We start from the raw sequence: 72089 nt of genomic DNA on the forward strand, positions 1-72089 counted from the left end.
CATCATTGCTGTATGACCATATCATACAGCCCACCAAGAACCTTTGCAATCTGGTGGACAACTATGCAATAGATAGGCATGGATACACAAGGATAGGTGCTATTTCCCTATAGATTGTAAGCTTGTGAGCAGGGCCTTCCTACCTCTATGAGTGTGTGTTATTACCCAGTTTTGTTATATCATTGTTATTTCCAATTGTAAAGCACAACGGAATTTGCTGTGCTATATAAGAAACTGTTAAAAAATAAAGAAATAAAATAGAATGATAAGCATACCCTACTTATGTTGAAATAAATGATATGAAGCACATAAAGGTTTCTTTGATTGGACCAATCAGGAGATATTCAAGGACCATCCTCTATTTTAACTCCAAAATGTTGATGTCATGTGTATAGAAAACAAAAGTAATACACCAATGTGTAGGACAGTCCAACCGCTTTACATAAAGAAAATGCTGCTATAGATGCTATTGTGAATGAGTACTAGTGGCATACCCGGGCTCACACTTTAACATAGGAGATTAAGCCTATCAAGATTTCTTTCAATATCCAACCCCTACATATACACAATGGAAAGTATATGGGCGACCCCACTCACTCTTTGTGGAGATAATGATAAGCGTATCAAGGTATCTAGCTAAAAGGCAATTTCCAAAAGTAGGCGTACCACACTTACGATAGTGTTGGAGAATTGACAGCATATAAAAGGTATCTTTTCCTTTGACAGTCTCTGCAATGGTCCCACTGTGAGCCCGTGGGTTATTTTGTTTCTGTGCGGGGTAAATGCTGGCTGCTTTATTTTTACACTGCAAATTAGATTGCAGATTGAACACACCACACCCAAATCTAACTCTCTCTGCACATGTTAAATCTGCCTCCCCTGCAGTGCACGTGGTTTTGCCCAACTGCTAACAAAAATCCTGCTGCGATCAACTCAGAATTACCCCCAATACCCTATAATGACAACGCAAAAAAAAGTTTTTTGAGATTTTTGCAAATTTTTTCAAAATAAAAAAACTAAGAAATCACATGTACATAAGTATTCATAGTCTTTGCCATGAAGCTCAGGTGCATCCTGTTTCCACAGATCATCCTTGAGATGTTCTTCCTACAGCTTAATTGAAGTCCACCTGTGGTAAATTCAGTTGATAGGACATGATTTGGAAATGAACACACCTGTCTCTATAAGGTCCCACACTTGACAGTGCATGTCTGAGCACAAACCAAGCATGAAGTCAAATGAATTGTCTGTAGACCTCCGAGACAAGATTGTCTCAAGGCAAAATCTGGGGAAGGGCACAGAAAAATATCTGCTGCTTTGAGGGTCCCAATAAGCACAGTGGCCTCCATCTTCCGAAAATGGAAGAAGTTCAGAACCACCAGGACTAAACTGAGCAATCAGGGGAGAAGGGCCCTAGTCAGGGAGGTGAACAAAAACCCGATGGTCACTGTGTCAGAGCTACAGCATTCCTCTGTGGAGAGAGGAGAACCTTCCAGAAGGACAACCATCTCTGCAGCAATCCACCAATCAGGTCTGTATGGTAGAGAAGCCAGTCCTCAGTAAAAAAAGCTCATGACAGCCAGCCTGGAGTTTGCCAAAATGCACATGAAAGACTCAGATGATGAGAAACAAAATTCTCTGGTCTAATGAGACAAAGATCGAACTCTGTGGCGTGAATGCCAGGCGTCATGTTTGGAGGAAACCAGGCAACGCTCATCACCAGGCCAATACCATCCCTCCAGTGAAGCATGGTGGTGGCAGAATCATGCTGTGGGGATGTTTTTCTGCAGCAGGAACTGGTAGACTAGCCAGGATAGAGGGAAAAATAATTGCAGCAATGTACAGAGACATCCTGGATGAAAACCTGCTCTAGAGTGCTCTTGACCTCAGATTGGGGCGACGGTTCATCTTTCAGCAGGACAATGACCCTAAGCACACAGCCAAGATATCAAAGGAGTGGATTCAGGACAACTCTGTGAATATGGCCCATATGAATATGAAATTAATATGAATATGAAGTGAATATGAAAGTGGCCCAGCCAAAGCTCAGACTTGAATCTGATTGAACATCTCTGGAGATCTGAAAATGGCTGTGCACCAATGCTTCCCATCCAACCCGATGTAGCTTGAGAGGTGCTGCAAAGAGGAATGTGCAAAACTGCCCAAAGATAAGTGTGCCAAGCTTATGGTGCCATATTCAAAGAGATTTGAGGCTGTAATTGCCGCCAAAGGTGCATCAACGAAGTATTGAGCAAAGGCTGTGAATAATAGGATTTTGGTACTTACCAGGTAAATCCTTTTCTTTGAATCCATAGGGGGCACTGGAGTACTCTTGGTTATGGACGGCTTCAGCAAGAACAGGGCACTGAATATTTAAATTTAGAACTCTCCTCCCCTCCATATTCCAGAGTACCTCAGTGTTTTTTACTGAGCCGAACAGGAGCTATAGAGAGGTTGACAATGGAGAATTACATATAACATAACGGACAACAATAAAGTTGACACATAACGTTACTGACAACTAAACAGTTGACACCATAACCGATAGAACTTGAAAATTTGAACCAGTCGGTGAGAGTGTGTTACCATAAGCTCCCCTGAACTTACCACAAACCAGGTAAAACTGCTCTGGGTGGGCGTCCAGTGCCCCCTATGGATGCAAAGAAAAGGATTTACCAGGTAAGTACCAAAATCCTATTTTCCTTTTCATCCACTAGGGGTCACTGGAGTACTCTTGGGATGTACCAAAGCTTCCCCCGTGGGCGGGAGAGCTGTTTGGCACCTGTAACACTAGGCGGCCAAAGCTAGATGCTGATGCTGCAAACGTATCAAACTTGTAAAAGCGCACAAACGTGTGCACTGATGACCACGTAGCCGCACGGCAAAGCTGCGTCGTAGAAGCCCCACGACCAGCTGCCCATGAAGTTCCCACAGAACGTGTGGAATGAGCTGTTACTGATGTAGGCGGCTGTAACCTAGCATGAAGGTAAGCCTGACGTATGGTCAGTTTAATCCATCTGGATAAGGTCTGCTTAGAAGCTGGCCAACCCATCTTGGCAGCATCACAGAGAACAAACAACGTATCTGTCTTACGAACTGTAGACGTTCGGGATACATAAACGCGTAGTGCGCGTACCACATCCAAAGTTCCAGAATCTTCTGTTAACACAAGAACTACTATTGGTTGATTGATGTGAAAAGATGACACTACCTTTGGTAGGAAAGCGGGATTCGTCCGAAGTTCCGCTCTGTCATCATGAAACACCAAATACGGTGGCTTGCATGACAAGGCACCCAAATCTGAAACACACCTTGCCGAAGCTAAGGCTAGAAGAAAAATTGTTTTCCAAGTGAGAAACTTAAGATCAACTTGTTGTAAGGGTTCAAAATATGAAGACTGTAAGAAATCTAAAACCAGATTCAAGTCCCATGGCGCTGTAGGTGGAATGAATGGAGGCTGTACGCTGAGGACACCTTGTAGAAAAGTGTGTACAGATGGCAATAGAGCCAATCGTCTTTGAAAGTAATTTGACAAAGCAGATACCTGCACTTTAAATGTAGATAAACGCAGACCTCCATCTAACCCTGTCTGTAGAAATAACAAAAGACGGGATAACTTGAAAGATGAAGTCGGAAACTTCCGAGCTTCACACCAACCTATATAGGCATGCCAAATTCTGTAATAATGAGCTGCCGTAACAGGCTTCCTAGCTCGTAACATGGTTGGTATAACCGATTCTGGAACGCCCTCTCTTCGTAAGAGGGCGGTCTCAACAGCCACCCCGTCAAACGCAGCCGCGCTAAATCGGGGTAAAGGAACGGACCCTGTTGTAACAGGTCCGGATGTAGTGGGAGCAGCCAAGGATCGTCTGCGAGTAGTCCGCGGAGATCCGAGAACCAAGCTCCCCGAGGCCAATGAGGCGCCACTAGTATGACTGTGGCGGACTCTCTTTTGATCCGTTTTAGCAACAGAGGGAGCAGCGGAAACGGTGGAAACAGATACACGAGGCCATACGGCCACGCGATTGTGAGAGCATCCACCGCCACTGCCCTTTGGATCTCGCGTTCTGGACACATACTGGGGCGTTTGGTGATTGTGGCGAGATGCCATCAGGTCCACTTGAGGGTAACCCCACCTCTGGACCAACATGTGAAACACTTCTGGATTTAATGCCCATTCTCCTGGATGAAAATCCCGACGGCTGAGATAATCCGCCTCCCAGTTGTCCACTCCTGGAATGAACACTGCCGACAAAATCACTTGGTGATGCTCGGCCCAAGTGAGGATTCGAGCTACTTCCCGCATTGCCATGCGGCTTCTCGTTCCTCCTTGTTTGTTGATGTATGCGACCGCCGTCGCGTTGTCTGACTGCACCTGGACAGTCTGAGACCGAAGCATGTGCACTGCTCGTCGTAGCGCATTGTAAATTGCCCGGAGTTCCAGGACATTTATAGACAGCAATATTTCGTGATGCGCCCAGAGACCCTGGAGCTGACAAGTTTGAACTACAGCTCCCCAACCTCTGAGACCCGCGTCCGTCGTTTGAATAATCCAATTCCAGGCGCCGAACCGTTTCCCTGCGGTTAGATTGTGTACTTTGAGCCACCAGAGTAGAGATACCCCGGCCCGTGATTTCTTGAAGTTGACAATCCAACCGTGCTGAACTAGTACATTGTACGTTAGCAACGCATGTTGGAGGAGCATCTGTTGAGACGGAGCTTTGATGAGCAGATCGTCCAAGTACGGAACTATCATCACTCCCAGGAATCTGAGATGAGCTATCATCACAGACATCACCTTGGTAAATACCCGAGGCGCTGACGAGAGGCCAAACGGTAGAGCCTAAAACTGGTAATGGTTCTGCCGCATCGCAAAACGCAAGAACCTCTGATGAGGTGGCCAAATCGGAATGTGTAAGTACGCATCCTTGAGATCTAGCGCAATCATGAATTCCTGTGGCTCTAAACCTGCAATTACTGACCGCAGAGATTCCATTTTGAATCTGTAGTGAGTGACGTACTGAGTGAGACCTTTTAAGTTCAATATTGGCCAGACGGAGCCATCCGGCTTTGGTACCACAAACAGACTGGAATAATAACCCTGACCTTGTTGGTGTACAGGGACCGGAATCAAAACTGCTGAATCCAGCAGGGACGAAATGCAATTTGCAGAACCGCCCTCTTGTCGTCTGACAGAGGCAGTCCTGTCTTGAAAAACCGCAGTGGCGGGAGACAGTCGAACTCTATTTTCTAACCTTTTAACACTAAATTGCGGATCCACCCATCTGTGGATGTCTGGAACCACGCCAAATGGAACGTCTGAAGGCGTGCTCCCACAATTGGAGATCCGAGATGGGCTGGGAGCCCGCCATGCCACTGGCTTGTCGGTGACCTTAGCGTCCTGACGACTGGTGTTGGTTTGTTGGAAACCACGTCCTCGACCGCGTCTACCAGGCGTGGCTGTTCCTCTACCACGGCCTCGAAAGGGCTGAGGTCTAAAGGATTTGAACGCCGGGCCAGAGTATTTCCGTCTAGGTACCGTTGGAGGCAATGGTAGGAAAACAGACTTTCCTCCCGTGGCCTCAGAAATCCATTTGTCCAATTCAGGACCAAACAACTTCTCGCCACCGTAAGGCAACGCCTCTATACCTCTTTTGACCTCTGCCTCCGCTTGCGAAGAACGCAGCCAGAGTGCTCGTCGTGCTGTAACTAGCGACGATGAAAGGCGAGAAGTGAGCTGACAGACGTCAGTAGAAGCTGTACATAGATAATCAGCAGCTTCCCAGATTTGATCAGCGAGAAGTATAAGGCAGACTTGAGTCCTGTTATCCATACCATTAGCGCCTTAGTGACCCAAATGCCAACCAACCCAGGTCTAAGCAACACTCCTACTGCTATATACATGGACTTTAGCATAGCTACTATTTTACGGTCTGAAGGGTCTTTAAGCGTAGTAGCAGTTGGTACTGGTTTGGTTAATTTCTTCGTAAGTTTAGACACAGACGAATCCACCAATGGCGGATTCTCCCATGTAGCTGTCACAGACTCTTGAAACGGGTAACGAGACTTAAATCTGCGAGGTATAGAAAACCGTCTATCTGGATTCTTTCGTGTTTCCAGTAACATCTTATTAAGAGATTCTGAAACAGGAAAACACATTGGAGTTCTCGGTCGTTTAGAAAAGACGACTACATCATTTGTCAGAGGCTCCTCAGTTTCTGTAAAGGTCAGAGACTGACGCACCGCTCAGATGAGATTATCAATGTCTGGGCTGTCAAAAACCTCACTATCTGACTGCTGGTCTACTTCGCCCTCCTCACCCTCATCTTGCGCAATGAGGATCGGCATAGAACCGTCAGAATGCAACATCGCAGAAACAGGTAAATCATATGAAATTTATCCCTTCTACCCAAGGTGGACTTGGACCTTTGGCAAAGCTGAGACCCCACCGGTAGTTCTAGCGGTCTCACCCTAGACTCAGATCTTGCCGCTTCCCGCTCTTGTCGAGCGGCGGCCAATTCTGATTGCAACCCAGCCATGACAGCTGCTAATGGAGGGTCCGGGGATGACACCGGCATTGAAAACGGAGCCAAAATTGTATTTGTAGTCTTACAGACATTGTAGTGAAACTGCTTTTTAGTTTCTGCTGGTGCCTTACTCATTATGCAGACAGACAACACAATATATAAAGACAGACAACTTGCACGACTCAGTAAAACAGTACTAAGGTGTCTCTCTCTCTCTATATATATATATATATATATATATATATATATCTGGCCAAGAGCAGTGCACGTGACCAGTACTATATGAAATCTGATCCCAAATTCCCACTAACACCCCTGCGCCTCCGGTGGATTAGAGATGTAGTACAGGAACGTCTGGAATCACAACAGGAAGGAACAGGAAGCATGGTTAAAATGGCCACCATGCCATGCTTACAGGTAAAACAGTGTACAGGGAATAACATTTTTCAGACAGATATAACCTGGGATCATCCTGCTAAACAAAGGCTTAATAGCCTATCCGTCTAATAACCCATGCATCGTTTCATACTGCTGCTGCTATGGGCACAATCTCCCCCCTTGTGTGTGCTTCCCCCCCCCCCCCCCCGTGCTCCGTGTACCGCTGCCCATTCCAGCGGGGAGCGGGTACACGGTGCCAGGGACCTTACATGCGATGGCAGAGGGACATGGTAGAGGGAGCCGGGGAGCGGGCATCGGATAGCGGGAGCCGGGGAGCGCGCTGCATATAGCCGTGGAGCGGCGGCTATGTGTGGCAAGTGCGGCCGGCGCGGCTCTGGTAGCGGCGGGAGGCGGCCTACATAGCGGCGGGCGGCGCTTCCCAGTAGTGTCCCCACACAGCGGGGCGGCAGCGCGAGCTGACCGCCCCGTCCCCTTCATACCTGGACGCCTGTGGTGAGGGGCTATGACGGGGCTTCTTCTGTAAGCTCCGTCTTGCCTTTCCTGCAGGTAGTCCTGCACCTGGCAGTGAGGGAGCTCTTTTCAGAAAGGCCCGACACACCACAGCTGCACGTAGCAGCTTCCACAATCCCGGACCCACGCCTATTGGAAGGGGGGAAGGGATGTGGAAAATTTAGTTAAAATAGAAAAAGCAAAAATAAAAATAAAATATTCAAAAGTAGTGTGGATAACCACACAAACCCTGTTGCTACTATGAGCACAGAAAAAACACTGAGGTACTCTGGGATATGGAGGGGAGGAGTTCTAAATTTAAATATTCAGTGCCCTGTTTTTGCTGTAGCCGTCCATATCCCAAGAGTACTCCAGTGACCCCTAGTGGATGAAAAAGAAACTTATGTACATGTGATTTCTTAGTTTTTATTTTTAATAAATTTACCAAAATCTCAAAAAACTTTGTTCACGTTGTCATTATTTGTATGTAGAATTTTGAGGGGGAAAATGGATTTATTCCATTTTGGAATAAGGCTGTAACATAACAAAATGTGGAAAAAATGAAGCGCTGTGAATACTTTCCGGATGCGGCTAATATCATTGTGCCTAGGGGCGGCATGACCTCTAAATCCGGCTCTGCAAATACATGTGTATACTTCCTGTGCCGGGTAAATACTGGCTGCTTTTGCATGTAGCCCACAAGTACTGGACAGCTTTATTTATACACAGCAATTCAGATTTCAGTTTGAACACACCCTACCCAAATCTGAATCTCTCTGCACGTTAAATCTGCCCCACCTGCAATGCAATATGGTTATGCCCAGGTGCATAGTCCCTTGGATTTTTTTTTTTTTTTTACTTCCAAATCAGGCCCTATGTCTCAATGTAGTAAGTGATGGGGAGGGGGGGCACATTCATTTCTGAGTAGTAAAAATAAGAATTTACTTACCGATAATTCTATTTCTCATAGTCCGTAGTGGATGCTGGGGACTCCGAAAGGACCATGGGGAATAGCGGCTCCGCAGGAGACTGGGCACAAAAGTAAAAAGCTTTAGGACTACCTGGTGTGCACTGGCTCCTCCCCCTATGACCCTCCTCCAAGCCTCAGTTAGATTTTTGTGCCCGAACGAGACGGGTGCAGGCTAAGGGGCTCTCCTGAGCTGCTTAGTGTAAAAGTTTAAAGTAGGTTTTTTATTTTCAGTGAGACCTGCTGGCAACAGGCTCACTGCACCGAGGGACTAAGGGGAGAAGAAGCGAACTCACCTGCGTGCAGAGTGGATTGGGCTTCTTAGGCTACTGGACATTAGCTCCAGAGGGACGATCACAGGCCCAGCCATGGATGGGTCCCAGAGCCGCGCCGCCGGCCCCCTTACAGAGCCAGAAGACTGAAGAGGTCCGGAAAATCGGCGGCAGAAGACGTCCTGTCTTCAATAAGGTAGCGCACAGCACCGCAGCTGTGCGCCATTGCTCTCAGCACACTTCACACTCCGGTCACTGAGGGTGCAGGGCGCTGGGGGGGGGCGCCCTGAGACGCAACAACACCTTTTTTGGCAAAAAATACATCACATATAGCTCCTGGGCTATATGGATGCATTTAACCCCTGCCAATTTTTCCATAAAAAAGCGGGAGAAAGGCCGCCAAAAAGGGGGCGGAGCCTATCTCCTCAGCACACTGGCGCCATTTTTTCCTCACAGCTCCGTTGGAGGAAGGCTCCCCGACTCTCCCCTGCAGTCCTGCACTACAGAAACAGGGTAAAACAAGAGAGGGGGGGCACTAAATTGGCATATAAATATATACAGCAGCTATATTAGGGAAAAACACTTATATAAGGTTATCCCTATATATATATATATATATATATATATATAGCGCTCTGGTGTGTGCTGGCAAACTCTCCCTCTGTCTCCCCAAAGGGCTAGTGGGTCCTGTCCTCTATCAGAGCATTCCCTGTGTGTGTGTGCTGTGTGTCGGTACGTTGTGTCGACATGTATGAGGAGGAAAATGGTGTGGAGGCGGAGCAATTGCCTGTGTTAGTGATGTCACCCCCTAGGGAGTCGACACCTGACTGGATGGTCTTATGGAAAGAATTACGTGATAGTGTCAGCACTTTACAAAAGGACGACATGAGACAGCCGGCAAATCAGTTAATACCTGTCTCAAACACCGTCAGGGGCTCTAAAGCGCCCGTTACCTCAGGTCGACACAGACACGGACACTGACTCCAGTGTCGACGGTGAGGAAACAAACGTATTTTCCACTAGGGCCACACGTTACATGATCACGGCAATGAAGGAGGTTTTGAACATTTCTGATACTACAAGTACCACAAAAAAGGGTATTATGTGGGGTGTGAAAAAACTACCCGTAGTTTTTCCTGAATCAGATGAATTAAATGAAGTGTGTGATGAAGCGTGGGTTTCCCCCGATAAAAAAACTGCTAATTTCTAAAAAATTATTGGCATTATACCCTTTCCCGCCAGAGGTTAGGGCACGTTGGGAAACACCCCCTAGGGTAGATAAGGCGCTCACACGCTCAGTCTCTTCATTACATCATCCAGATGTTGGTATGGCTATGTCTACCTGTTTACAGACACAATGCAATAGAAGGAATACATTTGTTCATGTTGGGGCTCTGCGGTTTTTAAAAAAAATTTTTTATCTTCCCCAGTTTGAGCTTGGAATGAGGCCTCCAGAGTGATTAGACAGACTTATTGGACATACTTTAGATCTTATCCTCCCCTGGGATCCTTCAATGGTCCCGCTTCCTCCAGGTACACCTAAAAACCTGGAAAAAAAAGTTTTGGAACTGCGCATGTGCCTTATTATACCAAGGTGGGTCCAGATAAGCAACTATCTCCATTACGGGAGCACTTTTTAACCCACATGAACATTCAGGTTTACCTTCTATAGGAGACGTCCCCCATGCCTGGGTCTACTTTTCTTTCTCCGTGGCATGGAATAAACGTTAGTGGGTAGGGTGACCAATGCCGGGATCTGCGGGATCCCAGGATTTAGGTCAAAAATAGGCCGGGATTGGAAGCTCCAATCCTGGGGATTGCGGGATCAAGCGGCCCTTTGGGTTTTTAATGCCAGACAGCGCTGACAGTACTCAGGACGCTCAGCGCTGCTCGGCTCCCTCCTTCCGGTTACCCCCGCGCAACGTGACCTATGACTCCGAGGTCACGCTGCGCAGTCACCCGCCCATCAGTCACCGCCAAGCCCCAAGGAAAGCCGCCCAGTCAGAAGTTCCCCATCCGCCCGCCTGTGCAGTTTGTTGAGTTTTGTGTGCAGTGCGTAGCGGGTGGGGGGAGGCGGGGTAGGGCACAGGGGACACATAAGAAAGCAAATCCTGGGATTGACCATTTTTCAATCCCGACACCCGGGACTGACCACCCTAGTGGTGGGTCTAGTTTAATACAGCCATGCAGGAAACCAGCCAAAGCCACATCTCCGTAGCCCTGTAATTTCTCATCTGCTGCCAAATCTGACCAACTTGTTACCAACATGTAGCCAAACACTTCAAATATTCCTGAACAAGAAACTAATTGTGTCTCAGTGTTGTTACTGGTTCATATGGAATCGATGGCCTCACCTTAATGAATACTGTGTTGAGCCCACGAAATGACCACCCTCTATTATGCATAGGGAACAGGTTAAATTTAAACAGCAACATTCTAGTATATTTTCTGCAGCAGAATACATTGGTTTCCACAGGGAAAACATTGGGGGGTGTAGAGTGGATCTGGATCCAACAGGGGAAGCTTTAGCTGTCCCAGAATGCATAGGGGCCTCCTCTATAACCCCACCTCCAGGCATTGTGAGCACAGTTTTGAAGTTGGTGCCTGCAGAGCAGGTCATTAAACAGGAGGGCTGCACTGGCAGCCTTGATAGCTTTTACTTTTTGACAAGAAAAAAGGACTTTTTCTTTTCTAGGCTAGCAGCACTGTAAGTCAGGGTGACTTCAGTGCTTCAGCTCAATCACCTCCCAAGCGGTGCCGCATGCTCCCGCTGGCCTGGACATAGGCACAGTCGCGGACTGCGCTCCACGATCGCGTGGCTGCTAACGGGAGGCAGGTAAGAGGGCCTCCTAGCGGGACCCACCATTAAATCACGTTCCATCCGCGGTCTAGAGAGATGGACCGCAGCGCTGGCGTGGACACTGTCACTGAGCAGGGACCCCACTAGACCAGCAGGGCATATGGGTACAGGTCTGGTATAATAACATGTTTACTAAGGCCCTGCAGTACCTGGGGTGGAAGATCAGCATAGGGAATATGGCACCTGACCTGTATCCCTCCCCCAGCTCTGGGCACCATCTACCTGCAGATTTCCCACCCTTGAGCTGCCTCACTCTCTCCCACTTTCCTCACAGAGACACTGACAGCCATCTCAACAGCATGTTGCGGCATGCCTTACGGATTGCTGGGCAATGTCTGCCATGTAAAACCGCCTGTATACAGAGCTGTGTTTTTACATTACACATGAGTATCCTACCTGCCTCTGAGACAGCATTAGTGAGAAACGTGTACCTTGCCGATTATATTGTACGAGTACTCTGCTATATCCTCCGGACCGCGTTGTGATATACAAGTGCAGTGCAGCATTATTGTGATAGAATTCTCAGCATTGCATGTGACTGTGTGTGCCTATTCTGCTGTGTGGTTTCACTTTCAGTGTTTCCCAGCTATACCCATCACTATATTCTATACCCTGGGCTAGGTGCGTTTGGGTCACGTAATATAGTTGTACAGTGTTTATTCATATATAAATATATCATGTGTCAGTGTCACGCCATACCTTATCTGTTTATTCCACAGATTACTGTATTTGTCTGGCTATATATATCGTACTGTGTAAGTCCACTTGTTTACATTGTGCAATGTCTAACAAAAATAAGGCAGCAAATCAGCAGAAGCCCCTGCACAAGGCAGAGTGTGCTCCGCGGGTTTGACAGAGGAGGAAGCATTACATCAGGGGTGGGGAACCTCAGGCCCGCAGGCCATATAAGGCCCGCAAAGAAACTTGATCCGGCCCTCCCAGGCTCACCTAACCAAGGGCAATGCCGGGCGCCCGCTGAGATTTTGTTACTAGCGGGCGCCTGGCTTCTTCCCCTCAGCAGCAGTTAAAGGTAGGAGCTCACTCCTGAGTGTGCGTGTGTGCCTGTGCGGTGCTATGGGAGAGATGTCATGACGTCTCGCCCACAGTTCTGAGGAGCAGGCAGCCAAGCAGAGGGCAAAGGTCTGAAAACAGGAGCGGGGCTGGTGAGTATTGTGTCTTTTTCTTTCTTTTAGTGTGTGTGTGTGTGTGTGTGTGTGTGTAAGCGGCGCTACTAGGAGTCATATCTAATGGGGGCAGGCTAATTTTTAAGTTGATAATTTTTGTATGGCCCCCGAAGAATTTTATACATATCCAAATGGCCCTTGGTAGAAAAAAAGGTTACCCACCCCTGCATTACATGATGATCTCTGCACTATTTGTCATATACCTCCCAGTCAGTCCGCAACTCCTGCACCTAGTCAGGTGCCACCATGGGAAGCATTTACTGCAATGCTGGTTACTCTGGTGGAGCACCTTGAGCCCCCTAGGGGCGCGCCTATGGCACTACCCCCACAAATTGTACCTATGGTAAATCCGCCTTGAGCGGAACATTTATCTAACCAACTGCAACAGCTTAATCATTATCTGGTTAGACAGAAAACTCCCTCAGGTCACACACACGTGTCCCTGGTCTCTCTAAGCGGGCTGCTTCTTCCTCTCAGTCTACAAACCTCTCTGTCGTCTTATCTGAAAAGGAGGGAGAGCATACTATCCTGTCTGACATTGATTCCTGTGTGGCAGACAAGGAATCTCCCTTATCAATAGATGTCCCTGCCCTAGTGGTTGCTCTTCAGCATATCCTCCAGATCACTAATGAGGAGAATTTCACTACAGTGGTAAAGAAAACTGAAGCAAAGTGGTTAAAACTGTATTACCCCATTTGGATCAATTAGTGGACATCAGACGAGAACCCTGGTCTAATCCTGGGAAGATATTCCCTGTTCCTAAAAGGGCTTTGGCTATCTATCCTCTTCTGGCAGAGAAGTGTACGAATGGGCGACTCCGCCACCGATGGATTCTCATGTCACCTGCCTTGTGGTGTTGTCTACTCTGCCCGTCACCTCACTGAAGGAGCTGACAGATAAACATATTGAGGAATGCCTGAAATCTATATACTCCCTTACAGGGGCTGTTCATAGACCCACTATGGCTGCCTCTTGGGCTGCAAGAGGTATTGAGGCGTGTGTTCAGGCGTTAGTGGAGGAGCTGCCTGAGGATCTCTCTGAAAATGCCAGACAATGCCTGTCTCGTATTACCACTGCTTCTCAATTTATTCAAGAAGCATCCTCTGGAGGCGGGAGTGTTGGCAGACAAGGCGTGGGCTACGTCTAACCTGGCACGCCGCATACTGTGGTTGAAAACGTGGACAGTGGACTTGGACTCCAAGAAAACTTTGGAAGTCCTCCCCTTCACTGGGGACATTTTTGTTTGGGGAAAACCTGAATAAAATTGTGTCGGAGCAAGTAGCTGCCAAGATAGCTTTTCTTCCCAACTTCTAATCCTTCTCAGAAGGCAAAAAGTACCAATTTTCACTCCTTTCTACCTCAAGGGAAAGTCAGTCATACCCTAGATAGCCTTGCGTTTCCAAAACCACCAAGCCCTAGGCAGCTTGTCAGCCTGCTGTAAAACATGACAAGCTTGCTGCATGACAGGGCAGGCCTCCCCCTGGGCGACCGGCAGACTTCTGTGGTTCACTCAGGTCTGGCTCACGACTATTTCAGACACTTGGGTGCTGGAAGTTGTCTCTCACGGGTACGCAGTTTCATTCAAGAGATGTCCCCCTCACCAGTTCTGAACAATGGCTATCTCGTCGGATCCGTTGAAAGTGCAATCTCTACAAACGGTTGTAAACTCCCCCCTAGTACTGGAGTGGTAGTGCCAGTTCCTCTGTCCCAGAGGGGCAGCGGTTACTGCTTGACCGTTTCTGGTTCTGAAACCCAATGGGTCATACCGGCCTATACTCAACCTCATGGCTTTGACCAAGTTTGTGAGAGTATCCAAGTTTCGTATGGAAACACTGCACTCAATAGTTCTGGCTATAGAACCCCAAGACTACATGATATCCCTGGATATACAGGACGCATAGCTGCATATTCCTATTGCCATCTCGCATCAGCAGTTCCTGCGGTGTGCTATTGGCAACCTTCATTACCAATTCCAGGCTCTGCCGTTTGGACTAGCTACGGCTCCTCGGCTCTTCACAGAAGTCATGGTCGTGATGACGGCCCACCTCCGTGGCCCACCTCCGTCGTCAGAATCTTCCCATACTTGGACGACCTGCTGATTCTGGCAAGTTTACACGAAGTTCACCTCAGTCATCTACAACTGACTAACTTTCTTACAAGCCCACGGGTAGCTGATAAATTGGAAGAAGTCCTCGCTGGTCCCAGCTCAGAGCATGGTGCACCTACGGGCACTCTTGGACACACACAGTCAAGAGACTGCTCCTGTCCCCAGACAAGTCCTCGGCCTGATGGTGTTGTCTTTCGACATGATAGAGATTGCTCAATTTCATTACCGCCCTCTACAACGGTTGATCCTTTCCAAGTGAGACGGCTTACCTTATCGGATCAGATTTCAACTGGTCTCGTTGACTCCGGAGGACCAGCAATGGAGCAGGGGCCGTCCCTCCTGGATCCCCAACTGGGTCCTACTGACAACGGACGCCAGTCTTCAGGGCTGGGGAGCGGTGTTGGAGCAACACTCGTTTCAGGGTGGTTGGACCAGGTTAGAATCTCTTCTTCCAATAAATATTCTGGAGCTGATGGCAGTGTTCAATGCACTGTCTTTTGCCCTGCCTCTGGTACAGAACAGGCCTGTTCAGGTACAAATCAGACAACGCCAACACGGTTGCGTTAATAAACCATCAAGGCGGCACTCAAAGCTGCATGGCAATGTTGGAAGTGTCCAAAATCCTATATTGGGCGGAACGCCATCTACCAGCCATATCGACAGTGTTTATTCACGGCGTCCTAATCTGGGAAGCGGACTCCTCCAATAGTCAGGGCGTTCACTTCGAAGAGTGGGGTTGTCATCCTGAAGTCTTCTAACTCCTGGTGGACAGATGGGATCTACTAGACGTGGACATCTTTTTCATCTCGACACAATCACAAGGTTCCAGTCTTTGGATCATGAACCAGGGATCCTCAGGCAGTGTTCGTGGACACATTGGCAGTTCCGTGGAACTTTCAGCTGCCTTACATATTCCCTCTGGTGTCACTCCTGCCAGGCTACATACGGAAGTTCAAACAAGGAGTAATACGGATTCTGATTGCTCCAGCGTGGCCCAGACGGCGCTAATTCTCAGACCTATGGGGTCTCTCGTCAGAGCGTCCCCCCGTTCTACTTCCTCAGCGTCAAGACCTCCTAGTGCAAGACCCTTGCCTCTACCCGGACCTGGCCAGACTGGCTTTGACGGCGTGACTCTTAAAGCATCACTCCTAAGGTCAAAAGGGTTCTCTGAAGCTGTTATTCAGACTATGCTGGAGGCCCGCAAACCGGCCTCTGCCCGGATTTATTACAGTGTGGGGCATTCTTACTTCACCTGGTGTGCTGATAGGAATTATGATGCTTATAGATTCAGAACATCCAGACTTCTGGCTTTTCTGCAAAGAGGCTTGGACTTAGGTCTTCATCTTGCCTCCCCTCACATTTCTGCCTTGTCGGTGTGGTTTCAACGCAAGATTGCCTCTATACGTTTTACGTATTCAGCCCCCTATGTCCGCCCAGTGGCTCCATGTGATCTGTGTGTTGTTCTGAAAGCCCTTCAAGTGTGTTCCTTCAAACCTCTTGAATCGGTGGACCTTAAATGGCTCACGGCCAAGGTCCTGTTCCTGCTGGCTATTGTCTCTGCAAGAAAGGTCTCGGACTTAGGCGCTTTGTCCGGTCGTTCGCCCTTTCTGATTTTCCACCGTGACAGGGTGGTTCTCCGAACTTGGCCCGGTTACTTACCTAAGGTGGTGTCATCATTTCACCTTAACCAAGAGATTGTGGTCCCAGCCTTTATCTCTTCGCATTTGTTGGCTAAAGAACGTTCTTTAGATGTGGTACGGCTCTCCGTGTCTATATGGACAGGATTGCCTTTTTTTAGACGGTCTGATACCCTCTTTGGATTTCACAAACGTTGCTGGCCTGCGAATAAGCTAACCTTGGCCAGATGGATTAGAATGGTGATTGCACATGCTTATGCGCAGGCTGGACTTCCAGCTTCTGCTGCGATTAAGGCACATTGTACTTTGTCTGTTGGACCTCCTTAGGTGGCCCACCGTGGAAGGTCCCCAGAACAATTGTGCAAGGCAGCTACGTGGTTCTCAGTGAACTCGTTTCTTAGGTTCTATGCCTTTGCTACTTCCGCCTCCTAGGATGCTTCCTTTGGACGCCGGATTTTCATATCCGCTAAAGGTGCGTCCCCTCCCTTGAGGATCTGCTTTAGAACATCCCTGATGTTTTCTCTGTGGAAACCAATGTACCCTGCTGCAGAAAGAGTTATGTTAGACTTACCATTGTTAACTCTTTCTGCAAAGTACATTGGGTTCCACAGGGCGCCCACCCTGATGCACCTAGCTTGTTTGGATTTGTATGGCATTAGCCACTGGTACCTTCTCCTGTCGTGATAATGTGTTCTTATGTGACTAACATCTTCCTTCTCTCTTGCCTGCTTCCTGCATTGGACTGGTTAACAAAACTGAGCTCACAGTGCCTGGAGGTGGGGTTATATAGAGGAGGCCCCTATGCATCCTGGGACAGCTAAAGCATTGCTTGTTGGTGTCCCTGGATCCAGATGCCCTCTACACCCCCCAAAGTTTTCCCTGTGAAACCCAATGTACTGCGCAGAAAGAGTTAACAATGGTAAGTCTACCGTAACTCTTACTTTAACAAGATTAAAGACACAAAGATCATAGTTTCAGGCACTTTAAAGATCATAGTTTATTTACTGTATAATAAAAAGCTAGTATACAGAGGGAATCCGATAATTGCAACAAATCGATACGACCTCATTTTTGTTTTTTTGCTCCCCGTTAACGTTTAATCATCGAAAAAGCCCCCGTGCCAATCCCCTCTTCCTGTGCTGTTCCTGCGACTACACGTACAGGTCCCACTGGTAGCGGAGGGATGATTTAGCATTAATGCATTTCATGAACAGGATGAAAATTATGGAGAAAATGTGACAGGCAACACTGACCTCAAACATTAGTGTTCAAAGCAAATATATATATATATATATATATATATATATATATATATATATATATATATATATATATATATATATATATATATAATTTCCAGGTTACAGCGAAATCTGCAGTTGCGAATAATGCGCATGCAACAGTTTATAGGATTAACAATCTGTGTTTAAGCCTATACAGAGTACAGCTCCAGGAAAACACAATGACCTATATGAAATGCACAAAAGGAAATGATTTAACTAAAGAAAAAATGCACCCAAAAATTGCAATGGCCACAAACATGAAATATTGAAAATAAAATAGGACAATGGTGCTTACTGTACACGCTAACACGTAAAAAATGACACATGTAGCACAGCGAGTGTAGTTCACAGATCACTGTATGTTTTCACTTGTGGCCCTGCATATCAGAGCCTGAAATGTGCTATAGACCAGGCTGGACATTGGGATGTACGACCAAAATACTTAGGACTTTAGTTTTCTCTATACAACAGCAACTATTTACACTATTTAATGGAATGTTCCCCCATCCCAAAATGGCTTCCAAAAGAAATAACCACGGGACCTTTCATATACAGTACACAAATGCTTAAAGGTTTAAAAATGATGTTGACAGTAAATTTACAGAAAACAATGACGGCCAGCAGAGCTGCCTAAGAAAAAGAAGAAAAAAAAAATTAGCTGTTAAAATGTTTTTAGTATAAAGTAACAAGTGTACAAAGCGAAGAAATGGGACAGTGAATTAAACTTTGGTGACGTAAAGGCCTTTCTGCGACAACTCTGCAGAACTGTAAACCACCATGCAGGAATTAAGAGGCAAAGCAAATTCTGGTGTGCATCCAAGTGTCTCGCTTCAGACTAACAGAAATAAACCTACGTCTAAGCCATGTTTCTGAGATGCACAAGTTTAAGGAGTAGTGGAATGCCAATATGGCAATAAGATCATGTCACTCACAACAGGAAACGCGTCTCGTACCAACCCGCTCCTGCATAGACACATCGACGTCTTTCTGAGGCGAGTCGAAAAAAGGTAAAATGACTGAGAATGTTGAGAGGAAACAACTGGTTTTAGGTAGAATGAACACTCCCGTCCTCCGTGTTTACTTTGTAAAGGTGGCCACCACAGCCCATAGAATCTCATTAGCATTTGCCTTGGTGGCCTCCACTTCTGGGTCAAGATCGAGCAGCTGTCGGACTCTCTTCATGGCCAAATCATACTGGTCGTCCAGAAGCGGGGCGAAGGCGTTCTCGATGACGTCAGAAGAATGGGCTAGATAGATGAGGGCCAGCGAACGCTTGTCCATGCGATGAGGATCCTTCACCCATTTGTCAAGAACTGCTTCCTGCACCTTCTTTATGAGACGCTGCTTGATGTTATTGTTGGTGAGCGGGTGCGTGGTCATGTCAAACAAGAGGAAGTTTTGCTTTTCGGTTGTCAGGACGCCTTTTTCCACAAGGTTTTTAGCCAAGCGTTCTCGCACATTTCGGAGTTGGAAGTGGAGCTTCAGCGGGTTCCAGGTCTCACCTGAAATTAGTAATAAATATTTTTCATTCTGATATGCCATGAGAATGTCTAGATGTTTTAACAAACAGATTTACAGCTTGTACACAGGTTACGCATGTCATTTTAGATTAGGCCAAGATGGAAACCCAAGATAGATTGTTTGCTGCAAGTTATCTAGGCGGTTTTCACAGCTACAAGATAACTCTACACCAGATGCCGACATACCGCTGAGGAGTTCTATCCAGCTTTGCACAGTCTCTGGGGCAGGGGTTTCCTTAATGTGTTTTAGGGCTTCATCAAGCATGACATCGCCTGTCGGAGCATCCGATTTGCAGATCACCTGAAACAAAAAAACAAAAAAAAAAAAAAGCACCACAAGGTAGTCAGTATTGTATATAAAACTTGTTATCTGCAAGGTAAGATTCTCAGTTCTCACTTTTCATGTGCCGAAAACTTTTCTGAACCGTTCCTCAATAGACAGATTAGACATGTGAGGTGTGGAGGAAGAAATGTTGAACGTTTGCCAAAATTAAATCAGATATCCGTTGCGGAAATGCGCTAAAAGAGTGATCCATAGTGTAACCAACAGACCTTCGGTGACTCTCATATCTACTTTAGTAAAACCCTTATGCAGTCACATAAGGAGGCTCTACTTCTGTGGTACAAACCTTTATTGAAAAGAGGTCTACCATTCCTTTCACTAGGAAACCCTGGTACAGGGTGGGTATCCGTTATCCGGATACCAGTTAACCGGAATTTTCTGAAAAACCAGAATATTTCGGACCTGTAGTGACATGACGTGGCTGGCGTCATGTCGTCACTGGAGTCCGCGGCCAATCACAGACAGGTGAAGGGAGTGGCTTTGCAGCCATTCTCTCACAGTCACTACCCTTAGCACAAGGACCCACAGCCCACCGAAGACCCGTCCAGATAACATGTATTCAGTTATCTGGAAAGTCACTTATTTATAAAGAAAAAATAAGATTTTACTTACCGGTAAATCTATTTCTCGTAGTCCGTAGAGGATGCTGGGGACTCCGTAAGGACCATGGGAAATAGACGGGCTCCGCAGGAGATAAAGTGCCCTAAGAAAGCTTTGGATTCTGGGTATGCACTGGCTCCTCCTTCTATGTCCCTCCTCCAGACCTCAGTTTGAGAAACTGTGCCCAGAGGAGATGAACAGTACGAGGAAAGGATTTTTGTAAATCTAAGGGCGAGATTCATACCAGCCACACCAATCACACCGTATAACTTAAGATAAACTTACCCAGTTAACAGTATGAACAATAACATAGCCTCGGTTCAAACCCGATCAACTATAACATAATCCTTATGTAAGCAATAACTATATACAAGTCTTGCAGAAGTAGTCCGCACTTGGGACGGGCGCCCAGCATCCTCTACGGACTACGAGAAATAGATTTACCGGTAAGTAAAATCTTATTTTCTCTAACGTCCTAGAGGATGCTGGGGACTCCGTAAGGACCATGGGGATTATACCAAAGCTCCCAAACGGGCGGGAGAGTGCGGATGACTCTGCAGCACCGATTGAGCAAACAGGAGGTCCTCCTCAGCCAGGGTATCAAACTTATAGAACTTTGCAAAGGTGTTTGACCCCGACCAAGTAGCAGCTCGGCACAGTTGTAGTGCCGAGACCACTCGGGCAGCCGCCCAAGAAGAGCCCACCTTCCTAGTGGAATGGGCCTTAACAGATTTAGGCAACTACAATCCTGCCGTAGAATGCGCCTGCTGAATCGTGTTACAGATCCAGCGAGCAATAGTCTGCTTTGAAGCAGGAACGCCAACCTTGTTGGCCGCATACAGAACAAACAGAGCTTCGGTCTTCCAGATCCTAGCCGTTCTGGTCACATAAATCTTCAAAGCCCTGACCACATCCAGGGACTCGGAATCCTCCAAGTCCCGTGTAGCCACAGGCACGACAATAGGTTGGTTCATATGAAAAGATGAGACCACCTTGGGCAGAAATTGAGGACGAGTCCTCAACTCTGCCGTATCCACGTGAAAAATCAGGTATGGGCTTTTATATGATAAAGCCGCCAATTCCGAAACCCGCCTTGCAGAAGCTAAGGCCAACAACATGACCACTTTCCACGTGAGGTATTTCAACTCTACTGTTTTGAGTGGTTCAAACCAAGGTGACTTGAGGAAACTTAATACCACGTTAAGGTCCCAAGGCGCCACCGGAGGTACAAAGGGAGGCTGAATATGCAGCACGCCTTTCACAAAAGTCTGTACTTCAGGAAGAGAAGCCAATTCTCTTTGAAAGAAAATGGATAAGGCCGAAATTTTAACCTTTATGGACCCTAATTTTAGGCCCAAATTCACTCCCGTTTGAAGGAAGTGAAGCAGACGGCCCAACTGGAACTCCTCCGTAGGAGCAGTTCTGGCCTCACACCAAGAAACATATTTTCGCCATATACGGTGATAATGTTTTGACGTCACGTCCTTCCTAGCCTTGATCAGGGTAGGAATGACCTCCTCCGGAATCCCTGTTTCCACTAGGATCCGGCGTTCAACCGCCATGCCGTCAAACGCAGCCGCGGTAAGTCTTGGAACAGACAGGGCCCCTGCTGCAGCAGGTCCTGCCTTAGAGGAAGAGGCCACGGATCTTCTGTGAGCAACTCTTGCAGATCCGTATACCAAGTCCTCCTTGGCCAATCTGGAACAATGAGGATTGTTCTGACCCTTCTTATTCTTATTATCCTTAACACCTTGGGTATGAGAGGTAAAGGAGGAAACACATAGACCGATCTGAACACCCAAGGTGTCACCAGAGCGTCTACCGCAACCGCCTGAGGGTCTCTTGACCTGGCGCAATACCTCTTTAGCTTTTTGTTGAGGCGGGACGCCATCATGTCTATCTGAGGCAGTCCCCACCGATCCGTGATCTGTGTGAAGACTTCTTGTTTAAGTCCCCACTCTCCCGGATGCAGGTCGTGCCTGCTGAGAAAGTCCGCCTCCCAGTTGTCCACCCCCGGGATGAACACTGCTGATAAGTGTGCTTACATGGCCTTCCGCTCAGCGTAGAATCCTGGTCGCCTCTGCCATGGCCACTCTGCTACTTGTGCCGCCTTGGCGGTTTACATGAGCCACTGCCGTGACATTGTCTGACTGAATCAGAACCGGTTTGTTCCGAAGCCATTCCTCCGCTTGGCGTAGGGCGTTGTATATGGCCCTCAACTCCAGGACATTGATGTGGAGACCAGTCTCTAGGCTTGACCAGAGACCCTGGAAATTTCTTCCTAGTGCGACAGCTTCCCAACCTCGGAGGCTCGCGTCCGTGGTCACCAGGATCCAGTCCTGAATGCCGAACCTGCGACCCTCCAGGAGGTGAGCACTGCGCAGCCACCACAGGAGAGACACCCTGGCCCTGGGAGACAGGGTGATCCGTTTTTGCATGTGTAGATGGGACCCGGACCAATTGTCCAATAGGTCCCATTGAAAGGTCCTTGCATGGAACCTGCCGAAGGGGATGGCCTCGTATGAAGCCACCATCTTCCCCAGAACCCTCGTGCAATGATGCACTGAAACCTTTTTTGGCTTCAATAGGTTCCTGACCAGAGCTACGAGCTCCTGAGCCTTCTCCACTAGAAGAAAAACTCTTTTTTGGTCTGTGTCTAGAATCAGGCCCAAAAAGGTCAGACGCGTTGCAGGGACTAGCTGGGATTTCGGTAAATTGAGAATCCAGCCGTGCCTCTGCAACGTCTTCACGGACAGAGACACGCTGTCCAGCAACTTCTCCCGAGATCTCGCCTTTATGAGGAGATCGTCCAAGTACGGGATAATTGTGACGCCCTGCCTGCGCAGGAGCACCATCATTTCCGCCATTACCTTGGTGAAAATTCTCGGGGCCGTGGAAAGACCAAACGGCAACGTCTGAAATTGGTAGTGACAGTCCTGTACTGCAAATCTCAGGAACGCCTGGTGAGGAGGGAAAAATCGGAACATGAAGGTACGCATCCTTTATGTCCAGGGACACCATCCAATCCCCTCCCTCCAGGCTGGCGATGACAGCTCTGAGCGATTCCATTTTGAACTTGAACCTCTTCAAGTACAGGTTCAGGGATTTCAGATTTAAAATGGGTCTGACCGAACCGTCCGGTTTCGGTACCACAAACAGGGATGAATAATAACCCTCTCCTTGCTGGAGATGAGGAACTTTGACTATCACCTGTTGAATGTACAATTTGTGAATTGCAGCTAACACCAGCTCCCTCTCCGACGGGGAAGCCGGCAGAGCCGATTTGAAAAACCGGCGAGGAGGCATGTCTTCGAATTCCAGTCTGTATCCCTGGGAAACAATCTCTATTGCCCAGGGATCCACCTGTGAGAGAACCCAGACGTGGCTGAACAGACGAAGACGTACCCCCACTTGATCTGACCCCCCCCCCCCCCCCCGGAAAGCCCCAGCGTCATGCGGTGGACTTTGCGGAAGTAGGGGAGGACTTCTGCTCTTGGGAACTAGCAGAGTGCAGCTTTTTTCCCTTGCCTGTACCTCTGGCAACAAAGGACGATCCTCGTACCTTCTTGCTTTATAATCTTGCTTGATAATGCGGTACCTTCTTAGCATGCTGCGGGGGGAACATAAGGTAAAAAATTCGATTTACCGGCCGTAGCAGTGGAGACAAGGTCCGAGAGGCCTTCTCCAAACAACTCCTCCCCCCTGTAAGGCAATGACTCCATATGCCGCTTTGAGTCGGCGTCTCCCGTCCACTGCCGGGTCCACAAGAGTCGCCTAGCAGAAATAGACATAGCGTTTATTTTGGAGCTTAGTAAACAAATGTCTCTCTGAGCATCCCTCATATACAAGGCAGCATCTCTGATATGCTCAATGGTCATTAGAATGGTATCCCTATCTAAGGTGTCAATCTCCGTAGATAAGGGGTCTGCCCATGCCACGACAGCACTACAAACCCAGGTCGACGCCATGGCCGGTCTAACGATAGTTCCTGAATGTGTGTAAATGTGCTTCATGGTAATTTCCTGCTTGCGATCAGCAGGATCCTTGAGGGAAGCAGTATCCGGAGAAGGCAGTGCCACCTTCTTGGATAAGCGTGTCAGTGCCTTGTCTACTTTAGGCGAAGATTCCCATCGTATCCTATCCTTCTGTGGAAAAGGATACGCCATAAGAATCCTTTTGCGAACATGTAGTCTCCTATCCGGAGACTCCCAAGCCTTTTCGCACAATTCGCTTAGCTCAAATGAGGACGGAAACGTGACCTCAGGCTTTTTCCCTTTATACATGTGAACCCTCGTGTCAGGGACAGGGGGTTCCTCAGTGATATGCAAAACCTCTTTTATGGCAATAATCATGTATCGAATACCCTTTGCCACCTTCGGCTGTAATTTTGCATCCTCATAGTCGACACTAGAGTCAGTATCTGTGTCAGCGACCTGGGATATGGGGCGCTTTTGAGACCCTGAATGTCCTGGCGCCACAGGGACAGGCACTGTCTGGCTACCTGACTGATCCCTAGCCTCAGCCTTGTCTAACCTTTTATGCAGGAGATTCACATTTGCATTTAAGATATTCAGCATATCCACCCAGTCCGGTGTCGGCGTTGCCGACGGCGACCTGACCTTCAAACACTTCCCCTCCACATTAAGCGAGCCTTCCTCGTCTAACATGTCGACACACACGTACCGACACACTTCACACACACAGGGAAACTCTTTTCTGAAGACAGTATCCCCTTTAAGGCCCTTTGGAGAGACAGAGAGAGAGTATGCCAGCACACACCCCAGCGCAATGACCCTGGAGACCAACACAAAATGTTTTTCCCCAGCAGCGCTGTATAATATCTTATCCGCCAATTATGTGCCCCCCCCTCTTTTAAACACCCCTTCACCGTGTGTAAGCAGGGGAGAGTCCGGGGAGCTTCCTCTCAGCGTTCTGTGGAGGGAAAAATGGCGCTGGTGAGTGCTGAGGGAGAAGCCCCGCCCCCTCGGCGGCGGGCTTCTGTCCCGCTCAAAGTTATTGAAAAATGGCGGGGGCTCTTTTATATACATGTACAGTGCCCACCTGTACATGTATATTGTCTTTTGCCATAAGAGAGGTGTTATATTGCTGCCCAGGGCGCCCCCCCTGCGCCCTGCACCCATACAGTGACAGGAGTATGTGAGGTGTATGGGAGCAATGACGCACAGCTGCAGTGCTGTGCGTTACCTCAGTGAAGCTCTGAAGGCTTCTGCTGCCTGAGACGTCTTCTGACTTCGTTTCTTCTGGCTCTGTGAGGAGAACGGCGGCGCGGCTCTGGGGGTGGACGCCCAGTAAGAACCTGTGTTCACCCCCTCTGGAGCTAATGGTGTCCAGTAGCCGAGGAAGCAGAGCCTATCATTTAAGAAGGTCTGCCCCTCTCTCCTCAGTCCCTCGATGCAGGGAGCCTGTTGCCAGCAGTGCTCCCTGTAAAAATGTAGAAAAAATCCAAACAAAAATGCTTTCTAGGCAGAGAACTCAGGGAGCTCCCTGCAGTGCACCCATCTCGCTCTGGGCACAGTGTAAAACTGAGGTCTGGAGGAGGGACATAGAGGGAGGAGCCAGTGCACACCCAGAATCCAAAGCTTTCTTAAAGTGCCCTATCTCCTGCGGAGCCCGTCTATTCCCCATGGTCCTTACGGAGTCCCCAGCATCCTCTAGGAATTTAGAGAAATAAAAAATTGCTGACAGGATCTAAAAACAATGATGGCATTTACTAATTTCTTGGTTTCTTCAGGCCACTATGAATGATTTTGAATGCATCAGTGTCAGACTACCATGGGAACCAGGCACATACTGTAATGAGCAGAGTGTCTCTGGAAAGCCCCTCTGAGCTCGGTGTACTGTAAAAGTTCACCATCCTCCTCCCAATAACATGGTGCCCCAAGATGAGGCCCAATGGAGTTACAAAGAAGCGCCGTCACATAACAGGTTTAAAAATCATCCATCAATGTGGAATGTACACTATGTGGACACGTGATTGGATCCCCCACCACGATAAGCGTAGTGATGGGAGGGGGGGGGGGGAGCGGGGAGTCCACAGATTAGATCATTTTGCTAACGAAATGGCTTGCTGGAATGAGCTAACAGTTTCAAAAGGGGATCATCCTAGGCTGTGTGGTGTGATGTGATGTTCCCAGAGCACAGCTGTACTGGTATGCAGAAGATTTGGTAACACGGATGGGCTGAATAAGTATACAGCTGCATCGCGCCTGTCACAGCCTCACAGGCAAATCCCAGGCAGTATAGAAGTAAATAGTGGCCATTGCGGAAAGTAATTGAATGGCTCCCGGGCTAAATGCCTGCAAAGAGCCCACCCTAAGTGTAAAGCCAAAAACATTGTAGCAGAATGCTATCCGTGCAGAATCAGAACAATGCATACAGTCTTCCACTAAACGGTACTAGTAGATTTGTCAGAGGCCACACAGGCGAACATTTACCTGTTGCAGACCGGCTGGTTGGGGCTGATTAGGCTTTGCAGCATCTACAGATATATACATTGAAATTGCAGGATTCATACCTTTCTCGCCAGGAGACTTTTACGTCTCATTCCACCAGCCTCCAGGTTAATCCGTCCTCTGAACGCCAGCTCAATCAGCATGCACCCGCGTAGGCCAGCGGAAATACAGTCATTCCAGAAGGATGTATAGCCCTGGAAGAGAAGACACAAATCCTCTGTAATGGGCAGCTCTTCATACACTGTCATTACCTGCCATTTACAAGGTACAGTACACTAATAGAGAAAATCAGTATATGAGGCGACAATGGCCCAGCTGCTTTCCTTTGTAACTACTGAATATGGACCATGATTAACATAGGAACGGTATACAATCAGACTAGGCTTTATCCATGTCTGCGCTTGCCAGCCTTTGCTACATCAAGTCACACATGTGCCAGATTCAATTAGCTGCGGTCATTTGTCACACAGGGGAAGGACGGTGGTCTCTGGCTTTTACCCCCAAGGCTATTCATTTACAGTGGTATATTTACTGCTAACCCACAGGTTCCTAGCTAGGTACACAGAGCTACGGCTTAACGTATTTGTGGTTTCCGTGATAAGGGCCCTTACAGCGGATTTATGTTTGAGCCTTCCTCAGCCTGCGGGCTGTAACTGAATAGCCCTGGCAGACCAATTACCGCAGCTAACTGAATCCGGACGATTATGGATTTCTCTTCAACTGTGGTCTAAGGACAATGTTTCAGCACAGATATTCTAAATGACCAATGTATTGGACACTGGAATAAAGTAATATATACGTTCGTACAGTTATGTACACAGTAAAACATTAAACTCTGGGCGAGATTCAATTGTTTTTCCTCCGGCAGCCACTAGATGGCACCCAAACGAAGCTATTCAATTGTAGCTCATTTCGGGTGTGATGGCTGCCGGCGCCTGCATTTCAGCTCGCACCCTCCGGGGGTGACAAGGTGAAATGCACGAAAAGCCAGCTAGTTTAGTCAGTTTGGGCGGCTAAACCCGACTGTTATGGGCTCGATAATTGAGTATCGTCCTGCAATCTCCCGTCACTTTAGATGTGAGATCAGGTACAATATAATAATTGAATTCCACCCAATGTCTCATTTTCAGTAATATGATGGCATTGGATAAAATAATTTTGCCTAAGTTTCCGACACCTATAGTGTAATTGCTCAAAGCAGGGCTGAGCAATAGCCACTGGGGCCAAGTACCCAATACACCTAAAATCAAGATACTGCAGATGCCTAACTTCTGGGCAGGGCTGTGGACACAAAACCTTTTATCAACCCAAGGCTTAAAGGCACAATACGGACTAGTGGCAGCTCCAAATTTGTACCCAACCCCACTAAAGCAAATTAAGCATATCCCAGCACAGATTAACCTTAACAAATATCTGAAAGCTCCAACGAAAACATACATTTTTAAAAACATTTGCATAATGGAACAAAGAGAGGAAAGTTAAAAATATCCTAGTTTCCCCACATTTACCGTATCATTATAGGCAGTACAAATAATCAGCAATGCCCAATAAGGTGACTCCAGGCCTCGCTTACAAGAGTCCTAGCGTAGGATCATTATTACTGGGCAAATCTGATTACACTGATAAAAGGCAGTATCATAACTTCATGGAAGCTTCAAAAGCTTTTTATGCCCCATTTCTCAATTGTGGCTCATACACTTATAATCATAATACCCCCTCTATAGCATGAAACATCTCATCCTCCCAACTACTGAGCATCAGCAAGGGAAGGAGAAAGATTTAACCTGTCTAAAGGGGTGTGGTTCATCAAATCGACAGTGTCTAGGTCGACCATGTTTAGGTCGACCACTATAGGTAGACATGGATGGAAGGTCGACAGGGTTTCTAGGTCGACATGTGCTAGGTTGACAGGTCTAAAGGTCGACATGAGGTTTTTGTTTGTTTTTGGTGTCGTTTTCTTCGTAGAGTGACCGGGATCCCAAATTAGTGCACCGCTTCACTCGCCATGCTTCGGGCATGGTGCCTTCGCTCCGCTACCGCTTCGCTCGGCACACTTCACCGTTCCAATCGTAGTCCACGTGGATCGTTAAGTATGAAAAAATTCAAAAAAAGAAAAAAAATGTGAAAAACTCATGTCGACCTTTAGACCTGTCGACCTAGCACATGTCGACCTAGAAACCCTGTCGACCTTCCATCCATGTCGACCTAGTGACTGTCAACCTATAGTGGTCGACCTAAACATTGTCGACCTAGACACTGTCGATCTTCAGACCGGATCCCGTCTAAAGGGGGGTACACACGTAGCCATGTGTGCTTACATTCTAAACAATCTGACTAGATATCTTGGAAATGAAGCACACATCGCTCCGTGTGTAGGGTGCCACAGCAATAGCGAGGCGCGGTGCTATTGCTGACTCTAGAATGACCTGCATACAGGCCAAATCTAGACAGATCGCGTTCTTCACCGCTGGGTGAAGTGTTTTTGGTTTTCTTTTCCCTCGTTCAGCATACATCTCTACGTGTGTACCCTCCTTAACACTTTTTTTATTTACTATAATCAAATAAAACCACCATTACTAAGGAAGGTGGAGCTTCTCTACTTAACAGCAGTGCACAACTAGAGATACCCAGACTAAAAGGGCCCCATACACTAGAGCGACAATGCCCGATTTCAGCCCAATTCGGGCATTCGGACCGATATATTGGGAGAAATAGGGCATTTTTGGAGGTGTCTCCGGCCCGATCCGATGCGCGTTCCCGTGATCATCGGATCGGATCTTACAGACTGAATGTGCTGCACATTCAATCTGGTCCGACCTGGGGACATGGCTGGGATCGCCCAGGATACATCGGATGCAAAAGGACAGCATCCGATGTATCCTGGGTGATCCTGCCCCCCCGGGAGGTTGCTGGGGTGATCGCCTCCGACATGAGGTCACACAAGTGTATGGGGCCCTTTAAGCTTGGTGCACGCCTAAAGATCTCTCTGTCCAATCTGTCTGGTCAGAAAACAAATCTGGTAATGAATGGGAGCGAATGACAATCAACCATTTGCTAAAAAGAAAGGGAGTGTGTTCAATATCCGCGCACAACTGTTTGAAACATGTATACCCTTCACCTTATTACAAACAGAGTCACAAATGAATATACTGAGCTTTGAATGTCAGTCCGACTCCTTTTGCCAAGTTGTTCACAAAGGTGACTTTTGGAAGTTCATTCAATTCCAAATGATAGCGGTTCTGCAAAAATGTGTTCCAAACCAGTGCTTGATAGCAGCGGAATGGGAGCCACAAGAAATAAAAACAATAATAGTGCAGGAGTAAAAACAAAGCTGATGGGGGCGTGGCTTGGAGGCTGACTGAACAGGCTGCACTATATCTGAGCTCCCAGGGATCTGGGACAAAATAGTGTTAAAAAAGCCTCCAGTTCCACAAATCCACAAATTACAAAACCAGCCTTAAGCCCTACCCTGGTGGTGCAAGCGGGGAGACAGCGCTGCGGAGTCGGGGAGCCGGTTTTCTGGCTCCTGCGGACTGCGGCCTTCTCCTCGTCCTGAAGCCGGGGCCTCAATTTTCAGTTTATCCCCCGACGAGTGGGCCTCCACCCCGAGAACGCCTGCAGTGCCCTCCGAACACCCTCCCATCGCTGCTACAGCGGTCCTCTCTACCCGAGACTCCATCCCGCCCGACAGACCTACCCCGGGACCGAGGATTGCCGGACATCGCGCTCCGGAGCCCGGACGGCGGCCATCTTGGACGCTGGTGAGGAGAGAACGCTCGGCGGCGGGCGGCAGCGCGAGGTAGGCGGCAGGCGGCCTCCGAGAGAACGCGGCTGGCGGCCCTAGCCCTGAGGAAGGACCGCAGTGACCACCGCTGAAAGGCCCCTCCGGAGCAACCGCCTGACAGTTAGACGGACGTGCCGCAGAGTCACCCGCGCCCCCCCCCCCCCCCCCCCCTGTCTGCCGGGGGAACGTCATCTGCTCCTGCAGACACAGTCTAACACCCCAAGAGACCCATTTTAAGCGCTCACCTGGGTCCAGGAGCGGGAGTGGCCAGTGGAAATAACGCTGATCCTCCTCCCCGCCCCTCACCCGGCTCGCCTTAGGTCACTTAAAGGGTCTGCGACCCCCCACGAGGTCACCCACGGCTGTGGGCACCAAGTTGCAGCAGAAAGTGAACCCTGCACGACCTCCGGGGACCTTCTCCCAAGTAAAACTGAGCACCGAGGCTAGAGATGGAGGCCCAACATTAAAAGGCTGCAGGGGCGACACAGAAGGAGTACGAGGTAACATTGCTGGGACTGGAACTCTCCCCTAGGACAACTCCCGGAATAACATCCTTCCCTCAGACTATCTTCTTTCACAACGGGGAGATAGCGGAGTCACCCCTCGCCCTGCTACTGCTGTGTACAGCACACTTCTGCACACCTGAAAAGGAGCTGATCTTTACGACGGACATCTCCCGGACAGGGGCGTACATCGCTACTGGATCTGGTGCACTCACCCCGCCTGTGCGGCACTGAGATGTGATTTCTTCGCTACAATGTCCTCCTAATACCTCCCCGCAACCATTTTAGCTAATACATACCTACACCGGGCCGCTATACTGCTAAACTGAAGATACCCGGGCCACCCTAGTACCGCATCCGTCCAATTTCCGTGGCAACAGAAACCATGGCTCCGAGGAAGAATAAAGCCTCCAAAACGGTCAATCAAGTCGCCTTTTTCAAACCCTCTTCTTTCCGTAACAAACCCCCAGAAGCTGAAACCCCTGGGGTGGGCCCCTCTCCTCAGCCCAAGCGGTCCTCTCTTTTGCCCTCTGAGCCTCCTCCCAGTGGCGCATCCCCTTCAATGCGTCTCGAAGATGGTGAAGCCTTAACGATCGGCAGTATGAAGCTCTTACTACATCAATTTAAGGATGACGTGACATCTGAGTTTAGAGCCATGCTGAAAACCTGCCAGAGCTCCATCGATGACCTGGGTGAGAGAACAAATCAACTGGAAACTAAGATGGGCGAGGTAGTCGGCTCACACAATTCGTTGATAGACTCCCATGATACCCTGGAGGGCGAAGTGAATTTCTTGCGCGATAAAGTAGCGGATTTGGAAGACCGCTCGCGCAGGAACAATCTGAAACTCAGAGGGGTCCCCGACTCGATCTCTAACAGTAGACTCCACGATTACACTATGGAGATCTTCAAAAAACTGTTGCCCACTGCCAGCTCCTCAGATCTCTTGTTGGATCGAGTTCATCGAATCCCTAAAGCACGAGGCGCCCCAGAGGGATCATCTAAAGATGTTCTGATGAGGGTACACTTCTATCATATAAAAGAATCTTTGCTGAAGGCGGCCAGACCATCCTCTGATACGGCGGAAGCCTTGGGAAAGCTTCAACTATATGGGGACTTGTCGCAGTACACTCTCAATAAAAGACGCTCCTTCCAACCGGTTACTACTATTCTCCGGAAGACTGGTATCCTTTATAGATGGGGCTTCCCCACTCGCCTGCTGATTTTCAGAGACGGTTCTACTATAGCCGTCTCGTCGGCTGATGAGGGCCTGAAGCTCCTTCGTAAATGGAACCTGGGAGGAGATCCTGGGCCCAGTTCCCCTGACCATCGACTTCAGCAGGACTGGTCGACGGTTGAGAAGTAATGGTACACTGATCACACTCATCCGCCATGGGTGCCTTTACCTGGATCGAAGCCCCGGGTCTTGACAATCAACTGCAGAGACGGTTGCGAGAGAGGTTTAAGCCGGCTAACGCTATAGACATGGTTATACTATGTTTGCTAATCATTGCATTATAGTAGACTTTAATGTATGAGCAGTACAGAATTAATTTGCTGTCTTTCTCCTAATAATCCTCAACTTAATAACCTCATAGTAACAGCACTTACTTAGCTGACTAGCGCTGTATGTCTTTGTGGCACTAAACCCTAAGGTTTATGGAATGATAGGCCGTGTGGGTGTATTTACACCAAGAAATATAATCCTCGTCTATTAGGTTGCGGGGGGGTTGGCCACCAACCCCTCTATTCCATTGGGTGGGGCGCTGGATGTTTTGGCGCCTTACTGCGGCCCCATATCTTTATGGGGTCTGTTTCTTTTCTTTTTCTTATAACTCTCTTTTGTCTACCCCAGTCTGTTTCCCCTATGTGTCTTGTCTTCCCCAGGGATGTGTTCCTAGACGATGGACTCAGCGATTGATGGCTCCTGTACTGCTTGGTTATAGTCAGGTTAGTCTCACTTAATGTTAAGGGATTAAATTCCCCACAGAAACGGAAACTAGCGCTGTCCTCTTTCTATAAACTGAAGGCAAATGTAGTTGCGGTCCAAGAAACCCACTTCAAAAAATTAGATCCCCCTAAATTTCAAGATAATCGTTTCCCTACTTGCTATATGGCCAATGGCCCCACAAAAAAAGCTGGAGTGGCGATACTTTTTTCTTCAAGCTGCACTTTCACCTTAGAGTCCCAAATAGCAGATCCTGAGGGTCGATATCTAATCTTGATAGGGTCACTGGAGAACATTATGGTCACTCTAGTATCTTGCTATGCCCCTAATACTGGTCAGCTCACTTTCTGCAGGAAACTTTGTGCCCTGATACAGAAACATACTAAGGGGTCGGTTATGATTATGGGGGATTTCAACTTAGTGGTCGACCCCCTATTAGACAAATCTGGCTCTACTGGAGGTATTAAGTTGGGAGGTCGAAACGTTCGGGACGGGAGGCCTAGCCTCCGCCAGTTACTGGGGGAATTCGACCTATATGATGCATGGAGAACTAAGCATCCCACAGAAAGGGATTATTCCTTCTACTCACACGTACACGGCACATACTCTAGGATAGACCTTGCTCTTACAAAAAAAAGAGACTCTAACGGCTATCAGAGAAATCAAAATATTGCCAATGACCTGGTCTGACCATTCCCCGGTGCTGGTAGTATGGGGGTTGGAGACAGGTGGGATCCCCCCAGGGCCTTGGAGACTGGGGAGATTCCTGCTCAACAATCCTGAAGCCCTTAGCACCATTAGACAATCTATACAAATATATCTTGACACAAATAAATCAGAAGATACTTCGACCTTTAACAACTGGTGTTCTCTCAAAGCGGTGATTCGAGGCATAGCCATCCAGACTGCTGCCAGACTTAAACGAACCCAACAGGCGGAACGCCTGTCTGCTGAAAGGGAAGCTGCCAGATTGGAAACATTACATAAAGCGAACCCGCTCAATAAGACCACTTATAGGCTCTTATTAGCCGCCCGGGAAAAAGTGAACACTTTTTCACTTAGGGAGGTGCAGCGCAATATTACTAGATTAAATCAGAGGTTCTATGCACTAGGTAATAAAGCGGGACGCCTTTTGGCCCGGAAGTTACAGTCTAAACGAGCTAGAGCCAGGATACATTATGTCTGCTCTGCGTCTGGATCTAGGGTATCTGACCCCTATGCTATAGCAAACACCTTTGCAGAGTATTACTCTCAGTTATATAACTTAAGGTCTGACCCCTCCACCCCCCAACCCAGAGAGGTTGATATTCAGTCATTCTTGAAAGAAATATCCCTCCCAACGGTAGACTCCGCGACTAGCTTGTTCCTTAGCGCCCCTTGGACATTAGAAGAACTAAACACAGCTGTCTCTGGTCTCCCGAAGGACAAAGCCCCGGGCCCTGATGGCTTCACCTCCAATTTCTATAAAGTATACAAGAATGAATTGGCTCCCCTACTGCTGTCTGTTTTCAACGAGGCATCGGATGTGGGAAAGTTTCCCAAAGAAATGCTGGAGGCACAGATAGTTGCTATTCCGAAACCTGGCAAACCCCCCACAGCAGTACAAAATTACCGTCCTATAGCCTTGTTGAACACAGATGTTAAGCTATTTGCAAAATTAATTGCCAATCGTCTTTCCCCTCTGCTTCCTTCCCTCATAGCGGCTGACCAGGTGGGCTTTGTCCCGGGTAGACAAGCTCCGGACAACACCCGGAGGGTGTTTAATATTCTCGAACATTGTGATGCGCATAAAACACCCCTCCTTATACTCTCTTTAGACGCCGAAAAGGCGTTTGATAGACTTCATTGGGGATATCTGAGAGCTGTTTTAGACAATTACCGGTTCGCCGGGAGGTTCTTAGACTCTGTTTTTGCTCTGTACTCTGCCCCCTCTGCAAGGGTGTTTGTTAACGGTTGTCTGTCAGGGACTTTCAATATCACCAACGGAACCAGACAGGGCTGTCCCCTGTCGCCCCTTATATTTGCGCTGGCCATTGAACCACTAGCTGAGATGATTAGGACTGAACCAAGGATTACTGGTCCAGAAATTGGGGGTTTAACCCATAAGATCAGTTTATTTGCTGACGACATCTTGCTCTGCTTAACCCGCCCTGAAGCCTCATTGGCTGCGCTCCATGACGTGCTGAACCGATATTCTAATATTTCATATTATAAGTTGAATACTACCAAGACGGAGGCCCTACCGCTTCACATACCACCACGAACTGTGACCCGACTTAAAGATCTATACCGTTATGCTTGGCAGGTTAGATCCATTAAGTACTTGGGTATTCACCTCTCCCTAGACGGAGACCTGTATGACTGTAATTATGTACCCCTTCTTAGCGCCTTCGGAAAATTAATAAAAGAATGGTCCCTTCATGAAATATCTTGGCTAGGAAGAATTTCCGCGACCAAGATGATACTACTCCCTAAACTTCTTTATTTGTTCCGAGCTATACCTCGTAGCGTCCCCAGACCTCTCCTGGTGAAAGCTAATAAGATTATCTCGCAGTATATATGGAAAGGGGCGAGGCCCCGCATAGCTAGACAGGTCCTAATGTTGCCTAAAATGGTCGGGGGGGTGGCATACCCTAACTTGGAGGCGTACCAAACCGCGTCCCTTCTCAGCCAGGCTCGAGATTGGGGCTGTGCAAGTCGAACCAAACCATGGGTCCTTATAGAAAGGTCCTTCATGGGTTCGATCGACTTGAGAGACTTGTTTCTGCTCCCTGCCCAAAGCGTTCCTAAGCGACTAGGCCCAGGGGAATCGGTTAGATGCACTCTGAAGCTCTGGCATAAGGTTGCTGCGTCGGATCCGAAAATTGTATTGCCTGCGGCTGATTTAGAAATCAAGACAATTGCTAATCTCATACCCAACCTAGGATTGGAAAATTGGATCCGTGCATCTAGGAGACCTATACTCAGAGGGAGGGTTGGTGCCCTTTTCTAAGTTATTAAGTAATTTGGGTATCCCAAGACAAGACTTCTTCAAATACTTGCAGGTTCGACACTGGCTGCAGTCTTGTGGGAAAGAGGGGGTGGCACCTGTCCCCCTCCTGGCCTCCCTCCGCCTCCGGCTGTCTTCTCCGGACCATAGGGGTGGGATATCAAAATGGTACCAGTACATAACCCTCCTCACTAAAAGGGGTAAGTTTCCTTCACAGCTGAAGTGGGAGAGGGATCTCTCCATTGATCTGCGGGAGGAGGAGTGGGACTTCATCTCCTCAGGGTGCTTTGGGATCTCAAGATGCCTGCAGCACTCTGAGATGTACTTCAAACTGTGCCAAAGGGCGTACTTCACTCCACAGCGACTTCATACCATTTGGCCTTCGATTTCCCGGTTATGCTGGAGGAACTGCGGCCACGTGGGTAACATCCTACACGTTTTCTGGGAATGCCCTGTTTTGGGGGCGATGTGGACTGAAGTGTTCTCTCTTCTCCGGGAAGTGTTGGGGTTTGGGGTCCCTATGACCCCCATGTTCGCCCTATTCCATTATTCCTCACCCGACCTTATGCGCTGTGATAGATATATAGCTGGCCATATTCTCATATCTACAAAGGCTGCAATTGGACAGCTTTGGAAAACACCAAGGGTACCCACGCTCCAAGCCATTGTTAACAGCACACATAAACACTATCTATTTGAAACATCGGGAGGTTACGATACGCCCTTACCACCCTCAGTACTGAATTATTGGCTGAAGTGGAAAATATTTCGGGAACGGACAGGGCTCCCTATGGTTATTACCAATCCTATAGACTTGTCGCAGCTACACTCCCCACAATCAGAGGATGCCTGAGTATTACTGCTATAATCAGTATGTATCACTGTTAATTAAGATAGATATATGATCAGATGCGTTTGGAACGTTCCCATCCGTGGAACTTATCCCGTGTCTTTGTTACCCCCTATGTGTCTCAATGTGATGTCTTTTTTCTTGCTCTACTCTATCTTTTCTCTCTATCTGTTAGATTTTAGCTCTATTTTTGTTTTCGGCCGGATTCGGCAGTACATGATTATGACATTGTAAACAAGGCTGCACTGTTAATGTATCGTAATATTTCTGTTTGATATTTTGTTCAGTCGACTCATACTTAAATTGGAGAGTATGTGTGCTGCCATACCCGGCTGGGAATGTTACTGTTTAAAAATAAATAAAAACTATTGATTAAAAAACAAAAAAAAACAAAGCTGATGTTTTAATAACAAGTTGCACTTACAGAAATATAGAATTAAAATCACATATAAGGGACCCAGTGGCACACAGGAACACAGCACAGCAGCTCACGGATATCCACAGATGGTCTCCAAAGGGTAACGACTGCCTCAAAACCGGAATTTGAAGTCGTGCGGTCCTCGAGATATCGTGCAGCGTCCTTGGGTGGACACCCGAGGACGCTGCACGATATCTCGAGGACCGCACGACTTCAAATTCCGGTTTTGAGGCAGTCGTTACCCTTTGGAGACCATCTGTGGATATCCGTGAGCTGCTGTGCTGTGTTCCTGTGTGCCACTGGGTCCCTTATATGTGATTTTAATTCTATATTTCTGTAAGTGCAACTTGTTATTAAAACATCAGCTTTGTTTTTACTCCTGCACTATTATTGTTTTTATTTCTTGTGGCTCCCATTCCGCTGCTATCAAGCACTGGTTTGGAACACATTTTTGCAGAACCGCTATCATTTGGAATTGAATGAACTTCCAAAATTCACCTTTGTGAACAACTTGGCAAAAGGAGTCGGACTGACATTCAAAGCTCAGTATATTCATTTGTGACTCTGTTTGTAATAAGGTGAAGGGTATACATGTTTCAAACAGTTGTGCGCGGATATTGAACACACTCCCTTTCTTTTTTGTTTGTCTCTTTGGAGTATTGGGTGATTACTCTTTGTGTGTTCTTCTGCTGCAAAATACTGTCTGTTAACAGCGCACTACTGTAACATCAATATTTTATAATCAACCATTTGCTCCCAAATGCTGGAAAATGGTCACAAATGATGGTTTGGATAAACTCGTTAATTCAAACAGATTTAACCAATTTGTCTGAATGATCATTTCCGTTTTCAAGTGCTTGGGAGCCAATGGTTGATTGTCATTTGCTTCCATACATTGCCAGATTATTGTTCTCACAAGACAGATGAGACAGATAAATCTGTCGGTTCCGGTATGAATGATCGAACATGTTATGGTCGACCACTATTGGTCGACGCCGACACATGAAAGGCCGACACGAGTTGTTGTTTTTTGTGTCGTTTTTTGCGTAAAGTGACTGGGAACCCCAATTAGTGCACCGCTTCGCTCGCCATGCTTCGGGCATGGTGCCTTAGCTCCGCTACCGCTCGGCATAGATTACCGTTCCAATCGTAGTCCACGTGGATCGTAAAGTATGGAAAGTTCCCCAAAAGAAAAAAAAAACTAAAAAAAAAACAAAAACAAAAAAACTCACGTCGACCTTCTCATGTGTCAACCATGTGTCCATGTCGACCATGTCCATGTCGACCAATAGTGGTCGACCTGACTATCGACCATGTGAACGGATACCAAATCTGTCAGTGTGTAATTTACCACACGGCAAAAACAGGCTAAAATAGCCTGTGTATTACTGGGCTATTCAATTATAACCCGTTTTTATCATGCTGCAAATGACCCGTTTTCGGCCGATATGGGGATAATGTTTTGAGGTACCCAAAGAATAATACTCAATAAGTGCTACGTATCGGGGCTAACTGGATAGCCCTGGGCCGATTCATTAGCTGCGATAAATTACCACAGCTAATTGGATGCCAGACTTAACAGCAAGTTTCCAAAATAACAATGCATTCTCTCTTGCTCTTCTCCCAATAGAACGGCTTCACCAGTGGGCTACTGCAGACGCTGTTTCCCTGGGAAATCTTTTGAAGAATCAGAAGGCGCGCATGACAGCCGGAGCACCTCCAAATCCGCAGAACAATGGGTAGCGGGGGATCATGTTAAGCCATATAACCCATGACAACAGTAAAGCCTCAGCATTCCTCTAGACGAGTCACATGTGTTGCTTTGTCATGTGATACAGGTAACCTATCCGGATCCATGAGTCAGGGTGTGGCGCTCAGGGGCACGCCGCTGTACAATACACAGCCCACCTCCTGTTAGGGACGGAAGTCACTGAGCTGCCGAAGATGCTAATTTATCTTAGCACTGCGCGTTCCCATGCTTTTACGCAGCAATGTCAGATAATTGGGGGGGTAAATCTCTGCTACTGTCCAAAGCGCAGCATAACTCTGATCCTGGCCATCCGACTCCTTGAGCAGGATCACGCCGGGCGGCATGTACAAAAAGTTAGATGGGACGCCCATAAATATAACTGTGGAGATCATGGATTAGTTTTCTAATACACGATTGCAATAGGGCATGGGCGTTCAACATGCAGCCCTCCAACTGCTGTTGAACTACACATCCAAGCATGCCCTGCCACAGTTTTAGTATGCTCTAATGGTAAAACTGTGGCAATGCATGCTAGTCATGTGCAGTTCCACTGGGGCTGGGCTCAGGTTGCCTAACTCTGTCATAACCTGGGCATAAACTGTATGGGGTCAATTCAATTCACTGACAGATGAATAGCGCCGGGAGTTAGCTCCCGACGCTATTCAATACAGCGACAAGTGACCCCCAATGGTCGGGAATTCTTCTCTCACCCCCGGGGGATGAGAGAAGAAACCCGTCAAAAGTGCTGCCGGCGCGAGGCTGATTCTGTCGGGAATCAGCATCGCGCCGGGGAGTTAAGTCGGAGAATGCCCGTTCTCCCGACAATTCAACCTAAGTCGGCGAGAACGGGTCATCACCGACTTAACTGGAGCTGAATTGAATAGCGCCGGGAGCTAATTCCCTGCTCTATTCAACTGTCAGTGAATTGAATCGACCCCTATTAGGTACATGGGGGCAGGTGCATTGAGCCTGGAGAAGTGATAAAGCGGTGATAAGTGAAAGGTGATAACGCACCAGCCAATCAGCTCCTGTCAATTTTCAAATCCGGAATGATTGGCTGCTGCGTTATCACCTTGCACTTGCAGTATACCCAGCCTATACACAAGCTGCTCACACAACTGTGAACAAGACACAAACAATATGTATATAAAACTGTGTTCCCACTCCAGTCATGTTTGATATAAAATTGCCGACCTCCATTAAGGGAGTAATGCAGGTGTTAAGGGATTGGGGTTTCTGCAGCCCTGAAGAACCCCGTAGAAGAGTGTCATGGAAAACAGGACACAAACAGAACACTTATTGCTGTATTGTGTGGTCGATACCACCTAACACTGGGGTCAATTCTATTCAGCGACAGTTGAATAGCGCCGGGAGTTAGCTCCCGTCGCTATTCAATTCAGCTCATGTTAACTCTCGCCGACTTAACAGGTTGAATTGTCGGGAGAACGGGCATTCTCCGACTTAACTCCCCGCCGCGATGCCGTTTCCCGACAGAATCAGCCTCGCAGCAGCACTTTTGTCGGTTTTCTTCTCTCATCCCCCGGGGGTGAGAGAAGAATTCCCGACAATTGGTGTCACTTGGCGCTGTATTGAATAGTGCCGGGAGCTAACTCCCAGCGCTTTTCAACTGTCGCTGAATAGAATTGACCCCGATGTCATACACAATGCAAGCTCCAATTCCATAAAGAGACGCCACACAACTGTCTAACACGGAAAACTTTTAAAGAGTTTGCAGGGAAAATAAAGTAGTCAGCCCGTTCCCAGTGTGCTCCTATAGGCTCCTGCACTCCGTTCCCACCCGTGGCAATCTAATACGGATGTGTATTCTTCCACTGACTTTAGCACAAGACTATGGCCTATTTCTGTAAGGAATGAGTTACAGACATGGCTGCTGTAAGCCTCTGTAATATTTGCGTAGGCAAGAGGCATTCGGTTACACAGAGAACTTAAACATGTACATACAGAACTATATGTATTGGCTGGGTTGTGTGCCGGCTGTTCTGTTTTTACCTCCTGGACAGGTTTCATTGATCTCTAAATAAATAAGACGTGGCAATGAAGTGACACGCACACACGGAGAACTGACACTGTGCGGCTAGTAACCGGCCTGTTACTTTGTATATGGATACTCCTCCTATACTGTATACCTCTACCCATATAAAAGGCAGCAGGAGAATAAGAAACTCCTGCATCACACCCAAGTGATAATTAGTACAGGAGTGTGACAAGCCATGTCACACAACCGATGGCAGAAACACGGAGAATGTTACTACATGCTGCCAATACACACATCAACGCTAATTTGTAAACCTGTAGTATCTCATGTACTTTGCTGTAAGTAATTAGTACAGTTCTAAAGATCACAAGCAGAGAGATTGGAAAGCACAAGCAGCGAGGGAGATTATGCAACCAGGTAATATATTAGTGCATGGAGCCTGCTACTGAGATGCAGCATTATAAAGATGGGGTGACACTGACAATACTGAGGTGAAGTCCTGCCCCACAATAATAATACAGTACGCTATACTCAGTATGTGTGACGCCGTCACTCAGCAGCCAGCGTACGTCTGAACCAGATACTGCCTGCGTGTACAATACTACACCTCCTCTGTACATACCCAGCTGCAAGTGCCTCCGGAAACGTAACCGTGATAGTCCTGCCAAAGACGGAGCGGAGTTTTGTAACTTACATATGTATAGTAGGGGCCTCCACGCTTTATTAGATGGACGAATGGAAATGGCAAACTAGCATATACCATTCACACATAAGATGTGGCAACATAACATGAGGGAAAGCGGAGGAGGAGCCTGTTGTAGTTACAGGCCTACACATTGTAGTGGTAAGTCCCGGCTGCTGCTTCCTAGCAGTGTACAGAGCATGGCTGATAACACACACAGCACTCCTGGTCCTCTCAGGTAATCTCCTCCGTGCTATGTACTGGGCAGCCATATGCCCCTCCCCTTCCTGTCCAGGAGACCCAGTAGCAGCAATTATTTTACAAGGACTGGGGTCTCTTGGGTTTGGTATGATTTACCGGAATGTCAATATACCGTCAACGGCATCCCGGCTGACAGTATGCCGGTAGCGGGGCAAGTGCAACGAGTCCCCTTGCTGCGCTCGCCACAGGTTCTATTCCCACTCTATGGGTGTCGTGGACACACAGGGGTGGGAATAGTTCTGTTTGGCCGGTATTCTGGCTGCCGGCATTTCCAGTTGTCAGGATTCCAGCGTCGGTATCCCCCACAATTCATAAATCATTAGTGAGCTCCGCCTATCGTTCTCTTTGGAAAAAATAAGATTTTAAACCTACCGCTAAATCTTTTTCTCGTAGTCCGTAGAGGATGCTGGGACTCCGTAAGGACCATGGGGATAGACTGGCTCCACAGGAGACATGGGCACTTTAAGAAAGACTTTGACTATGGGTGTGCACTGGCTCCTCCCTTTATGCCCCTCCTCCAGACCTCAGTTTGATACTGTGCCCAGAGGAGATGAACAGTACGAGGAAAGGATTTTAGTTAATCCAAGGGCAAGATTCATACCAGCCACACCAATCACACCGTATAACTTGTGTTAAACTAACCAGTTAACAGTATGAAAAACAACATAGTTTCGGTCCAAATCCGATGAAACTAGAACATAACCCTTATTTAAGCAATAACTATATACAAGTCTTGCAGAAGTAGTCCGCACTTGGGACGGGCGCCCAGCATCCTCTACGGACTACGAGAAAAAGATTTACCGGTAGGTTTAAAATCTTATTTTCTCTAACGTCCTAGAGGATGCTGGGACTCCGTAAGGACCATGAGGATTATACCAAAGCTCCCAAACGGGCGGGAGAGTGCGGATGACTCTGCAGCACCGATTGAGCAAACATGAGGTCCTCCTCAGCCAGGGTATCAAACTTATAAAACTTTGCAAAGGTGTTTGACCCCGACCAAGTAGCAGCTCGGCATAGCTGTAGTGCCGAGACCCCTCGGGCAGCCGCCCAAGACGAGCCCACCTTCCTAGTGGAATGGGCCTTTTGGTAACGGCAATCCTGCCGTAGAATGTGCTTGCTGGATCGTGATACAGATCCAGCGAGCAATGGTCTGCTTTGAAGCAGGGCCGCCAACCTTGTTGGCTGCATACAGGACAAACAGTGCTTCTGTTTTTCTGATCCTAGCCATTCTGGCCACGTAAATTTTCAAAGCCCTGACCACATCCAGGGAACTCTGAATCCTCCAAGGCACGTGTAGCCACAGGCACGACAATAGGTTGGTTCATATGAAAGGATGAGACCACCTTAGGTAGGAATTGAGGACGGGTCCGCAACTCCGCTCTATCCATATGGAAAACCAGATAGGGGCTTTTATGTGATTAAGCCGCCAATTCCGAAACTCGCCTAGCCGAAGCCAAGGCTAACAACATGACCACCTTCCAAGTGAGATATTTTAACTCCACCGTTTTGAGTGGTTCAAACCAATGTGACTTAAGGAAACTTAACACCACGTTAAGGTCCCAAGGCGCCACCGGAGGCACAAAAGGAGGCTGAATATGCAGTACTCCCTTTACAAAAGTCTGTACTTCCGGTAGAGAGGCCAATTCCTTTTGAAAGAAAATGGATAAGGCCGAAATCTGAACTTTTATGGTGCCTAATTTTAGGCCCAAATTCACTCCAGTTTGCAGGAAGTGAAGGAGACGACCCAGATGGAATTCCTCCGTAGGAGCATTCCTTGCCTCACACCAAGAAACATATTTTCTCCATATTCGGTGATAATGTTTTGATGTCACGTCCTTCCTAGCCTTTATTAGCGTAGGAATGACCTCATCCGGAATACCTTTGTCCGCTAGAATCCGGCGTTCAACCGCCATGCCGTCAAACGCAGCCGCGGTAAGTCTTGGAACAGACAGGGCCCCTGCTGCAGCAGGTCCTGCCTTAGAGGAAGAGGCCACGGATCTTCTGTGAGCAATTACTGTAGATCCGGATACCAAGTCCTTCGTGGCCAATCTGGAACAATGAAGATTGTTCTCACTATTCTTTGTCTTATTATTCTCAACACCTTGGGTATAAGAGGAAGAGGAGGAAACACAGACCGTCCAAAACACCCACGGTGTCACCAAGGCGTCCACAGCTATCGCCTGAGGATCTCTTGACCTGGCGCAATACCTTTTTAACTTTGTGTTGAGACGGGACGCCATCATGTCTATCTGGGGCAGTTCCCACCGACCTGCGCGAAGACTTCCTGATGAAGTCCCCACTCTCTCGGATGCAGGTCGTGTCTGCTGAGGAAGTCTGCTTCCCAGTTGTCCACTCCCGGAATGAACACTGCTGACAGTGCTCTTACATGATTTTCCGCCCAGCGAAGAATCCTGGTGGCTTCCGCCATTGCCACCCTGCTCCTTGTGCCGCCTTGGCGGTTTACATGAGCTACTGCGGTGACATTGTCCGACTGAATCAGAACTGGTTTGTCGCGAAGTAATGCCTCCGCTTGACGTAGGGCGTTGTATATGGCCCTCAACTCCAGGATGTTGATGTGGAGACAAGTCTCTAGACCCGACCAAAGACCTTGGAAATTTCTTCCGGTTGTGACTGTTCCCCAACCTCGGAGAGTTGCGTCTGTGGTCACCAGGATCCAGTCCTGAATGCCGAACCTGCGACCCTCTAGGAGGTGAGCACTCTGCAGCCACCACAGGAGAGATACCCTTGCTCTGGGGGACAGGGTGATCCTCTGATGCATTTGTAGATGTGACCCGGACCACTTGTCCAGTAGGTCCCATTGGAAGGTCCTCGCATGGAACCTGCCGAAGGGAATGGCTTCGTACGATGCCACCATTTTCCCCAGGACTCGAGTGCAGTGATGCACTGACGCCTGTTTTGGCTTCAATAGGTTCAATGAGTTCCTGAGCTTTTTCCATTGGAAGAAAAACCTTTTTCTGGTGTGTGTCCAGAATCAAGCCCAAGAAGATCAGACGCGTCGTAGGAACCAACAGTGACTTCGGGATATTGAGAATCCAGCCGTGTTGCTGTAACACCTTCAAAGACAGAGACACGCTGTCCAGTAACTTCTCCCGAGATCTCTCTTTTATGAGGAGATCGTCCAAGTATGGGATAACTGTGACCCCTCGCTTGCGCAGGAGCACCATCATTTCCGCCATTACCTTGGTGAAAATCCTCAGGGCCGTTGAAAGCCCAAACGGCAACGTCTGAAATTGATAATGACAATCTTGTACAGCAAATCTCAGGAACGCCTGATGAGGAGGAAATATTGGAACATGAAGGTATGCATCCTTTATGTCCAGGGAAACCATAAAATCCCCCCCTTCCAGGCTGGCGATGACCGCCCTGAGCGATTCCATCTTGAATTTGAACCTTTTCAAGTATAGGTTCAGGGATTTTAAATTCAAAATGGGTCTGACCGAACCGTCCGGTTTCGGAACCACAAACAGGGTTGAGTAATAACCCTTTCCTTGCTGCAGTAGAGGAACCTTGACCACTACCTGTTGAAGATACAGTTTTTGTATTGCATTCAACACTAACTCCCTCTCTGAGGTAGCCACAGGTAGAGCCGATTTGAAAAACCGGCGAGGAGGCACCTCTTCGAATTCCAGCTTGTATCCCTGAGAAACAATTTCTATTGCCCAGGGATCCACCTGTAAATGAACCCAGATGTGGCTGAAAAGTCGAAGACGTGCCCCCATTTGAGCGGTCTCCCCCAGGGAAGCCCCAGCGTCATGCGGTGGATTTTGCAGAGGCGGACTTCTGTTCCTGGGAACTAGCTGTGTGCAGCTTTTTTCCTCTGCCCTTACCTCTGGCAAGAAAGGACGATCCTCGTACTCTTCTGCTTTTATTCGAACGAAAGGACTGCATTTGATAATGAGGCACTTTCTTAGGCTGTGAGGGAACATAAGGCAAAAAATTCGATTTACCTGCCGTAGCTGTGGAGACGAGGTCTGAGATGTCTTCTCCAAATAACTCCTCACCTTTGTAAGGCAAAGACTCCATATGCCTCTTTGAGTCGGCATCACCCGTCCACTGTCGGGTCCATAAGACTCGCCTAGCAGAAACAGACGTAGCGTTTATTCTGGAACTTAGCAAACAAATGTCTCTTTGAGCATCCCTCATATATAACACAGCATCTTTTATATGCCCTAGGGCAGTGTTTCCCAACCACGGTCCTCAAGGCACACTAACAGTCCTGGTTTTAGTGATATCCAGGCTTGAACACAGGTGACTTAATTAGTACCTCAGTTATTTTGATTTAACCATCTGTGCTGAAGCCTGGATATCGCTAAAACCTGCACTGTTGGTGTGCCTTGAGGACCGTGGTTGGGAATGCCTGCCCTAGGGTCATTAAAATGGTATCCTTATCTAGGGTCTCAATTTCCGTAGATAAGGAGTCTGTCCATGCTGCAACAGCACTACAAACCCAGGCCGACGCCATTGCCGGTCTAAGAATTGTACCTGAATGTGTGTAAATGGACTTCATGGTAACCTCCTGTCTGCGATCAGCAGCATCCTTGAGGGTAGCCGTATCTTGGGATGGCAGCGCTATCTTCTTTGATAAACATGTTAAAGCCTTGTCCACCTTAGGAGAAGACCCCATCGTATCCTATCCGTTTGCGGGAAAGGATACGCCATAAGAATCCTTTTGGGAATCTGCAGCCTCTTGTCTGGAGATTCCCAAGCCTTTTCGCACAGCTCGCTCAGCTCATACGAGGATGGAAAAGTGACCTCAGGCTTTTTCTCTTTATACATGTGTACCCTCTTGTCAGGGACAGGGGGTTCCTCTGTGATATGCAAAACATCTTTTATTGCAATAATCATATATCGAATGCCCTTAGCCACTTTTGGCTGTAATTTTGCCTCCTCATAGTCGACACTGGAGTCTGAATCCGTGTCGGTATCTGTGTCCATTATTTGGGACAATGTGCGCTTCTGAGACCCGAAAGGTCCCAGTGACACAGGGACAGGCATGGTCTGACTACCTGACTGTTCCCTAGCCTCAGCCTTGTCTAATCTCTTGTGTAATAAATTTACACTAGCACTCAAGACATTCCACATCTCCATCCAGTCCGGTGTCGGCGCTGCCGACGGAGATCTGACATTCATACACTCCCCCTCCTCCATAGGTGAGCCTTCCACTTCATACATGTCGACACACGCGTACCGACCACACCCAGGGAAGCTCTTATCTGAAGACAGTTCCCCACCAGGCCCATTGGAGAGACAGAGAGAGAGTATGCCAGCACACACCCCAGCGCTATATAACCCAGGCAAAACACAGAATGTTTCCCCAGTAGCGCTGAAATAATACGTTTTTCGACAATTATGTGCCCCCCATCTTGAAAAACCCACTGTCACCTCAGTAAGCAGGGGAGAGTCCGGAGAGCTTCCTCTCAGCGCTGTGCTGTGGAGAAAAATGGCGCTGGTGAGTGCTGAAGGAGAAGCCCCGCTCCCTCGGCAACGGGCTTCTGTCCCGCTCAAATTATCCAAAAACATGGCGGGGGCTCTTTATATACATGTACAGTGCCCAGCTGTACATGTATATATGTGTTTATGCAATAATAGAGGTTTATATTGCTGCCCAGGACGCCCCCCCTGCGCCCTGCACCCTTACAGTGACCGGAGTGTGTGAGGTGTATGGGAGCAATGGCGCACAGCTGCGGTGCTGTGCGTTACCTCAGTGAAGATCACAAAGTCTTCTGCCGCCTTTGAAGCCTTCTTACTTCTCATACTCACCCGGCTTCTATCTTCTGGCTCTGCGAGGAGGACGGCGGTGCGGCTCTGGGAGGAACTCCAGGGGGAGACCTGTGTTCCGACTCCCTCTGGAGCTAATGGTGTCCAGTATCCTAAGAAACAGGACCTTGAAACTCAGAGAAGTAGGGCTGTTTCTCTCTCCTCAGTCCCTCGATGCAGGGAGTCTGTTGCCAGCAGGCTCCCTGAAAATAAAAAACCTAATTAAAATACTTTCTTAGCAGGAAACTCAGGAGAGCTCCCTGCAGTGCACCCATCTCCTCTGGGCACAGTATCAAACTGAGGTCTGGAGGAGGGGCATAGAGGGAGGAGCCAGTGCACACCCAGAGTCGAAGTCTTTCTTAAAGTGCCCATGTCTCCTGCGGAGCCCGTCTATCCCCATGGTCCTTACGGAGTCCCAGCATCCTCTAGGACGTTAGAGAAAAAAAATAAGAACGCCACATCACGTAATATCGTGCTGCTTCCTCTCACCCTTAGTGTGTTCATTGCACAGTCCCTCCTAATCCCCGCTGCTTAAAAGCACAGTAAATGCTCTTAAGTCCCGTATTCACGGGTAGATATGGGGAGAGATGTGTGCTGAGCAAACCACTCAGCACACATCTCTCCCCCAGCTCAGCACAGCGCGATGTGTGCTGAGCGAGGGGGGGGCGGGCGCTCATTTCACAGAGCTGGTGAAATGAGCAACCTGCTAGATTGAGCCTGCATGCAGGCCAACCTAGCACCGGCGATAGCGACTCGCGGGACCTCGCATCGCTATCGCTATGGGGGGTACACACGGACAGATCATGCTTAAAATCTAAGCAATCTAGTCAGATGGGATCGCTCCGTGAGTACCCCCCTTTAGGCAGGGCTCCCTTGTTGGGACAATACAATCTTACATTTTAAGATAGTTAATCTGTTCCTCTGACCAAAATAGACTTTGTGATAACAGCAAATTACAGACAGAGACACAAATAAATAAACCATAGTGGCAGCGTTGTCTGGTTCTATTGTCTTTATGTTTTCCGCTAAAGATTTGTACCTGGCAGAAGTGATTTAACTGCAGATCAGTCCTCATACTAGAGGGACAGGGACTATTACGGTGTTGTGCTAGAAGTGCTCCACCACTGGGACTCCAGTCCAACCTCCGCCTCCGGGACTTCACTCCATACATGGCCCAGCCAGGTTTGTGTGGGTCTATGGCAGGGCAACAATGCGAGCACCAGCTGGGCGAGACGAAAATGGCACATGGGGGCATCAAGCTGCGTTGGAGCAGGGGGCAATGGTTACACCGCATACCGGTAGTTTACTGGCTGAAAATCAACAAAGTGGGGGCAGTTGATACTACTCTGGGCAGACAGAAGAGCTCACAATTACATTGTTATGTTTATCACATCCCGCAGTTTAGGAACAGTCTTTCATTTCACAGGAGGGCTGAGAGATCTTTAATTACTAGACAACAAGACAAATTAACAGAGACCATGATTAAATCTCCATAAATACAGCCCAACAATGACAATAATATGCTAAGTGCCTATGACTCCTGCACCTATATCCTGGAATAACCAGACCACCAGAGTTTATACCGTAAGAGTACATTTCATAAGTACAGGTTGCATCTCCCATATCATATGCATGGGAGCAGAAGTCCATAATCTGGAATATTTTTGTACCATAAGGATGTATCTTGGGGATAGGACCCAAGTCTGATCACAGAATGCATTTATGTTTCATATACACCTTGTACACACTTAGGGGGGAAATCAATTGAGGGAGAGTCCATTCTCCCAGCCAAATATGCGCAGCAGCGAGAACTCGCTCGCAAGTATTCGCTACGCCATGAGGTAGTGAGCACATCTGAGCGAATCGGGGTGCAAACCGGCCAGGCGAAGGGTTGCAGTTGCCGCCATTTAAATGCAGAGGCAATGGCAATTCACACCCTTCGTCGGCAACTGAATTCCCCCAGTAGCCCGAAGTGTAATTGTATACAATGGGCTCGATTCAATTCAGCAGGGATTGAATAGCGCCAGGAGGAAACTGCTGAAGCTATTCAATTCAGCACCATGCTAAATTGGGTAATGCCTGTACTTGCGGACTAATAAGGGTGTTTAGGCGCGAGACTGGGCATTTTCCATCTAAAGTGCACGCCGCGATGCCATTCTGTCCAAGTTGCGGCACAAAACAGCATTGCGGACCCAAGTTTTGTCCGATTTCTGGTCGCACCCCCGGAGGAGTGCAAGAAGAAATCCTCCAGTCGGGGATGACAGCGGCCTGGAATGAATAGCTCCTGGAGCTCCCTCCCGGCGCTATGCTATCCCCGCTGGATTGAATCGAGCCCAATATTTGTGCAATACATTAAACAAAGTTTGTGTACACTGAACCATCAGAAAGCATGGATACCTCGCTCAAAGCAGTCTGTTTTGGAATTTTGGACATGGCAGACTCAGGTGTCTATTTACTAAGCCCCGGATGGAGATAAAGTCGCTGGAGATAAAGTACCAGCCAATCGGCTCCTAACTATCATTTTTCAAATCCAGCCTGTAACATGGCAGTTAGACAGTGATTGGCTGGTACTTTACCTCCGTCCACTTTATCTCCATCCAAGGCTTAGTAAATAAACCCCTCAGCCTGTAACACCCAGTGCACTTAGGGCAGCCCTGTCATGCAGTGCCAGTAATACTATTAACACCACCGGGGGCACCAACATTAACACCACAGGATAACATGGACTACAATAATATGATAGGGCAATGGTTCACACCTCTCTAGCTCAAGTATACACAACAGGCCATGTTTCTGGATTTCTTTAAACATGCTGAGTCAGTAATTAACCTGTTTCCATAGACAAAAAAAAAAAAAATCCTAAAAAAAATACATGACCTGCTTGGGTGTTTGGGTACCTGGGGGTGGATGTGAGACCCACTGGTACTGAATAACACCCAGTGCTCCCATCACCTCCCAGTAAGGATATGGCTGCTACCGTACTTAAGGGGCAGATGTATTAACCTGGAGAAGGCATAAGGAAGTGATAAACCAGTGATATGTGCAAGGTGATAAACGCACCAGCCAATCAGCTCCAATATGTAAATTAACAGTTAGGATCTGATTGGCTGGTGCCTATATCACCTTGCACATATCACTGGTTTATCACTTCCTTATGCCTTCTCCAGGTTAATACATCTGCCCCTTAGTACTGTGATAATAACATACAATACGGTGCAGGGATCCCCTATAGAATGATGCCCAGGGCTCCCATCACCTCCCTGCATGTAGCATACACATAATAACAACATTATATATCAATATCTAAGGATCAGCACACCTACAGGTGCTAGGGACACTGTAATGATACCACTAATACCAACATACAATAACACATGGTGTAATAATAACAACAACAACAGCACCACAACAACAATCCTCACCTCCCTGTCCTTGAGGCCCAGCAGCAGCACCTCCTCCATGAGGGTGAGCCTGGCCTCCTTGTCCCCGGCCCTGTCCTCATCCTCCTGCTCCTCCCGGTCCCTGTCCCCGTCCAGCCCATCGGCCGCCCTCTCCCGGTCGCTGCGGGAGGCCTCGGTGCGGCGCTGCACTAGGCCGGAGTTGCGCTGGGTGACGGAGCTCATCCTGTGCTGGGGCTTGGGGAGCGGGAATCACACGCTGGGCGGGCGGGGGAGGGCTATCTGCCGGCCCGGGCTAGGCTCATCAGGCCCCGCTCTCCCCCCCGGTGCGGTCTCCGGTCCTGCGCTGCGGAGGAGGCGGCGGCTGCAGGCTGCTCGGCCAAGATGGCGGCTCCCGCTGACGTCACCGCAGAATGTGGCAGCGGGGGAGGCGGGGCCTGCGTGCGGAGGTGGCGACGCCACCACCAGTGGGAGGGGCTGGATGGAAACGTAGAAAGAGCCACTGAAATACACTGACTCACAGCTCTGCCATAGTGGTACTACAAGGCCCAGCATGCTCTGCCAGCTATATCATATATTACACTGTATAGTATACTGACTCACAGCTCTGTGTCCAGCCTATAATACCCTAACATAGACTGAGCTTTTCCAACTGAGGTCGAACTACAAGACCCAGCATGCTCTGCCAGCATAATATGTATTTTACTATATCATTAATAATATACTGTACACACAGCTCTGTGTTCAGCCTGCCGTACCCTAATATAGACTGTGCCTCTCCAGCTGTGGTGGAACTAGCCTTTATAGGTATTATTCTGTATAATTAATATACTGTACACACTCCTCAGCTGAGCTACTGATCCACACTCACACACTGTTGAGCGCAGGAGAAGGGGACATGGTTACATCATATTGGGGCATGTCACATTCTAGTACTTAAATACCCCCTGCTCCTCCCCAGAACCACCCCGCTATCACTGTAGTTACAGTTGTGCTCATAAGTTTACATACCCTAGCAGAATTTGTGATTTTCTGGCCATTTGTCAGAGAATATGAATGACAACTCACAAACTTTTCTTTCACTCATGTTTAGTTGTTGGGTGAAGCCATTTATTGTCAAACAACTGTGTTTACTCTTTTGAAATCATAATGACAACAGAAACTACCCAAATGACCCTGATCAAAAGTTTACATACCCTGGAGATTTTGGCCTGATAACATGCACACAAGTTGACACAAATGGGTTTGAATGGCTACTAAAGGTAACCATCCTCACCTGTGTTCTGTTTGCTTGTAATCACTGTGTGCACAAAAGGTCAGTGAGTTTCTGGACTCCTGAAAGACACTTGCATCTTTCATACAGTGCTGCACTGACATGTCTGGATTCTGAGTCATGGGGAAAGCAAAAGAATTGTCAAAGGATCTGTGGGAAAAGGTAATTGAACTGTATAAAACAGGAAAGGGATATAAAAGATATCAAAGCAATTGAGAATGCCAATCAGCAGTGTTCAAACTCTAATTAAGAAGTGGAAAATGAGGGATTCTGTGGAAACCAAATCACGGTCAGGTAGACCAACAAAAATTTCAGCCACAACTGCCAGGAAAATTGTTCGGGATGCAAAGAAAAATCCACAAATAACTTCAGCTGAAATACAGGACTCTCTGAAAAAAAGTGGTGTGGTTGTTTCAAAATGCACAATAAGGAGGCATTTGAAGAAAAATGGGCTGCATGGTCGAGTCGCCAGAAGAAAGCCATTACTACGCAAATGCCACAAAGCAGCCCTCTTACAATATTCCAAACAGCACAGAGACAAGCCTCAAAACTTCTGGGACAAAGTCATTTGGAGTGATGAGACCAAAATTGAACTTTTTGGCCACAACCATAAACGTTACATTTGGAGAGGAGTCAACAAGGCCTATGATGAAAGGTACACCATTCCTACTGTGAAACACGGAGGTGGATCGCTGATGTTTTGGGGATGTGTGAGCTACAAAGGCACTGGAAACTTGGTCAAAATTGATGGCAAGATGAATGCAGCATGTTATCATAAAATACTGGAGGAAAATTTGCACTCATCAGCCCGGAAGCTGCGCATGGGACGTACTTGGACGTTCCAACATGACAATGATCCAAATCACAAGGCCAAGTCGACCTGTCATTGGCTACAGCAGAATAAAGTGAAGGTTCTGTAGTGGCCATCTTAGTCTCCTGACCTCAATATCATTGAGCCACTCTGGGGAGATCTCAAACGTGCAGTTCATGCAAGACAGCCCAAGAATTTACAGGAACTGGAGGCTTTTTGCCAAGAAGAATGGGCAGCTTTACCATCTGAGAAAATAAAGAGCCTCATCCACAACTACCACAAAAGTCTTCAAGCTGTCATTGATGTTAAAGGGGGCAATACACGGTATTAAGAACCGCTGCAGTGGGGAAAACTTCTCAGAACCCTCTCTCCTGGAGTCTGTATGGGAGTTGAGCAGTCAGATCAATATATGGAGATTGATATAAGGGATGGAGGGCATCATTCAGCATCAGAATCAGCTTTATTGGCCAGGTATACTTGTGTGTACTAGGAATTTGTTTTCGGTTTACAGTTGCAAATGTGAATAATCGCGCAATGACTGATTATTGCCACACTACGCATGCGTACACGGGATCCGGTCTGAAGATCGACAGTGCCTAGGTCGACAATGTTTAGGTCGACCACTATAGGTCGACAGTCAAGTCACTAGGTCGACATGTTTTCAAGGTCGACAGGGTTTCTAGGTCAACATGTAGGTCGACAGGTCAAAAGGTCGACATGAGTTTTTTAAAAAATTATTTTTTTAACTTTTTCATACTTAACGTTCCACGCGGACTACGAATGGGAACGGTAACCTGTGCCGAGTGCAGCGGTAGCGGAGCGAGGCACCTTGCCCGAAGCATGGCGAGGGGGCACGGTGCACTAATTGGGCTTCCCGGTCACTGTACGGAGGAAACTACACAAAAAAACCTGAAAAACTCATGTCGACCTTTTGTCCTGTCGACCTAGAACATGTCGACCTAGAAACCCTGTCGACCTAGTGACTGTCGACCTATAGTGATCGACCTAAACATTGTCGACCTAGACACTGTCGATCTAATGATCCACACCCACGTACACAACCAGACCTAACAAAGCTCTTCATGGTGCTCCTTACGTCTTTGTAGATGTGATATTAACTACGATCAGATCTGAATTACCCCCAAAGCCCTTTGTGGCGCTCCTTAAAAGGTTTCTGCAGTGTTTCTTGTTTTGCAGTGTTTCAGGATTTCTCTGTCTTGCTTAAACTCCACACAGCCATACATGGAGCATAAGCAAGAAACCTTGGCCCTGCAGAGAGGTCATTCTGGTCCAGACTTATGCTTCACTCTTTGGTGACTACTACAGTACATAGGCCCTCATTCCGAGTTGTTCGCTCGCTAGCTGCTTTTAGCAGCATTGCACACGCTAAGCCGCCGCCTACTGGGAGTGAATCTTATCTTAGCAGAATTGCGAACGAAAGATTCTCTAAATTGCGAATAGACACTTCTTAGCAGTTTCTGAGTAGCTCGGGACTTACTCTGCCACTGCGATCAGTTCAGTCAGTTTCGTTCCTGGTTTGACGTCACAAACACACCCAGCGTTCGCCCAGACACTCCCCCGTTTCTCCAGCCACTCCCGCGTTTTTCCCAGAAACGGCAGCGTTTTTTCACACCCACCCATAAAACGGCCAGTTTCCACCCAGAAACACCCACTTCCTGTCAATCACACTCCGATCACCAGAACAAAGAAAAAACCTTGTAATGCCGTGAGTAAAATACCTAACTTCTTAGCAAATTTACTTGGCGCAGTCGCAGTGCGAACATTGCGCATGCGCAATTAGCGGAAAATCGCTGCGATGCGAAGAAAATTACAGAGCGAACAACTCGGAATGAGGGCCATACACCCTTGAGAACCCGGTAGCTCAGTGGACAAGACATCTGTAAAGGAAACAAATATACACTTACAAGGCCTGTTTTATTCCCCAAAAGGCTGAGTGCTACTGGTATCATTTTTTACTCAAGTATCATATGCATTAGGATGCTATGTGCATTTGTTTTGTTTTGTTTTTTTATCTATCTGAAGAAAGATTTCTGAGTGTAAGTACACTCTTATTTCCTGACTTGTGTTGACGGTGCGGCACAGGATTCCTTACAGGATAACCCTACCAGAAATAGTATTTTTATTGCATGTTGCATTAAAAAAACGCAACTGCTTTGCGCAGCTAAACCCGCAGCTTTCAGCTGCGTTAAATGCTAATGGGCATCTGATCTTTTAGATGGTTAGTAGGGGGCATGCGCCACAATTGAATCGGCCCCTTTGAGCCTAAAGGGCAGTACACACGGGGAGAGATGTGTGCTGAGTGATCTGTAACAGACCGCTCAGCACAGCGCGATGTGTGCTGAGCGAGAGGGGCGCTCATTTCACCCAGCGCGTGAAATGAGCGATGTGCTAGATTGTGCCTGCATGCAGGCCAATCTAGCACCAGCGATGCGACGCACGGGGCCGTGCATCGCTATCGCTGGGGGCATACACATGAGAGATCCATGCTTAAAATCTAAGCAATCTAGTCAGAACGATTTTAAGAACGGGTCTCTCCGTGTGTACCCCCCTTTAGAGCTTCATCAGTCAGAAAGTTGTGAGTTCTCCATTGCTAGGCATATATTTCCAGTTTCTTGGCTCAAACCTAACCACAAGTATTTCCCCAGGAATACTGGCTCCGCACACTACTTGATCACAGAGTGGTTTCATCATTATACCTATCATGTGGAGTCTCAGCAAGTAACATATTAGGTTCTATGTTTGACACCTTTTTGTCACAGAACAAAGAGAATTCCTGACCCGCTAGGATTTCAACTTTGATGCATTCTGATATAATTTCATGTTACTTTGTCCTCAATAAAGGCAATGGGGGTCATTCCGAGTTGTTCGCACGCAAGCTGCTTTTAGCAGCTTTACACACGCTAAGCCGCCGCCTACTGGGAGTGAATCTTAGCTTCTTAAAATTGCGAACGAAAGATTCTCTAAATTGCGACCACACACCTCTTAGCAGTTTCTGAGTAGCTCCAGACTTACTCGGCATCTGCGATCAGTTCAGTGCTTGTCGTTCCTGGTTTGACGTCACAAACACACCCAGCGTTCGCCCAGACACTCCTCCGTTTCTCCAGCCACTCCCGCGTTTTTCCCAGAAACGGTAGCGTTTTTTCGCACACACCCATAAAACGGCCTGTTTCCGCCCAGAAACACCCACTTCCTTTCAATCACACTCCGACCACCAGAACTAATAAAAAACCTCGTAATGCCGTGAGTAAAATACCTAACTGCATAGCAAATTTACTTGGCGCAGTCGCACTGCGGACATTGCGAATGCGCATTAGCGACTAATCGCTCCGTTGCGGGAAAAAAATACCGAGCGAACAACTCGAAATGACCCCCAATGATCAGTCTGAGGAGTATCACAGCATAATACAAATACAAAGTGTTGCGGCTTCATCATCAATATACCTCTTTGAGCAAGGATTCCTCACCACGGACCTCAAGGCACACTAATAGTCCATGTTTTAAGGCATACTTGCTCCCAAAACGTCTGGGAGGCTCCCAAACATGGCGGCCCAGAAGAGTGGGCATGTCTCCTGGATTGTCCGCAACCATCACCCAGCTGCCCACTTACTGAGTGAAGTGGATGGACCAGGCAGCCGATGATGTAATTTGTGCTGAATTTCGCAGTTGTAGTCACCTCCCCCGCTGTACTGTCACCTCCCCCGCTGCACTGTCACCTCCCCCGCTGCACTGTCACCTCCCCCGCTGCACTGTCACCTCCCCCGCTGTACTGTCACCTCCCCCGCTGTACTGTCACCTCCCCCGCTGTACATTGCCAGTAATCTCTGCATTGTATATCAAGGAACGTTGCCATGATGGCGCAATCACATAGCCACGCCACCTCCTTTACCGCATCTAGCGCTCACCCACCCTGCCCCCCTATGCTAAGCCATGCCCCAGCATTGCCCTCAGCTGTGCCGACCTGTGGGGGCAGCCAGAAAGTTAGCAACTATGTTTCTCATACGTCCTAGAGGATGCTGGGGTCCACTTCAGTACCATGGGGTATAGACAGTTCCGCAGGAGCCATGGGCACTTTAAGACTTTTTCAGAGTGTGAACTGGCTCCTCCCTCTATGCCCCTCCTCCAGACCTCAGTTTAGAAAGTGTGCTCAGGTAGACTGGATGCACTCCAGAGGAACTCTACTGAGTTTCTCTGAAAGACTTTATGTTAGGTTTTTTATTTTCAGGGAGGCTGCTGGCAACAGTCTCCCTGCTTCGTGGGACTTAGGGGGAAGAAGTAAGAACCAACTTCCTGAATAGTTTCATGGCCCTGCTTCTTGCTGACACCATTAGCTCCTGAAGGGTACTGAACACTAGCTGCGGCTATGTGCTCACTCCCACATCACACTGTCACCCCCCTTACAGAGCCAGAAGTCAGAAGACAGGTGAGTGTACAGAAGAGAGATCTTCAGTCATCGTGACGGCTAAAAGGTACCGCCGCAGCAGGCGGGAACGCTGCGCGCCATGCTACCCATCAACACAGGAACAGCAGGGTGCAGGGCGCGTGGGGGGGGGGGGGGACGCCCTCAGCAGCATGAAACCTACTCTAAACTGGCTAACAAGGGGACATAAGATGCTGAGGCACAGTCCTAGCCCCCGCCAGTATAAAAAATAGTGTGAAAAATTCTGAGGAGAAACGCGCCATTACGGGGGCGGGGCTTCCTCCTCAGTCAGCCAGCACGCTGTTCAGCACCATTTTCTTCCAGCAAAAAGCAGGGGAAGAAACGCTGATCCTCCTCTCAGTTTCTGTTTTAGTATCAGAGTACAAAGAGGGGGGGAAAGTGTATATTGTGATATTATGGCAATATATGTATATATATATATATATATATATAGAGAGTGAAAAGTCTCTGTGTACAAAGTACACGACACAGGGATTTTTTATTTAAGCGCTGAGTTGTGGACTGGCAATTAATTTCTGTGTCCCTCTGACAGATTTTACTGTGGGTCTGTCCCCTATAAGCCCGGAGTGTCTGTGGTGTGATTGTGCACGTGTGTGACATGTCTGAGACAGGGAGCTCTTCCTCTGTGGGAGCCATGTTAGGGACACAGAGTTGTAATATGACACCAAGAGCCTGACTGGGTGAAAGGTTACGTGATAGTGTGAATCATATCAGTAAGAGGTTGGACTGAATCTCGTGCAGAAAACTGAAAATAATCTGTTGAAGATGTGATTTTTAATAGTTCTGCCTTTCATCCACAGGGACCCCTCTGGGTCACATACAAATTTGCACAAGTAGTTCAAACTGATACCGACACAGACTCTGATTCCTGTGTTGACACTAGTGATTCCAGGGGAAAAGGTCCTAAGTTAGCGAAAAGCATTCAAAACATGTCTTAGCTATAAAGGAGGTGTTAGAAGTTATGAAGCCCCCTCTTTTACCACAGGAGAGGGTTTACTTTAGTAAAGAAGTAATGTAATTTTCCCTCCACCTCATGAGTTGAACAGTCTCTTGGAGGTAGTCTGATTTAACCTGAAAAGAAATTTCAGATTCCCAAAAGGAATTCAGGCAGCTTACCTTTTTCCAAAAGGTGGGAGTCACCCCACATTTTAGACAGGGCCCTGTCATAAAAGAAAAAAGGTGTTTCTCCCTGCGCCTGGAATGGCTTCACTTAAGGAGCCGGCAGACCGCAAGTTCGTGAGGTGATCTATTGATGTGGCCAATGGGACACTACTCAGCCCTACCATTGTCTGTGCGTGGGTGAGTAGTGCTATTGAAAAGTGGTCAGAAAAGTTGTCGTTAGACATTGACACAATAGATGGAGACGAGATACTCCTAACGTTAGGTCATATCATAGACGCTGCTGCGTACGTGCTAGAAACCATGAAAGATATTGGTCTCTTGGGATCAAGAAACGCTACCATGGCAATCTCAGCACAGAGGGCGTTGTGGGTTAGCCAATGGAATGCTGACGCAGACTCCAAAAGGAATATGGAGGCTCTCCCGTATAAAGGTGAGGCCTTATTTGGAGATGGGCTGGATGCTTTAGTTCTGCGGCTAACGCAGGTAAAGTCGACATTCTTGCCTAATGCTCCTCCACCGGCGTAAAAGACACATCACTCTCAGGTGCAGTCTTTTTCGACCCAATAATAAAAAAAAAAAAAAAAGGGTAAAGGCCCCCTTTCTTTGTGGGTAAAGGAAGGGGAAAAGGAAATAAAGTCCACAGTGTCTCACAGGAGCAGAAATCAACCTCTGCTTATGCCAAATCTTCAGCATGACGCTGGGGCTCCCTTGCGGGAGTCCGCTCAGGTGGGGGCACGTCTGAAACTCTTCAGTCAGTTCTGGGTTCAATCTGGCCTAGACACATGGGCCATACAAATAGAGTCCCACGGGTATAAACTGGAGTTTCATGACATTCCCCCAGGCCGTATTTTCGAATCAACCTTACCAGCATCTGTCCCGGATAGGGAAGTGGTAGCAGCAGCAATACAGTGATTGTGTCAGGATCAAGTCATTGTCCTGGTTCCCTTGTCTCAACAAGGAGAAAGGTTTTTATTCAAGCCTATTTGTAGTTCCGAAGCCGGACGGCTCAGTCAGACCATTTCTAAACCTGAAAAATCTGAATCTCTAGCTGCAAAGGTTCAAGTTCAAGATGGAATCTCTGAGGGCAGTGATTTCCAGTCTGGAGGAGAGGGAATTCATGGTGTTAGTGGACATAAAAGATGCCTACTTACATGTTCCCATTTATCCTCCGCATCAAGCTTATCTGAGATTCGCAGTACAGGATTGTCATTACCAGTTTCAGACATTGCCGTTCGGACTCTCCACGGCACCAAGGGTAATCACCAAGGTAATGGCGGAGATGATGGTCCTCCTTCGACTGCAAGGAGTAAATATAATTCCTTATCTGGACGATCTCCTCATAAAAGTGAGGTCCAGGGAAAAGTTGATGCAGAACATTGCACTCTCCCTGACAATACTCCAACGTCACGGTTGGATCATAAATTTTCCAAAGTCACAATTGGAACCGACGACAAGATTTTCCTTTCTCTGGATGGACACAGAAGTACAGAGGGTATTTCTTCCAGTAGAAAAGGCTCTGGAAATCCAGAGAATGGTCAAACAAATTCTGAAACCAACAAGAGTGTTGATTCATCAATGCATTCGGTTGTTGGGAAAGATGGTAGCGGCCTACGAGTCCATACAGTTTGGCCGATTCCATGCCAGAGTATTCCAGTGGGACCTATTGGACAAGTGGTCCAGATCCCATCTACACATGCATTAGAGGATAATCCTGTCTTCCAAAGCCAGAATTTAGCCCCTGTGGTGGCTACACAGTTCTCACCTCCTAGAGGGACGCAGGTTCGGGATTCAAGACTGGATCCTGGTGACCACGGATGCAAGTCTCCGAGGCTGTGGAGCAGTCACACAGGGGGCAGGGGGAGAGCTTCCAAGGAAGATGGTCAAGTCAAGAAACTTGTCTTCACATAAACGTTCTGGAATTGAGAGCCATTTACAACAGCCTTCTACAAGCGGTACATCTTCTTCAAGATCAACCCGCACAGATCCAGTCGGACAATGTAACACCAGTCACATACATAAACCGTCAGGGCAGAACGAAAAGCAGAGCGGCAATGGCAGAGGTGACAAAGATCCTCCGCTGGGCAGAAAGACATGCAAGAGCTCTGTCGGCAATTTTCATTCCGGGAGTGGACAACTGGGAAGCAGACTTCCTCAGCAGACACGATCTCCATCCAGGAGAATGGGGCCTCCACCAAGAAGTCTTCGTAGAGGTGACAGGTCTTTGGGGAGTTCCTCAAGTAGACATGATGGCATCTCGTCTGTCACAACTGAGGGCCTGAGCTGACGGGAGGCAGCCTCAGTTGTAGGGGCTGAGATGTACCGGAACCTGGGAGGTTGTATCAGACCCCTGGACATGTAAGTAACATGAATAATAACTGCCCGAAGGCGTGACCACGACAACTTAGATAAAAGTCAATGATGTTTATTATGACAACTCCGCAACACAGCAGCAGTAAAAGAAAACGTAAAAGTCAGCAAATAATAAATACAGTTCCTGGGTACTACAGGATGGCAGGAGCCACAGGGCACTGGTAGTGTGAGATAGTTCTTATGATCTTCTAGATGGAAAGTCCTTACCAGGCCCGACTGTAGCAATGGAGATAACCCAGGATTGTGCCAGCTGGTGTTCCAGGAAAAGCTGGGTTGCTGAAGGTAAAACAGCTGCTGTGGATACTGGCTGGAACCAGACTGTTGTTAGCACGGAGTGGATACTGGCTGGAACCAGTTAAATAATAAATGAACTTGGGAGCGATGAAATATGAACTGAAATGTAGAACTTGAGAGCGGAGAAATAATAATACCGGTGGAGAGTGGTAAAGTGTAGAAAGGACACCGGCCCTTTAAGGGAAGCTGTACTCTGCTGGAAGCTGAGCTGGAAGCAGGTAATGTTGTAGCTGGAAACAGATGAATCCACAATGGATTGGAGAGTCAGGCTACACCGCAGGTGGAATGCTGGTGCGGGTCTCTATGGTGGAAGTCTTGAGACAGGAGCTGGAACCTGGAAGACAATCACAGGAGAGAGACAAACAGGAACTAGGTTTGACAACCAAAGCACTGACGCCTTCCTTGCTCAGGCACAGTGTATTTATACCTGCAGCAAGGAAGGGATTGGCTAGGCAATTATGCAGATTAACAATACTGACAACAGATTGGAGGAAATGATCAGCTGACAGAATCCAAGATGGCTGCGCCCATGCAGACACTTGGAGGGAAGTTTGGTTTGTAATCCATGTGGTAATGAAAACAGTAATGGCGGCGCCGGCCACTGGAGACAGGAGACGCCAGGCTGACAAGTGCACATCCAACCACGCGGACACAGCGGAGGCCGCGGCTGACGTAATCGCCACTCTGACACTCTGCATGCAGAAACTCAGGGACGGCGGCGGAGGCCGCGGGAGACGCCATGCCAGATGTAATAAGGCGTTACTGTGACAGCGTCTCAGAGAGACAGGAGAGGATGCAGGAATGTGAACATTAGGATAACAGATGGGATCCGGTCCTGGAGCGCTGAGCCAGCCTTAGGAGGCATCTGATGGGTAAGAAATGGCATCCAGATACCCGGATCGTGACAGCACCCCCCCCCTTTAGGAGTGGCCCCAGGACACTTCTTTGGCTTTTGAGGAAACTTGGAATGGAATCTCCGGACCAAGGCAGGAGCATGGACATCAGAAGCATTGGTCCATGAACGTTCCTCAGGGCCATAACCCTTCCAGTCAATAAGATATTGTAGTTGACCGTAACGGTGACGTGAGTCCAGGATCTTGGCCACTTCATACTCAACGCCTCGTTGAGTTTGGACTTTCGGAGTTGGAGGAAGTGAGGAATGAAACCGATTCAAGATCAGCGGTTTCAACAGGGAAACATGGAATGTCCTGGGTATTTTTAAGAAGGGAGGCAACTGGAGTCTGTAAGCAACAGGATTGATGACTTGTTCAATCTTGAAAGGACCGATATAGCGAGGTGCAAACTTCATACTGGGAACTCTTAACCTCAAATTCTTCGTGGATAACCATACCCGATCACCCACCTTGAGAGCAGGAACTGCTCGACGCTTCTTATCCGCAAACTTCTTGTACCTGAACGATGCCTTGAGCAGAGCTGATCGTACGCTCTTCCAGATATTGGCAAACTGATGCAAGGTGATATCCACTGCGGGAACAGAAGTTGCTGGAAGCGGTTGGAACTCAGGGACTTTAGGGTGGAATCCAAAGTTAGTGAAGAATGGTGTTGAAGCAGATGAAGAATGATACTGGTTGTTATGACAGAACTCGGCCCAGGGAAGTAATTGAACCCAGTCATCTTGAGAGGAGGACACATAGATGCGGAGGAAGGCCTCCAAGTCCTGATTCACCCTCTCGGTTTGACCATTGGTCTGAGGATGGTAAGCCGTGGAAAACTTTAGCTTGACTTGGAGGACTTGACATAAACTTCGCCAGAATTTGGCTGTGAATTGAACTCCTCGATCTGAGATAATTTCTTCAGGAAGACCGTGGAGTCGGAAGATCTCTTGTATGAATACTTGAGCCAACTTGGAAGCTGACGGAAGACCGGTGAGAGGAATGAAGTGTGCCATCTTGGTGAACCGGTCAACTACCACCCAGATGGTATTGAACTTGTTGCACATGGGTAAGTCTGTAATGAAATCCATCGACAAGTGGGTCCATGGTCGACGGGGAACGGATAGTGGAACCAGTTGCCCCGCAGGCGACTGGCGGGATACTTTATGTTGGGCACACTTTGGGCAAGATGCAATAAACTCCAAGACGTCCTTTTTCAGAGTTGGCCACCAATAGGACCTAGAGATAAACTCCAGGGTTTTTTGGATACCTGTATGTCCGGCAAAACGGGAAGCATGGGCCCAATGCATGAGCTTCTTCCTTAGCATCGGCTTCACAAAACTTTTCCCTGATGGGGGCGTAGAGTCCATCCCTACCGTGGAGAATGCCAACGGATTTATAATAGGATGCTTGTCTGAAGACTCTGACTCATTTTCTTGCTCCCATGAGCGGGAAAGGGCATCGGCCTTGCGATTCTGAGAGCCCGGACAGAACTGGAGTTTAAAGTCGAACCTGGAAAAGAAAAGTGCCCATCTGGCCTGACGAGGGTTGAGACATTGTGCGCCCTTCAGGTATAAAAGGTTCTTGTGGTCTGTAAGTATGGTGATTAAATGAGAAGCTCCCTCCAACAGATACCTCCACTCTTCTAGAGCGAGCTTGATGGCTAGCAACTCCTGGTCGCCAATGGCATAGTTGCGCTCAGCTGGGGAGAACTTCCGGGAGAAGAAACTGCAAGGATGTAAATGGCCATCTTTAGCCCTCTGAGATAACACCGCTCCTACTCCAACGGAGGAGGCATCCACCTCTAGGATGAAAGGAGAGTCGATGTCAGGCTGTTTCAGGACAGGCGCAGAGATGAACCTCTGTTTTAAAAGATGAAAAGCTTGCATGGCTTCTTCAGACCACTTGGACGGGTTAGCACCCTTCTTGGTGAAAGCAGTAATAGGCGCCACAATGGTGGAAAAGTCTCGTATAAACTTTCGGTAATAATTGGCGAACCCTAAGAACCTCTGGACCCCTTTGAGGGTTAAGGGTACCGGCCAATTCTGAATTGCTTGTAGTTTCTCAGGATCCATCTCTAGTCCGGAACCGGACACAATGTACCCTAGAAACGGAATGGACTTGACTTCAAAGACGCATTTTTCTAATTTGCAATAGAGATGATTGACACGGAGACGGGACAGAACCTCTTTAACCCAAAAACGATGTTCCTCTAAATCGTTGGCAAAAATGAGGATATCGTCTAGATAGACCACGACATGACGGTATAGAATGTCTCTGAAAATCTCATTGACAAAATGCTGGAAGACAGCTGGAGCATTGCTCAATCCGAAGGGCATGACGAGGTACTCATAATGTCCGTCACGGGTGTTAAAGGCGGTCTTCCACTCGTCACCCTCACGGATCCGGATGAGATTGTATGCACCTCGCAAGTCCAGCTTTGTAAAGATGGTAGCTCCGCTAACTCTGTCAAAGAGCTCAGTAATCAGGGGTAAAGGATAACGGTTCTTGATGGTAATGTCGTTCAAACCTCTGTAGTCGATGCACGGCCGCAGACCACCATCTTTCTTTTTTACAAAAAAGAAGCCTGCGCCAGCTGGGGAAGAAGAAGGTCGAATGAACCCCTTTGCTAGGTTCTCTTTAATGTATTCCTCCATAGAATGCGTCTCAGGCAGAGACAACGGATAAGTTCGGCCTCGAGGTGGAACCTTCCCTGGAACGAGATCAATCGGGCAGTCCCATTCTCTATGAGGAGGAAGGATATCAGCAGAAGCTTTACTGAACACATCCGTGAAATCTTGATATGGAGGAGGTGGAACATCAGACGACCTGGGGGAGGAAGAACAGACAGGCAATACTTTAAACAAACATGTCTCTGCACAGGAGGAACCCCATGCCAGGATTTGCGTAGTCGTCCAATCAATTGTAGGATTGTGAAGACGGAGCCATGGAAGGCCCAGGACCACAGGATGTGTGGCTCTTGGAATCACTAAAAGTGAAATAAGTTCGGAATGAAGAACTCCCACTCTCAGACGAACTGGTAGAGTCCTTAGAGCAATAACAGTATCAAAAATTTTACTGCCATCCACGGCAGTTAAGGAAAAGGAGGAAGGAAGTCTCTCGGTGGGTAGGGACCACCGTTTAACATAGGCTTCAGTAATAAAGTTCCCAGCTGCTCCGGAATCAAGGAGAGCAATGACGTTCCGATAACGTTGAGCAACTTGAAGCGAGACTGGGAGATTACAATCATGAGGAGATGGAGAGGAGATCATTACTCCTAGCCGGCCCTCTCCTGGGCGAGCTAGGGTTTGGAGTTTTCCCGGACGTTCGGGACAGGCATTGATGGTGTGAGACGGAGCTGCACAGTAAAGACAAAGAGACTCAGAGAGACGTCTTCGGCGCTCAGCAGGAGTTAAACGGGAACGGCCAATTTGCATGGGCTCATCTTTAGATGGTGACAGTTGACGAGGAGGAGGAGCAGAAGATTTTGGAGCAGATGATCTTCCACGCTCAGTTGCTCTCTCTCTGAAACGTAAATCAACTTTCGTGCAGAGTGAGATTAGCTCATCTAACTTAGAAGGTAAGTCTCTGGTAGCTAACTCATCTTTAATAAGCTCAGATAAGCCATGCCAGAATGCAGCATACAGGGCCTCGTCGTTCCATGCCAGTTCGGATGCCAGGATCTGGAACTGTATCAGATATTGTCCTACAGTACGTGACCCCTGGCGTAAACGGAGAATCTCGGATGAAGCTGAGGTTACCCGGCCTGGCTCGTCGAAGATGCGCCTGAATGTTGACACGAATGCAGTGTAAGAAGATAGCAGGGTGTCGGACCTCTCCCATAACGGTGATGCCCAGTCAAGGGCGGAGCCACTGAGAAGAGAGATGATGTAGGCAATTTTTGTACGGTCACTGGGAAAATTGCCAGGTTGTAGCTCAAACTGAATCTCACACTGGTTCAGAAATCCCCTGCAGAATCTTGGAGATCCGTCAAATTTTGCTGGCGTTGGAAGATGAAGACGTGGAGCAGAAATGGGTAAGGTGGGTGGGGTTATAGCTGGAGTCACTGTGGTTGACGCACCAGATGCGCCTGATCCACGGAGAGTTGTCTGAATCCCATCCAGCCGAGTAGAGAGATCCTGGAGACAGCGGATGATGTGGCCCTGTGCAGCCTCCTGATGTTCTAGTCGGGCTGCCAGTTCTTGCATCGGCCTGGCCGCTTGATCCTGGTCTCCGGCTGGATTCATTAGGTCAGTGCTTACTGTCACAACTGAGGGCCTGAGCTGACGGGAGGCAGCCTCAGTTGTAGGGGCTGAGATGTACCGGAACCTGGGAGGTTGTATCAGACCCCTGGACATGTAAGTAACATGAATAATAACTGCCCGAAGGCGTGACCACGACAACTTAGATAAAAGTCAATGATGTTTATTATGACAACTCCGCAACACAGCAGCAGTAAAAGAAAACGTAAAAGTCAGCAAATAATAAATACAGTTCCTGGGTACTACAGGATGGCAGGAGCCACAGGGCACTGGTAGTGTGAGATAGTTCTTATGATCTTCTAGATGGAAAGTCCTTACCAGGCCCGACTGTAGCAATGGAGATAACCCAGGATTGTGCCAGCTGGTGTTCCAGGAAAAGCTGGGTTGCTGAAGGTAAAACGGCTGCTGTGGATACTGGCTGGAACCAGACTGTTGTTAGCACGGAGTGGATACTGGCTGGAACCAGTTAAATAATAAATGAACTTGGGAGCGATGAAATATGAACTGAAATGTAGAACTTGAGAGCGGAGAAATAATAATACCGGTGGAGAGTGGTAAAGTGTAGAAAGGACACCGGCCCTTTAAGGGAAGCTGTACTCTGCTGGAAGCTGAGCTGGAAGCAGGTAATGTTGTAGCTGGAAACAGATGAATCCACAATGGATTGGAGAGTCAGGCTACACCGCAGGTGGAATGCTGGTGCGGGTCTCTATGGTGGAAGTCTTGAGACAGGAGCTGGAACCTGGAAGACAATCACAGGAGAGAGACAAACAGGAACTAGGTTTGACAACCAAAGCACTGACGCCTTCCTTGCTCAGGCACAGTGTATTTATACCTGCAGCAAGGAAGGGATTGGCTAGGCAATTATGCAGATTAACAATACTGACAACAGATTGGAGGAAATGATCAGCTGACAGAATCCAAGATGGCTGCGCCCATGCAGACACTTGGAGGGAAGTTTGGTTTGTAATCCATGTGGTAATGAAAACAGTAATGGCGGCGCCGGCCACTGGAGACAGGAGACGCCAGGCTGACAAGTGCACATCCAACCACGCGGACACAGCGGAGGCCGCGGCTGACGTAATCGCCACTCTGACACTCTGCATGCAGAAACTCAGGGACAGCGGCGGAGGCCGCGGGAGACGCCATGCCAGATGTAATAAGGCGTTACTGTGACAGCGTCTCAGAGAGACAGGAGAGGATGCAGGAATGTGAACATTAGGATAACAGATGGGATCCGGTCCTGGAGCGCTGAGCCAGCCTTAGGAGGCATCTGATGGGTAAGAAATGGCGTCCAGATACCCGGATCGTGACATCGTCTCAACAAGAAGCTTCAGAGATATTGTTCCAGGTCAAGAGACCCTCAAGCAATAGCAGTGGATGCACTGGTGACCCAGTGGGTGTTCCAGTCGGTATATGTCTTCTCTCCACTTCCACTGACACCAAAAGTTCTCAAAATCATAAGGAGAACAGGAGTTCGTGCGATCCTCATGGTCCCAGACTGGCCAAGGAGGGCTTAGTATCCAGATCTTCAAGAGTTGATCATAGAAGATCCTCGGCCTCTTCCTCTTCACGAGGACCTGCTACAGCAGGGACCGTGCGTGTATCACGACTTACCGTGGCTACGTTTGACGGCATGGCTGTTGAGCGCCGGATCCTAGCCCGAAAGGGTATTCCCAAAGAAGTCATTCCCACTCTTATTCAGGCCAGAAAAGGAGTAACGTCTAAACATTACCACCGTATTTGGAGAAAATATGTGTCTTGGGGGGTAATTGCAAGTTGATCGCAGCCTCAAGTTTGTTAGCAATTGGGCAAAACCATGGCCCTCATTCCGAGTTGATCGGTCGCAAGGCGAATTTAGCAGAGTTACACACGCTAAGCCGCCGCCTACTGGGAGTGAATCTTAGCTTCTTAAAATTGCGACCGATGTATTCGCAATAATGCGATTACTAACTACTTAGCAGTTTCAGAGTAGCTCCAGACTTACTCTGCCTGTGCGATCATTTCAGTGCTTGTCGTTCCTGGTTGACGTCACAAACACACCCAGCGTTCGCCCAGGCACTCCCACCGTTTCTCCGGCCACTCCTGCGTTTTTCCCGGAAACGGTAGCGTTTTCAGCCACACGCCCCTGAAACGCCGTGTTTCCGCCCAGTAACACCCATTTCCTGTCAATCACATTACGTTCGCCGGAGCGAAGAAAAAGCCGTGAGTAAAAATACTTTCTTCATAGTAAAGTTACTTGGCGCAGTCGCAGTGCGAACATTGCGCATGCGTACTAAGCGGATTTTCACTGCGATGCGATGAAAAATACCGAGCGAACAACTCGGAATGAGGGCCCATGTGCACTGCAGGGGAGGCAGCTATAACATGTGCAGAGAGAGTTAGATTTGGGTGTGGTGTGTTCAATCTGCAATCTAATTTGCAGTGTAAAAATAAAGCAGCCAGTATTTACCCTGCACAGAAACAAAATAAAACACCCAAATCTAACTCTTTCTGCACATGTTATATCTGCCTCCCCTGCAGTGCACATGGTTTTGACCAACTGCTAAAAAAATTCCTGCTGCGATCAACTTGGAATTACCCCCTTGGTGTGAAACCAAGAAGGCTCCAACGGAAGAGTTTCAGTTAGGACGTTTTCTCCATTTTCTCCAGGCGGGTGTAGATGCAGACCTACGACTGGGTTCAATCAAGGTCCCGATTTCGGCTTTGTCCGTTTTCTTTCAGAAACAATTGGCCTCCCTTCCAGAAATTCAGACTGTTACGTTCCTGGTGCTCAGAACTAGAGAGATGTTGCGTAGGGAGTCCAGAGCACCAGGACGTGACGCTGAAATAAGGTGTGGTACGAAAATAGCCCCTAGCACCCTACCTCCGTTGTTTCACCCGTGTGGTCAGTTCTCTTGTTGCCCCTGAACATCCACCAGAGGTCTACCGTGGGAAGTCTTCCGAGGGAATCTCCTGGAAGAAATATATTGCTTCAGAAGGGAACAGTGAAAAGTATTGCCAATTTTGAGTGATTTAGGCAAACGTAGCCGAAAAGCAACTGGATTGACCTTCTTAACGATAAGGAACGGTCCAATAAATTTGGGTCCCAATCTAGCCGAGGGTTGTCAGAGCTTGATGTTGCGGGTTGACAACCACACCTTATCTCCCACCTTAAAAGTGCATGGGCGTCATAACCTATCAGAAATTTTTTTTTCTCGGAAGGCAGCCTTCTTAAGGGCAAGGTGCACTTTTTTCCAAATCATTCTGAGTTGGGAAGTTAAGGTCAATGAAGAGACTGGAAAATGAGGATAAAAAGAATTGGCTCTAGGATGAAAGCCCAAGACCGAAAAGAATGGGGACTCCTTGGTGGAAGAATGACAAGAGTTATTATAGGCAAACTCGGCCAAAGGAAGAAATTCAGACCAATCATTCTGAAGTTTGGCCGAATATAGCCGTAAATACTGTTTTAACGACTGATTAACACGTTCAGTTTGTCCGTTAGACTGTGGATGGTACCCAGATGTTAAAGAGAGTTTCATATTTAATGAGGCACAAAAACGTTTCCAGAAACGGGCAATGAATTGTGGTCCCCGATCAGAGACAATATCCATGGGTAAACCATGGAGCCTGAAAACATGGCGGAGAAACAAAACTGCCAACCCTTGAGCAGAGGGTAATCGGGGGAGAGCAATGAAGTGGGCCATCTTGCTAAAACGGTCTACTACCACCCAAATGACTCGAAACCCAGCTGAAAGAGGAAGGTCCACCACGAAATCCATGGATATATGTGACCATGGCCTGAGAGGAACGGCTAGAGGCACGAGTTGCCCGACCGGCAACGATCGAGATACCTTGCACTGAGCACAAACCTGACAGGAACGGACAAATTCCCTTACATCTTTAGAAAGATTAGGCCACCACACTGAGCGAGAGATTAACTCCAAGGTCTTAGTGATACCCGGATGACCAGAAACCTTATTATCATGAAACTCAGCTAGAACAGTGCCTCTCAGAAATTCAGGGACGAAGAGACGATCTGCAGGAGTGACATTGGGAGCCTGCTGCTGAAGCTGGACTAGCTCTGTAAATAAATCCTGTGTGAGGCCAGCCTGGATGACAGACGATGGGACTATGGGGGTAGTAGCCGGGTGGTTATTGTGAACCGGAAGAAAACAACGTGACAGGGCATCGGCTTTCGTATTCTTGGAACCGGGCCTGAAGGTGATGATAAACCTGAAACGAGTAAAAAACAGCGCCCAACGTGCCTGTCGAGCATTAAGCCGTTTAGCTGACTCAATATACTGCAGGTTCTTGTGGTCAGTAAACACAGTAATGGTATGCCTTGCTCCTTCCAGCCAGTGCCTCCACTCCTCGAAAGCCCATTTAACTGCCAACAACTCTAGATTACCAACATCATAGTTGGATTCTGCGGAGGAGAATTTTCTGGACATGAAGGCACATGGGTGTAATTCCCGAGACTCCGGGTCTTCCTGAGAAAGGATAGCCCCCCACTCCAACCTCTAAGGCATCTACCTCGACAATAAAGGGGAGATCCGGGTTAGGGTGTCTGAGTACTGGAGCTGAGACAAAGGCCTGTTTCAAGGCCAGGAAGGCAGACTTGGCTTTAGGCGACCAATTGGAGGGGTCCGCTCCTTTTTTAGTCAATGCCACAATAGGAGCAACCAAATCTGAGAAGGTATGAATAAAACGCCTATAATAATTTGCAAACCCGAAAAAGCGCTGAATTGCTTTTAAGTTCTTGGGTTGTGCCCAATTTAAGATGGCCTGGAGTTTTTTGGTTCCATGAAAAACCCCTTTGGAGAAATAATATACCCCAGGAAGGACACTTCTGTGATGTGGAAATCACATTTCTCCAGTTTGGCGTACAAATGATTTTCCCGTAACTTCTGAAGGACCAGTCGCACATGGGTAATATGTTGTTCAAAGGACTCAGAGTAAATCAAAATGTCGTCTAAATAAACGACTACGAACTTTCCTAGAAAGTCGCGAAGGACGTCGTTAATGAGATCTTGAAATACAGCAGGAGCATTAGACAGCCCAAACGGCATCACCAGGTATTCATAATGTCCCAACTGTGTGCTGAAAGCCGTCTTCCACTCATCCCCAGATTTAATTCGGATGAGATTGTAAGCCCCTCTATGATCGATTTTGGAAAAGATAACGGCAGTACGGAGCTGATCAAATAGTACAGAAATCAGTGGCAAGGGGTAGGTGTTTTTAACAGAAATTTTATTCAGAGCCCGATAATCTATACGTGGTCGGAGCGAGCCATCTTTTTTCTCAACAAAAAAGAACCCTGCACTCAATGGAGATTTTGAGGGCCTAATGAAGCCCTTCTTCAGGCTTTCCTGTACATAATCATTCATTGCCGTAGTTTCCGTCCCAGACAGGGCATATAGTCTCCCTTTAGGCAAAGAGGCACCGGGAAATAAGTCAATGGCGCAGTCATAGGACCGATGAGGGGGTAGAATATCTGCATTACCCTTGGAGAAAACATCGGCAAAGTCCTGATATTCCAAAGGAATAAGTTCTGGGGTGACAGCCGCAACCCGGACTGGACGGGAAATACATTCCTTAACACAAAAGG

The 72089-nt window shown here is 48.0% G+C and overlaps 1 protein-coding gene across 1 annotated transcript; it reads right to left on the reverse strand.

Moving 5' to 3' along the window:
• Positions 1-18750: 18750 nt before the first annotated feature.
• GOLPH3 (golgi phosphoprotein 3) lies at positions 18751-51443 on the reverse strand. The gene is made up of 4 exons (XM_063960379.1): positions 51043-51443; positions 26724-26855; positions 19432-19546; positions 18751-19227 (listed from the first exon to the last, which is right to left on the reverse strand). The coding sequence occupies exons 1-4, from the start codon at positions 51241-51243 to the stop codon at positions 18803-18805; spliced, it is 873 nt and encodes a 290-aa protein (XP_063816449.1). The 5' UTR covers positions 51244-51443; the 3' UTR covers positions 18751-18802.
• Positions 51444-72089: the final 20646 nt, after the last annotated feature.

This window comes from Pseudophryne corroboree, chromosome 1 (genome assembly GCF_028390025.1).
Source record: "Pseudophryne corroboree isolate aPseCor3 chromosome 1, aPseCor3.hap2, whole genome shotgun sequence".
NCBI classification, from domain to species: Eukaryota; Metazoa; Chordata; class Amphibia; order Anura; family Myobatrachidae; genus Pseudophryne; species Pseudophryne corroboree.

Excerpts from the sequence above, each read along its gene's own strand:
- GOLPH3 (XM_063960379.1), bottom strand. The coding sequence starts at position 51,243 with ATGAGCTCCGTCACCCAGCGCAACTCCGGCCTAGTGCAGCGCCGCACC. Across the intron at positions 26,856-51,042 it reads TGGGCCTCAAGGACAGGGAG|GGCTATACATCCTTCTGGAA; the intron begins GTGAGGATTGTT and ends CTTCTCTTCCAG. Across the intron at positions 19,228-19,431 it reads CTGGATAGAACTCCTCAGCG|GTGAGACCTGGAACCCGCTG; the intron begins GTATGTCGGCAT and ends TACTAATTTCAG.